Genomic DNA, 72,089 nt, shown 5'->3' with positions numbered 1-72,089 from the left:
AGGATATTTAGGGTCTGCATCTAGAACAAGATATACGTTAGGAGAGGGGAGTTAACTGTATGTACTTGATAATGGCCAAACTGCATTTTCTTGAACCATGTTGTCCGTATTCTTATTGAAAATCCAGTTCATCATTTTCATGAATACAACAGCTGGAACCTCATGCTCCAAGGAGTATTGGATCGTCGCTTTAAATATATCGTGAGTACCCAGGGAGAGGGTAATTAATATTTGGACGATTTAAAGGAAGTTAAACCTTAATTTCCTTCTCTCTTGTTATTTTCTTTTTTGGTTCAACCGGAGGTGTGTATTTATCAACAACCTTTCTCTTATGTGTTGTTTTTCGACTCTCGACTATAACCTACAGATATATAACAAAATGGTGAACATGTCAAATAACAAATATGAAGAAAGAAATTTTTGAATCACATAATGATCATACATGTGAATCGAGATGTATGGTGTCAGAGGAGGTCGTGATATCAAGCTGTACAGATGAATCGAGAGGTAGAGATGGTTAAGTGACATAGGTGAAGGTAGGGTAGGTGACTTAGATGAAAGTGGAGTAGGTGACTTGGGTGGAGGTGGGGTAGGTGACTTACGTATAGGTTGGGTGGGTGATCGAGATAGAGTCGGGATGGGGGACATGGTGGCATCGTGGCCTATCTGTGGAGTGGGGGACCTCGTTGCCTCAAACACCATGGAACTTTTCATAGACTGTAATAGAGACAAAATGGTTGACAATTGTGCTTTAATGTCTCTCATGTCCGTCTCTAAGTTCGATACATGGGCATCCAAGCTCGATATTGAACTGTTAATGCTCCGCAGATACGAATATACATCAGGATCAACATTGTCTCCCTCTCTGCGGCCCAAAACCTCAGGCTCAGAATGATCCTCCTCTAGGATAAAACACTTATCCTCAGGCTTAGGAAATACGTCACCCACCAATATATCATGAAACATATCCTCGCTAGGGGTGTAAGTAGACTAGTGGATGTTTTGGTCCCCATGAGATTCGTCGTCCCTCACTCCACCTTCTAAACTATTCTCTGAACTACTAGAGCTCCCCATGTCGGGGATGATGCCCTAAACTCTCGTGTCCTGTAGTTTTTAAACGCAGTTTTGAAAAAACGCTTGTGATGTATAATATATGATATTTTCTTTACTTCTGTCTATAAACATTGGATGTTTTATTTGCTTTACCACAAACCAATAAACTAAGATCCCTGGTTGTCATTTGTAACTTAAGCATATATGTGGAGACATACAAGTGGATCATGTCTTAAGTGATAATCAAAATAGTCTATAGTATATGGATATAAGAGGGAAACCTTATCCTGGTAACGCTACGGATGCCACCTGCTTTGTAGAATAGTTACAAATATTGTGACTTACTACAAATAGCCTGATCCTGATTATTCATGTGGAGACATGCAAGTGGGGGCATCTTATACAAAGGAGTTTATATAAGACCGGACCATGAAATGTTATAGTCTCGTTATATAATGTTGTTTTGCCCTTCACTTCACATCCTGAGTGAGTTGGAAACTTCTGGCTTTGCATGGGTGCGAGTGGCCATATAGCTGACTCAAACCTACCACTTTGGGGATTCATCTAATTTGTGAACTGGGAACTCAGCTACACAAGAAGGAATTCACTACTTCCTCGAAGTAGGGGTAAGAGATAGATTGCTCCCTTAAGGGCCAATCCCGAGACTTGAACGATGTGGCGCCACACACCTTCTCATGGCCCCAGAGGTGTCAACACATAGTAGAACTATGTTGTATTGTTTATTAGAGGGATCAGTGGTACTTAAGGAGTTAGATGTAACTACAAGGGCAAAATGGTAAATTGGTCCAGCTGTACTTACGAGCATCTGTGAAGGGTTATCATACTATTGATTGGTTATATCCGATGGACACAGAAATATATTTGTGGTAAGAAGAGTTCAGCTGTCGGTCTTTAGTGGAATGCCTGGCAATTAACGGATGGTGGATCTCGTGGCTAAAGAGTTTAATCAGCTATTCACGCACTATTGGAGCTTCGAGCCATAGGTCCATAAGGTCCCTTTGGTAGGTTAATGAATTCAAGTCGAGAATCAGTTTTTTGGTCAATTTGAAGTGTTCAAATTGACAAGAGGGAGTTCGATTATATATAATATGATTGAACTGGTTAATATATGATATGATTGACATTATGTATGAGATACATTTTTTTGGAGGAAAATGATATAAATATGATTTATATCTAATGGAGGAGAAAAGATTATGGTTAATGTATTGCATATGATGTGATATTAAACCATAGGTTAATGAATATAATATGATTATATTTATTATTTTATTTGACAATTATGGGATAATTGTTGTGTCGATTTTTTCTCCGTAATCGTGTGATAATGGGAGGTTTTATTTAGTTTGTATAACTGCAAGATAAAATGAAAATCGTTTTCATTTTGCAAGAGATCTGTCATTTGCTCACAAAAAGTTATATATTGCCTATCGTATAGCAAAGTGAGAGCCTACACAATAGCTCAACGTTTCTACATGATTGTATACAAGCACACCTTTTACTACATGATCACATAGGATTTGCTAAACGATCGTGCATCCGAGCATTTACTAAACGATAGTCTATATGATCGCAACCTATTTACTAAACGATCGTGTACCGCTTCCTAAATGATCAAGCATCATCTATAAGATAGATATCAGGCTTCTCCCACTTGCTTGGTCGTGGTATACGATCTTTTTTCCTCCTTCCCTCTGCCAAATCCAATAAAGCCCACACCTCCTAGATTCTCACACCAAGAATATCGAGGGTTCTAAGTGGTGGTGTCCTCCTCGTTGCTGTGTTCGTCTGAAGGCTGTTCGTGGGTAAATGATCGGGATTTAATGAATGATTTTCTTGGACGTGCTTAGCGAGAGTGAGAGGAGCACTCATGTACGAGAACGAGTTCTAAGGCGAAGAAGGGTTCTTCAACTGGTATGTTTTCATTCTCTTTGTTATTTATGTTTCCCAGCATATTGGTAATTTGTTGAATATTGCATATTTGTTCATTGTAAATGCGGTCATTCTGTCACAATGAGTTGGGAACGATCTCGCTTCCGCTCAGAGGTATTCTTTGATAAGAGTTCCTTCACTCTGAACTCTCGGTGTCGGAGTGTACTTGTCTTATGGCCCGTTTATCAATTGGAGTGTCCTGAAACTTCTTCTTAGCATCAGACATGACAAGACCCTCTTTAAATTTTTTCTGCATTAAGGATCCAACCCAGTAAGATGGTTAGTGTACATTTAACAACCGAATAAACTTACTGTGGCTAGATTACACTTACATTTTGAGACTAAAAAAATGTCTCTCTTGAGTACTTTGAATGACACCGAGTGGGAGCATGATCATTGTAATATACGAGGCACAACTACCTTGTTCTTTTGAGTGACAACATTCCCTGCTATTAACAATAGGATCTCGTACATCCACACTTAAATCCAAACAACTCATATTTATAATATGTTAATGTTAAACTAAAGATAAAATTAAGTTAAGGAACATCTACCTGGAATGCTTGGGGAAATCCATGGAGGGAGTACTTCACGACATAATTTTTATTTCCCCTCATCTTCTCCTTGTATAAACCAACCTTGTAATTTGGTGTAGTCTTCAGGGCGTCGAGTGTCCTCTACCAAATAATTGTACCCCAATCAAGATTGTTGTCATAATTTATGTCTTCAACATCGTCAAATAGAATACCATCGAAACATTCTTTTGCTTGTTTTTACTCATCATTGCAACCTCTGTGTAATATACTAGGGTAATTTTAACAGCATCATTGTCGTTTTCAAATACTAAATTTTTGTATTATTCTTCTAGTAAATTCAAGTGGAATGCGTCTAAGGTTGACCAATTACCAAAGTAACTCGTCGCAAGTTCTTGTGAGGACTCTTCACAACTTGCGTAGGAAGCCACCACAAACCAGTGATCAATAAAAAGTTGTCCTTTGAAAATGTGACGATCTTTCCTCTGACAAAGAAATTAATCGAGTCCGCTCCCGACTTCTTCAATTCCCTCAATAACATATGGTGGATTAGTGGGTTGTTGAATACAAGTTCAGTGTCTACAAATCGCCCAAAAACTGTTCTCTTGAACATCTTTAACTTCCTTCTAGTAAGCTTCTCCTTTACAATCTTGTTGGCATTGGCAATGTGGGCCAGGCTGGTTACTTGCCCGGGAAACCTACCAACTTCACGAATTTTCAAAGATTTTGATATCTTAAATTACTCCTGCATTGTATGAACATTCAATTTATCAATTAACAGGTTTGTACTAAAAAATCACTAACAAAGCATATTGTTATAGTCTCAATCTCGCCAATCTCGCTCATTTCCCTCTCGTTTATCTCCCTCTCTCTTGTCTCGCTCTAGCCCATCTTGCTCTCCCAAAACTCGCGCACTACCTTGTCTGACTCTAACTATATCTTCTTCATCCTCAACCAATGCATAACACATCGAAAACACATCGAAACCCAAAATAAAAAACAGACACGACCGATTAAATCCCCAAACCAATTATGAACGTGACGACCGATCAAATGAAACCAATATAAAAAGACGCAACACAACATGCAAGACAAACATTAAATTCACTTACCTAAGAACTTCGATTACGGCAGTAGATGGACGATGGTTTTGCAGAGCGAGATTGAACAACACTTGCACGAGAATTTTGAGCGTGGGACGACCGTTAAGTTTGAGCGCACAAGTATCGTATAGACTAGAGGAGCATTTTTGTAATCTCATACCGTGATGATGTAAGTAGAGGGTCAATTAACAGTTTTTAAAAAAAATGGGTTCAATTGGCATTATGGGCTGAATATTAGGTCATCAGCCCAAATTTCCCAAAAATATATTAGATTTTATTTGAATTACAGTGAAGCTCTATTTTGATTAGTAAGATCTACTTTTGAGTTTTTCTTTTCCTTAGACGAGAAAGTAGGTGTATTTTTGCTACTTTTATTATAAATTTGTTTCTTTTCTCCTTCCAAATATGTGAGAATTGGCATAGTGTACCTGATCTGACAAACATTTGTCCTTTAAATATATATATTTTTTGGGATATGTAGGTATGTTCATATTATTATTATTTTTGAAACTGCTATAATGTTGAACAAAAATTGAGAGGTAAATATCACTACACTATCTAGGTCATCATGACAAGCATTCAAGGATGCATTTAAGGTCCTAAATTCTAATATTCTATTTGTTAAATTTAATTTAATTTATTATTATTGTTTCTTCTTCTTTTTTTTATACTTTCCTAAATTATATTCAAATCAGAAAACCTCAAGCTTCCTCACTCAATTCCCCATCCATTTCACGGATGCCTCAATGCTTCGTCAAAGCGCATTACTGATTGCTTTGCAATGTCCGAAACTATCCCGAATCGCCAGAGCTTGGAGTGAATCAATCTCTGAAATGAACCGGCAAGCATTACTTCCCCCACAGAATTTCGAGAAATGCCACTGGTTTTCCTTTGATGTTTGATGGCCGCATCTGTATTGTATTGACCCTTCATTATGCGTATGCCCTCATTCTGGGGAATCCAGAACTCCTTCCATTACCCTTTTGCAAGATGGAACCACTACCCCGATTACTTGAATTTCTTAACCAGAAAAGTTGTTGTGATACAAAACTAAAACCCCAGATGGCCAATCGAATGCCGATTTATATATCATTTCTTCATGAACTCTTCTGCATTTAATTACCCCACCTCTTCTTTTACTCCTATTTGTCATCTTTCGCTTGCCCCTTCTCATTTGATCGCCATTCGATCGACTTCTGCTTGCTTTCGTCTTGGGAGCAGTGTTCCCAAGCTCTGTTTTCCACGTTCTCGGCTGTTTTCAGGCGAGTTTTCTTCCTTGCTTCTTATGATTAACACAAAGAAATGGGAAGTTTGTTTTGCTCTTCTGCATTTGGTTTCTGGGTCATTTCGAAAGTTTCTCTACTAATTTGATTTGGAACTGTATTTCGATTGTTCTTTTGTGGGTTTGGTTTTTTGAACTTGTGCTGTTTATTTATACTCACACACCAACTAGATATGACTTGTTTGTTCTTATGTTTTTGGGATGAGTTGTTGTATTGTTGACTTTATTTTGGGGTTGAACTAATGGTGGCTTCTTGTGTTTGGAAGCGGATGATAATATTGGGATTCATTTAACAAGTGACTATAGTTATAATCTTCATAATCTTCTTCAATTTCAGAACGGTTATTTTGCTTGGTGCACTTTGGTCCGCTACTTGCGTAATAAGGCTGTAAAAATGGTGTTGGTTATCATGTGCATCTGACAAGTGAGATGAACTTTCAGCCATCCTTGTAAAGCCATAGTGAAAGATCTACTCACCACTGAATCGTAAATACTACTCTATCTCTATCTTCTCAACTTTCTTTCATATGCCTAACACGTGTTAGCCCAAGATTGTTGCAGATGATGGGAGTAGTAATGATTCAAACTGGGAGGGTGAGCTATGTATTAGATGTCCTTCAATGTTTAAAGAATATTGGAAGCTTCCTGAGGAAGGTAGATGTGAGAATAATAGTTAGGGGTATATGGGTAATATTAGTTGCATATTAGTAGGCTGTATTATGAGTACTTAACTAGTGGGGTTTTGACTATAAACAAAGGGAGCTATAAACTTTAGAGAGGGTGGATGATTTTGGTGAGATAACCCTCTCGGAATGCTATTGGTATATTGTAACTTCTCTTATATCGCAACATATTACATTTTTGTGGTTCTTGCGTTCTTTAAGTCTTCTTGTTAGGTGGAATTCTAACAGTAGTGTAGAATTGTAAAAATATGTAGTTTGAATGTCTTATTGATTTGAGTATTTTACTGTCCAAAATTGGAATATATTCTGACTGACACCTTATATACTCGGTATTTTACTAGTTGAATAATTGAAAAATGAACCACCATAGTGGTTAAGGCATGTACTCTTAACCCTTCAACTAAGAAGTCGGAGGTTCAAATCCCCACCCTACATATCATTGGACTATATAATGAGGGGGGTTCTAGCTTAAAATCTACTCCCCACACATGCACCTTTACTAGAGAGAGAAAAAAGGAATGGTAATTTATTCAAATAAATCCAATGATTTTTCTTTCTGCACATTACCAAAGAATTGTTCTCATGTGTAAAACTCTTAGGTTTGAGAAAGAATCAAAATACTCTATTTATTCACCAAAGATATGAATATATACAAATGTACAAAGCATAGAAAAGGAAAATATCACAAAACATTTACAAGAATGGAAAACCCTAACTATAGAATTATAACACTCCCCCTCAAGTTGGAGCATATATGTTAATCATGTCCAACTTGTTACATAGATAATCTATACGTCTTCCATCCAATGCTTTTGTGAAGATATCTCCTAATTGTTCTCCAGTCTTCACATATCCTGTAGATACCAACCCTTGTTGAATTTTCTCACGTACAAAATGGCAATCAACTTCAATATGTTTAGTCCTTTCATGAAATACTAGATTAGACACAATATGAAGTGCTGCTTGATTATCACACCACAACTTTGTCGGTGTGGTGATTTCAAATCCCAACTCAACAAGAAATTCATATATCCAAATCAATTCACACACAGATTGTGCCATTGCTCTATATTCTGATTCTGCACTTGAACGTGACACCACATTTTGCTTCTTCACTTCCAAGAAATCAAATTACTACCAACAAAAACACAATACCCTGAGGTTGATCTTTTGTCTTCTTTAGATCCTGTCCAATTAGCGTCTGAGAAACATTCAATATTAGTATGACCATAATCCTTATATAATAAACCACGCCCGAGAGCAGCCTTCAAATAACAAAGAATCTATTCCAATGCAGCCCAATGATCAACTGTAGGGCATGACATGTACTGATTCACAATATTTACTGAATAGGCTATGTCGGGTCGAGTCACTGTAAGATAATTAAGTTTTCTCGCTAACTTTCTATATCTTTCAGGATCTTTTAACAATTCTCCATCTTTTGTGAGTTGTAAGTTGGGCATCATTGGGGTACTACATGGCTTAGCCCCTAGCTTTCCTGTTTCAATCAACAAGTCAAGTATATATATTTTCTCTGTGATATAGAATTCCTTTCTTGCTTCTTATTACCTCAATTCCTAAGAAGTATTTCAACATGCCCAAATCTTTTGTACATGCCCAAATCTTTTGTATGGAATTGACTATGAAGAAAGATCTTTAGAGACTCGATACCTAAAGCATCATCACCAATAATCACAATATCATCCACATATACGATTAACAAGATGACACCACCCTCAGATCTCTTAAAAAAATCTGAATGATCTGACCTGTTCTTCCGCATTCCAAAACTTTCAATCACCTGACTAAATTTTTCAAACCAAGCTCGTGGGCTCTGCTTTAATCCATACAAGGATTTACGAAGGCGACACACCGTTCCATTCTCCCCTTGAACAACAAACCCTGGTGGTTGCTCCATATACACCTCTTCTTGAAGATCACCATGAAGAAATGCATTTTTAATATCAAGCTGATGTAAAAGCCAATGATTGATTGAAGCTAATGAAATAAACAACCTCACAGATGCCATTTTTGCTACAGGAGAAAAAGTATTAGCATAGTCAACGCCATAAGTTTGTGCGTAGCCTTTCGCTACAAAGCATGCTTTTAACCGAGCAATAGAACCATCAGGATTGACTTTAACTGCAAACACCCATTTGGAACCGATAGCTTTCTTTCCTGCAGGGAGAAAAACTAAATCCCAAGTACAATTATCATATAAGGCAGTCATCTCCTCCACCATTGCGGCACACCAACCAGGATGAGACAAAGCCTCATGAACAGTTTTCGAGATGGATACAGACTCTAAGGATGCAATGAATGAACATGTGGAAGGCGAAAAATGGTTATATGAAACAAAAGAGGAAATAGGATGAGCACATGTACATTTACCTTTATGAAGAGCAATAGGAAGATCATTACTCGTTTCTAGATCCAATGACGAAGAAGTCTGGTACAAGGCATGGAACTGGAGGAGGTTGTCGAGTATAGACCTTAACGATGGGAGGAAGAGTAGAGGTAGCCACAGGTAGAGATGAATCAGGAAGAGGATCGGAAAGAGAAATAACTGTGTAGACAAGGAAATCATCCTCTAATTCCTTATGCTCCCCTTGACTCTTATTCGAAGAGAAAGACGGTGATGAAAAAGATGGGGTATGTTAAAAAAACGTGATATCAGGAGACACTAAATATTTATTTAAACTAGGACAATAACACCGATACCCCTTTTGGATACGGGAATAACCAAGGAAAATACATTTTAAGGACTTTGGATCCAGCTTGGTATGCTGAGGCCGAACATCCCGAACAAAACAGGTACAACCAAATATTTTGGGTGGAAGGGGAAACAAATGTTGCTTGGGGCATAAAGTACGAAAAGGTATCTCACCCTTAAGAATGGAAGAGGGCATGCGATTTATTAAGAAACAAGTTGTGGAAACAGCATCAGCCCAAAAGGATTTTGGAACATGCATCTGAAACATCAAAGCTCTGCCTGTCTCAAGGAGATGACGATTCTTTCGTTCTACAATCCCATTTTGAGATGGAGTATCGACACAAAAAGATTGATGAAGAATGCCATGGGCATCTAAATAAGACTTGAGTGTATGAGAGAAATATTCCTTAGCATTATCACTCCGTAAGATTTTAAGAGCACCACTAAACTGAGTTTGAATTTCAGCATGGAAGTTACGAAAATGAGAAAGTAACTCATAATGACTTTTCATTAAATATAACCACGTAACACGAGAATAGTCATCGACAAATGTAACAAAATACCTAAATCCTCCTTTGGACTCAACAGGACATGGACCCCAAACATCAAAATGGACTAATTCAAAAGGAGCACTAGCTCATTTATTGACTCGAGGTTACGAACTCAAACGATGAAATTTAGCAAACTGATATGACTCACAATCTAAAGAAGACAAATGTTGAAGTTGTGGACGAAGACTCTTCAACACAGTGATAGACGGATGACCCAAATGACAATGCTTTTCAAAGGGAGACAACACGCTAGAGCATGTGATGGCCGTAGGTGTTCGTGGTTCAAAGATGTAAAGACCTCCAAATTCCCGCCCTTTACCAATAGTCTGTTTCGTCGTAAGATCCTGAAATAAGCAATAACCAGGAAAAAAGGAGACACAACAATGAAGATCACGAGTGAGTTTACTGACTGAAATCAAATTAAACGAGAAATGTGGTAAATTTAAAACTGATGACAAAGAAATTGATTCAGTGAGATGGACGGTTCCTGATCCTAAAACAGGAGTGGAGGTTCCATCAGCTATAGTGACATTAGGTGAAGAGGTAGATGTACAAAGGTTAGAGAATAAACTGGGGTTACCTGTCATATGGTCTGTAGTGCCAGAGTCAATGACCCATTTTGACGTGGAGGAAAGAAGGCATTTAGAAATGTTACCTGTCCGATGGTCGTAATGGGAGTAGAAGATGATGCCTTCAATGACTCTTGATACTGCTGAAATTTAGCAAACTCCTCTGCAGAAATCGTAATTGACTTGTCAAGATTATCAGGAGTAGAGGCGACATGTGCAGAGGGTGATGGCATCCTTTGACCTTTATTCGGCAATCTTCTGCATTCACATTTTGTATGGCCAGGTTTATGACAATAATAGCAAACAACACCTCCTGGATTTGATCTCCATGAATAGTAGTTGGATCCTTCAACTTGTGTTTAGTTACTTTTGACACCATAGGAACAATCTCAGACATTACTAGTTTCTTATCAAGCCATTACCTCAAAAAATAGACACCGGACAACAGAGAATCAAACCCTAATTTACCAAAGAGATGTATTTATAACCAGTGAGTATATCTATATATCTCAAACAAACACACCACCAAGAAGAGCCAACAACACTAAGGAAACCCACAGAAGACGGACGAAAAACGACGGTGCACACGCCTACACGCGCCGGCGCGTGGACGGATAGCAAGCTGGAACAATCGGCGCGTGAGCCTCACGTGCTGGTCAGATGGCAACCGAACTTTGGGGTTTTGTAGATCGGCGGCTGGGCTCCTCGTTGGACTGGGTGGTGTCGAAAAAACAGCTTTTTTTTCCCTGCGGCGGCGGCTAACGACGACGAACAAACCAAAGATGACGACTGTGAGCAAACGTGTAAACTCACCTCTCCACAAAACCCTAAACATATCACAAATGGGTTCTAAATTCTCAAACCCTAAGGTTCACAAAACCCTAAGTTTGTTTAGAGAGCTCTGATACCATGTAAAACTCTTAGGTTTGAGAAAGAATCAGAATACTCTATTCATTCACCAAAGATATGAATATATATACAAGTGTACAAAGCATAGCAAAAGAAAATATCACAAAATATTTACAAGAATGAAAAACCCTGACTATAGAATTATAACATCATGAAAAAAAAGGTAGATTACCAAAGAATCGTTAACTGATGGTGGTTTCTTCAAGACCAGATATGCTAGACTTTGATGGGAATGGTATTAGGGTGTTGTTAGAGTATTAAAGGTATATTAGTAATTAGCTAGAGAGTTTGTTTGGCTATAAATAAGAGGGAGGGAATATAGAAGATAAGCAATATTTTGGAGAGTGAATTAGGTCTTGAGAGATCTCAAGGGGGGAGGGTAGTCAAAATACTTGGTTATCTTATAAGTTTCCATCATTTACATTTCAACATAGTTTTATTGTGTTTTAGTTCTATCAACTCGGTGAAGATGGTTACTACATCATACTAGAACGTAAGTTACCACTAAAATACAAGTATCTGGTGCTTCTATTTATAAGATGCCTTCTTCTTCAAGTCCTTCACCAATACGCTACGATTCTAGTTCATAGTTCATCAATTGGCTGCTCTACTGCTTACCAGTGCTTGTCAACTATTTGTATTCTTAACTTTCATGACCCGTTTATCAGATGACATGTTTAGTGGTCTGAGCATGTGATGAAGTAATTAATTGATACCTATTAGACAATAACATTATCTTTTACCCTGTTGAATAAAACATGTTGTCTTATTCCTTGTTGGGCATGAGAATGTCGCGGGATCCTTCGATGTTCCATTTTTGCCAGTCCTATAGGAGTTGGTACATGCATCTGACAGCTAGAGGTTGTTAACAAAGCATTTCAGAGATGTGTAATGTGTTTGGATGCTCATATCATGTTTGAAAACAATGACTTTCTGAGCTTCATGCCCTTGTCAGCTATTATGTGCATAATAGGCAATAGAATTGACTTGTAACTTTGTATATTTTGAGATAAGTATATCCCAAAGTGGGTGGCACAAGGAATTCAGAGGCCAAGTATCTCTCTCCTGTAGTTGAGTTGAGTTCAGCCAATAGCAAGATAACTTGGAAGTGCCCCACCATTAACTCATCAACGATCCATTCTTAGTCTTATACTCCTTCCATAACTTTCCCTGGTGTTTTCTCTATTCTCTGTAATGATAAATTAATGGTCAAGAATCCATGTCAATGTCATGCATTGAACATTTTTTCCCCCTCATGTTTCAGGTTCAAGCACCGATATCATGAACGTCGGAGGATATAAATTCTCAGCATTAGAGATTGAGAATCAGTGATTTTGAAGGTTACCTCATTGTTATCCTTTGTACTCTCTCTCAAGGAAAGTGAAAGACAACCCTCACACTTACAATAGAAAAGGAAGAATAAAGAACATGAAATGACCACCAGCCAAATCACTTGTGCAGCATCTGTCTGTCATAGAATGTTGTGTGTTGGGATTACCAGACAAAGACCATGGAGAACGTGTTCGTGCAATTATTGTGCTTCAGCCCAACAAAAAAATGACGACGCCTGATGAGTCCCAAGCCTACTATGAGCTTAGATGAACTCCCCACATGGGCTAAAGACAAGCTTGCTCCATACAAGGTAATCCAGATTGGAGATTTCAGTTGTTAAAACTGTCATTTCTGTGCAAATACATTGTTAAGACAGATTGATAAAATAATAATAATATAATACGATGACAAGTTTTTTCCTAGTTATCGTCCATGTTACTGTTGATGGACTCGCTGCCCCTCGGAACGGTGGGTTGAATTCTTTCATTCTGTTTAATGAAGATGGAAACTTCTCTTGAATTGCATTTTTCTTGGTAATAGTATTAGTATTGATTATTTGATAACTTGTAATTTGTGCTGTTAAGCAATTAATTAGCTTCAATAATGTATACCATTCATAGTCAACCGAAGAACAAACCGTTGTTCTTCTAGAACTTGTTGCTTTTGGAATGAGTTGTAAAAGTCGATGATATATGCTTTAATCGGTTGAATTATTTCTTTAATGGGGTCTAATACGGTCACTTTTATGGTGGATATAGCTTTCTAAAGTAACTCAGAAGGAGAAATAAATTATAGAATATGCAAATGCAAACTTAGGATTATACATATATATATGATTATGCCCCTCTTGGCTGTTTGATCAAACAAATAGTACACTGACCAACAAAAAGAACGTATATACACACACACAAACTCCATATTCAAGCCTGCAATTCCTTGGCCTTTTGGAACTCTCCTTCTTCTTCCTTAACCCTAGCTTCCAACATTGACAATTCTTCCTCATTTGAGCTGATCTTTCCGTCGTCCATGGCGGTTCTTCTCTGATCCACACTCGGTCCATAAGCCCAGCTACACACAACATAGTACAAGATATTGATAGCACTCAAAATTGCAAGAAGCCAATAGTAATTCTCGAAATGCCCTTTGTTTATGTTCTTCGAAACCCAGCTCTCTTTTCCCCCTTTCGAAGTTACATTATCCACAGTACTCATAATCGCACTAGCCAACAAATTTGCCACCGCCATTCCCAATCCGAACAATGAAGAAGCAACGCTCGACATCGTTTTGGGGAATTCGGAGTAGTAAAACTCAGTTTGGCCAATCGCATTTAGGGCTTCGGCCAATCCATTCAAGCAATGTTGTGGAACGAGCCACAGAGCCGACATGTCGACGACGGCGTTGGGATCATCGACGATGCCTAGTGCGATGGCTTTTCTGCGGCGGATGTTCTCGACGATGGCGGAGAGTGCCATTGACATGGCGGAGCAAACGAGACCGGCTCCCATTCGAGATTTGACTCCAAAATGGACTGGTTTGCCGCGGATTTTGGAGGCGAGAGGGAGAATGGCGCGGTCGTAGAGGATGACCCAGATGACGATGGTGATGATGACGAAGGTGCCGAATGAGCCGGCGGGGATTTGGAAAGTGGAAGAGATGTGACGGTCCATGGATTTGGCTTGAAGAAGAGGGAAAGAGCTTTGGCTGATGTTAATGGACATCATTACGCCGGTGGACCAGATCGGAATTACTTTGATTAGGGTTTTGAGTTCTTCCACTTGCTCCACTGTGCATAAACTCCATGGATCTGCAGCGGTACCGTCGCCGGCGATGTCTTGCCCTGGGTTCTTCACCACACAGGCTTTATTCAAAAACCTAAAAACAATCCCATTCAAATTCAATGTTAAGTTAATTTTTAACCATTTGATTAACGAAAATATATGATGTAATAATATTAGAAGATTTGGCAACAACATAGGTATATTTATTTGCATAATTTAAGACATAATATTTGTATTATCAATCTCGTTAGATTATTCTCATCCATCTCTACTTAATCTCATCAAATGACTTTATAACCCTATAACATTTTTGTTATTAAGGAAACTTGAAAATTTAAGTAGGTGGTTGTCATGAATTTAACAAATTTAATATCTTATTTGGCCATTAGGTTAACCTGTGATGACAATTTAGAAAAAAAATGTTAAATTAATGCTATTCGATTTTAAAACTTCAAATATTAAATAAATACCATTTCGAAACATTACATATTGATAGTAACTTTAAACTAATAGATTAAAAGTAGATTAAAAAAAAAGATAATTGATTGAATTACAAGTTTCATCCATAAATTTTACAAAACTGAGTAAAAAATCATGAACTTTTAAAGTTGTATGTAATATGTAATTGCTTTTAAAAAAAATAACAAGTGGTTTTAAAAGATCACTTTTAGAAGATTAAAAACATGTATTCAACTATATAAAAGAATCATTTGAAAAGAAATAGAACTCTAAAAAAACAATAACAATAAAATAAATAAAAAATAAAAAATAAAAACACATATTTTGGGGGTTGTTGCATAAATGCTGTTCTTTATTAAAAAGTTTGAAAAGCAAATATTATTTGAAATTTTAGTCAAACATGGTTTTTTTGAATATGTTGAAAGACTATACACTTTTAATAATGTGGGTCTAAATATAGATAGAAATTTGGAAGGTTTAAAAGAAACATGAACATGAACCCAATTGATGCATAACATATTCCTTCTAAAAATTAGTTACTTTAATTAATTATTTTTTTTTAAAAAAAAGAGTACTTTTAAGAAAAGGACCAATCAAATTAAGTTTTATAATTAAGAAATCACATATATTATACTTCTAAAAGCAAAGGAAGCACTTCAAAGAAAGTGATAGCACTTTATAGAAAGATAAATGATTAACAAATAAAAGCACATGCTTAACATTAATTGTCATGACAACAACACACACTATATATAATTTTATATTACCTTAACAACTCAAAAGATTGGGAAGAAAAAGTGTTTATTTACTTTATTGCCCATCAAAGCAATAATACATGAAACAAAATCACCTTTCCAATTCAATGATATATAATAAATAACAACAAATTTAATCTCTATAATTTCAAATTATTCCGCAAAGTTTCAAACATTATAATTTGATTAATATTATTTAATTGTATAATACAATTCATCTCATCACTACCATATTAAATATTTGCCACAACCCAATGTTTTTCTTTTACCTATTTAATTAATAAATTTTTAATAAAATTTAAGCATGATTTTCTGTGGTTTAATAAAATTAAAAAGAAAAAACCACTATAATCGTACTTCATTACATAAACCCCACCTTCTTCAAGACTAATATTTTCAAAATTATACAAATAAAATGTAAATGAAACACAATCTATAGAGGTTATTAAATAAAAAAATTTTAAATCATCAAATATTATTATTTTGAAAAAAAAAATCTCGACAAACAATTAAAATTCTTATAAATAAGAAAAAAAATATATTTTAAAAAGTAAATTATGTATAAAATAAACTCCCAGTAAAGAAAAAAAAAAAGAAAAAAATGTCATAACAAATAACACTATTAAAACAAAACCAAACAAACATAGAAGATTAAATTATAAATTTAGCCATGATTGAGGTTTAGAATTTAGTCCTATAATTTAAAAGTTAGAATGGATTTGTTTGATAAAAAAATTCATAAAGAGTTGTACTCAAAGATTATTTATTAAAGTTTTATGACCATTTACGAGATTTTATCATAAAATTCTAATTTTTAATTAAACAAACAAAATTTATAATTTAATTAAAACAAAATTTACCTGAGCTTATCAGAGGGTTGAGTGAAACAAGAGTCCTTATGATAAAACCACTTATTAGACGCCGGCGACGGTGGGAGTGGGAATCTCCGATTCTTAAACGCGGCGACGGCGACTTGCGCAAAGCTACTAAACAAACTCTTGGTAGCCTTCTGTTTCACATAAATCGACGAAGCCGCAAAGAACAGAACGGTACCGAAAAGCATAAGACTCGCCGGAACTCCGAATCCCACTTTCCAACCCACGTGATCTTGAATGTAAACAATTCCGGTTAATGCGATTAGAACTGAAAACGAAGCCGATGCGTAGTACCACCCGAAGAATCTCTCCAGCATTCTTTTGTTGTTCGGATTCTCCCGCCGGTCGATTTGGTCGGCGCCGAAGGCCAGAGTGCACGGTCGGACGCCGCCGGCCCCGATGGACATCAGGATCAAGGCCGTGGCGAGAAGTGTCATTTGGCCGGCGGTCGGAGATCGGCAGGTCTCAGGGTGGAGCTGATCGCACGCCGGTGGTTTCGTCGCCGGAACCATCGCCGTTAGCCATAGAAGTAACATGCCCTGCCAGAGACAGAGAGATAACAAAACGACGACGTAAATCCAGCTTTAAAATCCTCATTTTTAGATTCTATTTTGATAATTTTCAAAATATTGTCGACCAGAACATAATTCCATAGGTATAAAACACATGTTTAGTGTTAATTATATATAATTTAGTGCTAATTAACCTATAATTCACCTTTCAAAACTCAAGATCTAAATCTCCATGACTCATTTATATTTATTGTACTAAGTAATGGTATTCATAAAGCTCGATAACCCAAAGAATTTGATAAACACAATCTAACCCATATGATTTGGATAGCGTCATCAATTTAATTACTTGAATTTCAATTCCTAAATTTTGTTTAGATCGGGACAATTCTTGATTCGCCTAAAATTACTCTAAGTACCGTGGATCCCACAATTAAATAATTTGAAGGCCAAACACTCTGCTCCTTGTCCAAAAGATAGGACTGAGCAAAACTTGATTTATTTTTAAAACACACATTTTTTTTTATGATACAATTATTATTTATTCTCCAAATAAAAAGAATTTTGAACTGTATGAAATGCAATTTTTCAAAATACATATTAAAAATGGAGTAACAAATCTTAATTGAATATAACTGAAAATAAATAAATTGACGTTGTCTACGTATTAATAAACATTATACTTTTTCTTAAAATGAAATTTAAATGAATGTCTCGATAACCCAAATCAATCTAATTAAATATAATCTAAAATTTGTCTCAACTCGTAATCTAACCATGGGATTACTAGAAAAGCTTTAAGTGTGAAGCAAAAAGAAAAATAAAGAAAAAAAAAAAACTGAATTGGAAGCCCCACTTGAACAATAATAATTTATAAATAAATTAAATTAAAAAAAAAAAAAAAAACTGTGGATTGTTTGATGAATGAAAGAAGAGAGACATAAACAAACAGTAAAGTATTATACCATCTCATCACTGACACCTTTATTACACAAAAGCTAAAAACAAATACACACACAATAGTGACTGGGAGAGAGAGAGCTCATTTCTCAAAAGTAAGTAACCCATTTTTTTAAAAAAAAAAAAGAGAAAGAAAAAAGAAAAAATCTTTGTATTATGAGAATAAAAAAGATCTGAATTTTAACATAAACAAGATCTTCCCAAAAATAAACACTACTTTTTTTCTTTTTTCTTTTTTTTTTTTCCTTCACATTAATAATTAGGAAAAAAAGTAGAAAATGATTAATAAAAATGAATTCCCATCTGGAATTTAAAAAATTTGAAAGTGTAATAAATGGAAGATGGAAAATTCGAAAATCCTGAAATTAAAAATATAAAAAGATGAATTGAAAAGAGAAAAGAGAAAAATACCAAGAAACTGGCAATGGAGCCAAAGCCAATGGTGAGGAAACGACCCAAATAAGAATCAGAGAGAAAAGCACCGAGAAGAGGCATGAAATTGGTAGCAGCAGACCAAAAAAAGAGGATGTTATTTCCTTTAGCAAATCCCAAATTGTAATCCTTCATTAAGTACAATATCATATTGGGTAATAGCCCGTAACTCGCCACTTTCTCCAACGACTCGTTCACTGCAAAATTCCAGAACGAGTCGTTAGTAAAGAGTTTCTAGTCGATATAGTGATTGAATTTGAGTATCGTTTACAAGCGTACCTATAATGAAAGGCATAGTGAGAAGGCCTCCTTTTTTAGTAGATTTGGATGATTCTACTTCTTCTTCTTCTTCTGTGTTTAGACTCTGCATTGTTGCAGAGTTTTGTTGTTCCATTGCTCAAAATCTGCCTTTGGATTTGGATTTTTTTTTAAGTGAAGAAGAAGAAGGGAGAGAGAAGAGAGTGAGAGATGGGGGGTTTTTTGTGAGTTGTGGACATTCCTATAAAAAGGGGCCATTTTGGTGATGAGATCGCTGTCTAGAATTTTGAAAAAAATTAACTATTTTTTATTTTATTTTTTCAAATAAATATGTTTTTTTTTTAATTTGTAAAAAAAAAAAAAAAAAGGTGTTTGATAAAGTTTTGAAAATAATGTGTTGAATTTAGCTGGCGCTGTCTGGGAAGCTTTGGGTCGGCGGTTAAAAGGCTCCCCGAAGAATGGGTTATCTTCTGGGATTAATTATTGATTTCAGCTTTCTTAATTCAAACCAATATAATATTAATATTAATACAACTACACTTTTAGTGATAATACTTTAAGTGCATCTCCATTTCTGCTCTCATCATACATAAGAATACTCAAATATTTTAGAAAATAAAGAAAATTTCACCATGTCTCAAATTATGATCAAACAATTTAGTGAGATGCATGAAGATAAGTATAGTTTAGGATGTACGTAAGTATTTTTCTTATAATTATCTGGAAAAAAAAATACAAAATTGAAATTTATGAAAAATTAAAGGGAAGAGGGTGTGATTGTTTGTTCAAACATAAACATATCTCTACTATTAGATCATGATGTTTACTTATATATAGAAGGATGACATATGTTGCGCAATCGTTTCGACCGGATAGTTGTAATGGGCAAACAACATGACTTTTCTTCATTCAAACATATATCCCCTATTAGATCGTAAAGTAAATTCATATCTATGGCGTAAATCATACTCATACACCAAAGGAAAAGCCACTTCAATCTAAATAGTATTGATGAGACAAAAGATGTGACTATCGGTTTAAGTATACATTAACTAACAGATTGTGATATTCTATATCAATGGTTTAAATCACACCTATGCACAATATATATATATATATATATATAATTTCATCGTGTAATAAGTTCAACTTGAATAATTATACTGAGAATGATAACATAGGTATTATTAAAAGATGTAAAGATAAAATAAAGTTGTAAAAATTTTCACTTTACAAGCCACCTTTTTATACATTAATGTATAAATTTTATAAGGTAATAGTAGTGTAGTACTACTTAATTAAGAAAACTAAACAAAAGGAACATATGAAGAATTTTAACAGAAATCCCAAGTCTTTGGTGTGACAATTTAGTTTCAACTCCTATGATAATTCTTCAACACAACTCCTTGATGTACCATTAGTATTTGAGTTGTGCTAGTCAATTAGCTTGATGTTCGTTATGAGATTTTGCACTCGGTTTTTATTTACATGTAAGTAAATATCTAAAAATTCATTTTAATTGACTTGAGAAAAAATTGTTTTTCAAAAAACCTATTTTTTTCTAAACACTTTGGATAAAAATTGATTAAATTACACTTGAAAAACTATATTAAGTGGTTGTCAAACATTCTAATTTCTTCCAAAATGACATATTTTTTAAATTAAACATTTGAAAATGTATTACAAACACATCCTAAATAAAAACACATACGTAATATAACATTGATAAAATTTTAGAGAAAAATGACAATAAAATATTTTTTTTGGTTAACATTTATGAATTTTGCAACGTTATTAAATGGTTAATTTGTACATTAGGCAAACTTATTTTTGTGTAAAACTTTATTTTATAGAAATTAATGAGTTCATGAAGATTACTTCACTATCTAATTTTTATTGGGTCAACTTCCTCGAAGCTTAGGACTTAGAGTAAAAAAAGGAAAAAAGAGATATTTTCAAGTAGGTAATAAAACAATTTACATGATTTATCAAAGCAATTGGAGCCAAATTGAAATTATATTATATCAATTAAATTCAATAAAACTTAAATGGAAGGATTTAAGTTTTTTTTAGTAGTCCAACCTTTTCATTTCAAAGTTTAGATCGATCGAATTATATTATGTTTGTCAATATGAGTATATCTCAATTTATATAATGTTCGTACTATCAACTTGAAATAAAAAATTTGATTTTTCCTACCCACATTTTAATACAATATCTTTGTGAAAATAAATTATACAATGTTCGTGAAATGATTTAAGTTAATGTTAGAATAAAAGTAGAATAGTTGAGATAAAAAAAAGGAAAAAAATGAGAGATAATAATGGGCCTATGAGGGAGATATAGTGCGGTAGGCTTTACAATAATTACAATGGTCCACTGTCCACCGTGTCAATTTTTTTTGCGTGCCCTTCTTGCATTGCAATCACGGGCCACTATTAGAAATAAAAAATATACATTTTTATATAAAATTTAAAATAAATAAATAAATGTTAAATCTCATTTTAGTTAAAAGTTCAAAATCCAAAATAGATAATTTTTTAAAGTTGATATACTAAAATAGAATAAATTGAAAAGTCAGAGAGTAAAATTGACGTTGAATTACCAAAATAAAATAAATAGATTAAAACGTCTGGAAATTTTAAAATAATTTTAACCTGTAATAAATAATTTCCCCCCAACCCCTAAAGAAAATAATAATTAAAAAATTGATTACTTCATTGTCCTTACACAGATGCTATGAATAGATGAATTGTAAGTGAATCTTGACTTTCTGATCTCATCCCATACTCTTTAGTTCACTTTTTTTTTCCTTTTTTTTTTTTCTTTTTCTATTATTTTATTCTAAATATTTATAGGTAGGTCGATCTAACATATTTTATCATTTCAAAAAGCGATAGTTTAGTATGAACTCAAATGAAGTGTTGGAGTGTTGAATAAATGTAAGTATATATATGTCAAGAACAAAGTTAATTAAACCTTAAAAAAAAAATTACTCGAGATTTAGATTTTTGTCAAAATTTGCAGAGTTTTGATATTTTACGTATAATTTTTAAATCAGAAAAACCTTTGGAACTAATAGATAATAAATCGAGTATTAGTTTGAAATCATATTACAAATTTATATCATGTTTGATAATCATTTGCTTTTTAGATTTTGAAAATTAAGTCAATTTTTTCTCAATTTCTTACCACGATCTTCATCTTTCTTTTAGTTTATAAATTTTCTAACATCTACTTTTTTTAATTTATAAAATTAGCTTGGTTTTTGAAAACATTGGTAGAATATAGATGACAAAACAATAAATTTAAAACTGAAAAAAGTGTTTATAAACTTAGCTTTTGAAAACTAAAAACAAAAACTAAACTGTTATCAAATGAAACAAACTTAAGTTGTTGAATTTTGACATTTAGCATCTATTTAGTTAATGGATTTTTAAAATGACTAATAAATCTCCCGACATTCAAATTTGTATCTAACACGTTTCCATTAATTTTTATATCTTTTAAAATTAACTAACCTATTAAATTTAAATTGGATTTTTATGGTTAAAAATTAAAATTCTTAAGTTTTCATGATGTGTCTAGTAAATTTACGAATTTAAAAAATATAAAAATCCAATGGCTAAATTTTGTGATGTTATATAAATTATTGAATATTATTTAAGCATTATCTTAAAAAGAAAAAGAAAAAAACATTGAAACTATAGTCAACAGAACAAGTTCTGTAATTGATTATTTTTTTTCCCCCTTTACACGTGAAGATGAAAAAGACGAGGAAGAAAAAAAAAATGAAAATCAAAGAACAAAGAAAAAGACCCTTTCGTCCACTTTATAAGAATTATTTATCTTTCTGTATATATGTGTGTGTGCATACGTGTGGTCATTGTATTCACATTTGATATAGAAATATTTATAACAAAGTTTTAATTCATACTCTAGACCAATGTCGAATGTGGTTTTAAATTCAAATAAAATATTCACCCACAAAATCATGTCTTATTAGATTTTAAGGTAATGTCCTCTTATCTAGTTAAAATTAGCTCCAATAATTATAAAGTATTGCACCTACTAATCTTTTTAACTAGAAAATTAAGTTTTCATGAATGTATCCACTTTTTTGTGTACATCTTTATATTTAGACTAAGGGTGCAAAGAGAAACCGTAAAATCCGCTTAAATCGATTGAAACTGCTCGTCAGTTCGAATTGAAACTGGTCGGTTTGGGTTGGAAATATATAACATAAAAAATATATAGGTAGGTTTAGATTAAGCGAAAAAAAGAAAAAGAAAAAGACCGAACCAGCTGTCATTTGGTTAGATTGGTTGAAAGGCATACCTTTATATTCTAGGTTGTTGGTTGGGAAACTTCAAAATTTTGTTTTATTTCTTAAAAAATATTTTGTTGATTCCCTCCCTGCCAGACAATCACGAGTGCACACAAGAATTGGTAAACCACAGATCGAGCCGACCAAACTGTCGACTGGAGTGGTTCAGACAATGAAGTTTCTCTTGAGGTCAGTTCGGTTCCTATTTTTAATATTTCCTTAACCTAATAATCTGTTTGGTTCTGTTTTTTTTTTTTTTTTTTTTTTTATAAAAATCAAGCTAACCGAATCGTTTACGCCTCTAATAATCATTATTTACACCCTAGCATTTCAATAAAATAAATATATTTTGTTTTATTAGTAAGATTTTTGTGAGATTAATTTATAGATATTTTAAAAGATTTGGATGAAAGTGAAGTATATATTTATTTAGAAAGAGGGAATTGAATAATATTATAGGTAGGGGGAGTGTAGGAGTTGAAATGGAAGGTATTTAGTAAAAGAGTAAAAGAGTGAAAGAGAGAGGTTTCTTGTGGAAGGTGGCAATAGGTGAATATTTGATGTTGGGAAATGGGAAAATTGGAGTTTGCAAGTTACCATTCAACTTTTCAAACTATGGCCTACCTTACACTTCACTACCATCAATTGCACTTTCTCCCAACTCAATTCTCTCTTTCTCATTTGCCTTTTCTTTTCTCTAAATACTCCTCTCTCTCTCTCTCTCTCTCTCATACTCATATACTTTCCATTAGATGATGAATTATTAATGGTTGATTTAATCAAAATGTCAATACAAATATCCATTAAAAAATATTTTGATGTATGTAGTAATTGTATGTCCTTCGTCTCTAGGATTTAAAATGATATTTACGACGTTTGTATTTGAGGTGTCGAGTTGTTTAGTCTAGAGTTAGGAAATATTAGAGGGATGGAGAGTGAAAGAGGGGGAGACGAAATTTCTCGATAAATTTACAAAATTTCAATAATAAACACTTTTGAAGTTGGTGGAGTTCAGTTATTTAACATCGATTCATGAAGTCAATGGGCCAAATACCCTCGAAGTTTTAACTTTAGTTTCAATCTAGTCCATAGGTTTCAAAATATTAAAATTTGAGTTTTATTTCAATTTGGTTTTTAAGTTTCGAGATTTACACTTCTAATCTTAATTTTTTTTTTTCATTAAATACTCACTCTTAGTCATTGGCGTCAATGTCTATTAATTAATTTAAAATAAGTAATACAATAAAATTTGAAATCCAATTTTAACGATAATAAAAATAGCAAAAATTGAATTAATTAAAAATTTTTAAATCAATTAATAGATATTAACACTAAAAATGAAAAATGAGTATTTAGTGAAAAATTGAGACGAAAAGTGTAAATCTCGAAACATAGGACCAAATTGAAATAAAACTTAAATTTCAATGATAAAATTGTAACCAATACAAGAAATAACACATACCATAACTAACAAAAAATGCTATAGTAAACCTTTCATAGCCTTTTTTAAAGGTCCTGGATAGTCCATGTTATTAAAAGTTCATGACTTTTGATAGTTATTTTTGTTAGCTATATCTAATGCTATTAAAAACTTTTAAAATATAGCATATTTACCTTACGATCAAAATATATCATAACATTACTTATTAAAGCTATAATAAGTTTTCATAGGAAATAAGAGAAGCTATTATAACTTTATAGTAACATTTTCTTAAAGCTAATATTAGTTTTTATATACCATTTGTATGCACTATTGAGATTTTGATAGCCTTTTTTACGTTGTTAAAAGTTTCTAAAGCTTTTTCTTGTCAATTATTTATACCAATGGATATAATGGCCATTTTTAGCCATTTTTAAAAATTATTTATAGAGATGCAATAAACCATGTGTCATTATTTTTTTTTACAAACCTTAAATGATATCTACAAAACATATATGAATTATATATATAAAATATCACAAGTCCCACTCCATAAATGAAATTTTGTAATTCATTACATTACACATTTAAGTAGTGTTTAATACAATAATAATAATAAAAAAAAAAAAGTCAAAGTAAATTTCTACAAAATAAGTAGACAAAATACAACATTTGTCAAGTTTTGAAGATTAAAGTAACGAGTACAAAATTAAAGGGTCAAGTGAGTCGTTATGTTCATCTATATGCAAAGCCTCGTTCCATCCACCTACAAAACAATTACAATATATATACAAACACATAAAACAAGCATGAATTACTTCATTCATCAAGATTACAAGCTAAGAACTTATGGAATTAAAATGTTAAAAAAGATCAGAGTCCTCTAAACCATCTCTTGTTTCACCCATTTTTTTGTAGGAGAAGACCGTCGCTCATCAAAGCCTTCCTCAGTTAGTAGGGAAGGAAGAACATCATTTTTTTTTTTTTTAATGGAGGCTAACTTTGACATTGCTCAATCATCACAAAAGCAACACAACACCAATGTAGTAACTATATTGCATCTAAGTAAATGATACTTACCTTATAGAGAGTAGAGAGGAAAAGAGTTCCAAAATATGGAATTTTGAAGTCTTGATAAGAGACTTAAATGAATGAAGTTGAAATCCAAGAAATGAAGCTCAAAAGAAAAGATAAATCCATGTAAGAATGATATTATTTGAATACATTTAGTGGTTATGTCTGTAGCATGAATAATCATCATCATTCTAAATATTGTGTAAGGTAGAAGTTGCATAACTACAAAAATAGCAAATACCAAAGACTATATAAAAAGTTTATACAAAGGAGTACAGAAGTTTAGACTAAAGGCTGACAAAACCAAACTCATATACTTTAGAAATGAACGTCCACAATCACACAAAAGTCTCTTCACATTTTGCAAATCACAATGATAGTGCTCAAGTATTCAATAAAATCATCTTTGTCTTTGCGTGCCCATTGACAAGTAACTCCTACAACAACCAAAAAAAAATAGGTTATTTGGCAATAAGTAGTGAGCGAAAGAGAAGAAAAAACGACAGACAAATAGATCCACCTTTTAGATGGTTAAAAAGAGAAAAAAAAAAATCAAAATCAACTGACAACATACTCAACATTTTTCTTTACCATCCTAATAGGTAGAAGTTGTCAACTTTGATGTTCATTTATTTTTTTTACATTTTCAAAGGGGATAAACTGGTTATTCTACTTTTAAGTTATTTTTGGATTAAAATAGAATTATTGAAGAAATTTTTGAACTAATTTGGGATTTCTTGAAAAGAAGAGAAACTCAAGGAGACCCGAGTTAAGAACTGTGCTAGGCAAATTCTTGAAGGATTAAAAAGGAAGACTATCAGTGGTTTTTATTATTTTGTTATGTTGTATTATATATATAGGTAAAGTTTGAAAAATTGGCATGGTCCGAAAATGTGTTTTCTTGGATTTTATTGGTTGACTTAAATTCATGATATATTATTGTTGTGATTTGCATTAGAAACTGGGATTGTACCTTGGAAAAATTTGTTAGCGTGCCTACAGCACGTCTAGCAAGGTAATGTTGACATGTGCACATTCGGTGGGCTATATGGATACTGGAATTGTTTCCACATCATTCATATTGGGAATACCCGGAGAGATTCATGATCATGTCAGGGTTATCCAGTTACCAGGCTGGGAGGGTTGCATTGTTGTTGTGATAGTTATCTTGTGTGAAAATTGTTTTTCCACAAATGTGTTCCTTAAATCAAACTTGTTTTCATTATTTTCTTAAAAGGTACCACTCACTGGGCTTTCTAGCTCATGTTTTTCAATGTTTTACTTTTCACCGCCTAGGTAGTAAATAGTGGAACGTTCTAAGGAAAGTCACCCAAGATTTGGAACTACTACCCTCTCACAGTGCGAAACTCGGATTGGGTTATCTTTAAAAGTCATTAGGATTGTCAAAACTAATATTGTATAATAGTACAAACTTTGTATCTACTCTTTAAAAATTAATTAAGTTCTCATTTATTAGCTATTTGTGGAATGGTATGAACTTGGGTAGTTGGTATCACAAGGGTGGTATCGACTGTCTTCACGTCTCCTTCCAGGTTTGGGAGACAAGGCTCGAGAGGGGGCGTGATATTCTATTTATTGGTTGGACCATAATCAGGTTGTTCATTAAAGAAGCATTGGTACTTAAGGAGTTAGAGGTAACCCAAGGATAAAATGGTAATTTGACACAATTGGAGTTACAAACACTTGTGAATGACTAACTTGCTATTATTGGCCTATATTCGTGGACATAGAAATATATCTGTAGTGAGAAGAGCAGCTGTGGGTCTTTAGTGGAGTGTACTCACAGTTAACAAATATTGATTAACTTGGTTAATGAGTTTAGCCAATCAATCTCATATTGTGGGAGCTTCTAATCTACAAGTCCACTAGATTCTCTTGTTAGCTCACTAAAGGATATTAAAGAGGACTGGTTTGAATTGTTCAAATCAATTTGAAGAAATTGTATATTAATATGTTTGATATGTAATTGATTATGAATGTGAACTATAATTCGAATTAAGTCAGAAAGAAACATTTGAATGAGATTCAAATAATTAATTCAAGTGAATTAGATTCACATAGAATTAATTAATAAATATAGAGGTGTTGTACGTAGACATACGATGTTTATAATAATTAAATATATATACGTTAAATTGGATTTAACGTGTAAATAGTTATTTAATTAATGTACTAATTAATTAAATAAGTTTTATTTAATTAATTGTGCATAAGAAAAAAATGGAAAAAAACTTGGAGAAGAGGGTTGACTATTGTCTATATAAAGTCTTTCTTATGGTCCTTTTGGGACAAGCATTCATTGTGCAAATTTTTTCCTAAACCATAAAAAGAAAACTTATTCATAGTGGAAATAAGGCACAAAGTGTGAACTAGAAAACTCAAATTTCTTTTTTAAAATCATCTTAAGAAGATAGAAAAATTAAGTTCCAACCAACATTGTATGTGATATTTCAAATTACCTGTTACTTGGGAACTCGTAAAAAAGTTCAATTGATCTTGAAGTGTGAATCGATGAGTTTAGAAATTAGAAACCCAAGGGATTTCGCTGTTGGGTTTCTCTTATACTATCTCAAACTCCAAATTTCTTACTTTGTCATCTACTTTTTATCAATAATTTAAAAAACCAAGCCATTAAAACTAAGAAACTAACTTTTCAAAAGTTGCTTTTCTTTTTTAAATTTGGCTAAGAATTCAACCATTGTATTTAAGAAAGATGCAATGCAATCGATGTAAAAAATGGAGAGAAAATAGTCTTAATTTTAAAAAATAAAAACGAAATAGTTATTAAATGGGACCTTAATTTTTTTTTTTTTTTTTTGAAAATTATCCTTTTCTAAATACTACTTCCACGGTTTCACTTGTATATTTCTTTATGATTTTAGAAATGTTTCCAAAATTCAAGTGGTGTTTCTAAGAACTTAAGAAAAAAAAGAGTTCTTCGAATTTTATTATTCTTTTGGTACTTATCTAAAATTTCAAATGTTACATTTCAAAAGATGAAAACGATGGTAAGAAATGACGTGAAAAGAACATAATTTTAATTTTTTAAAAAAAGAAAAAGGGAAAAGAAAAGAAAAGAAGCTTAATTGGGTTTTGCTATTTTATTTTCCCACTCTTTAATGAGTCATTATTTTATTATAAAGAGAGATGGATTATATTTACAGGTTGTGAATGTGGTATACTTGTTTTGGTATAAATGTCCATATATGGAAGTTTTCTTATTCCCTTTTCACCCACTATATCAACTCCCCCAAATATTTGTAAACATTGAAAATAAAAAGAAGAGCAAACATTCCCATCCTCTATTTTTGCTTTTAATCTTCCTTGTTTTCAGTATTAATTAAAACATTTCAATTATAGTAATTTAGCCTTTAATCTTAAAAAAAAGTTGGTTGATTTAGTTTTAACCATATTATAATTGAATTTATTTGATTTATTAAAAATTTTTAAACTTAAATATTATTTTGGTCTCTGAACTACAAACTTTATCTTATATTGATCTTTAAACTTTTGAAAACGTTCGTTTTAATCTTTAAACGTTAAAAAAGTGCTTGTTTTGACCCCTACCGTTAAGATTTTATTAACTCTAACAAAATTTGAGGTCGCTTGTACTTTTAGATGATTTGCATCTAAATGACTTGGTCAATATTAGGTTTAAAATTGTTGAATCTTGAGGTTCCTTTTGTGCAATTAATTTTGTTCTTTTATCACATGTTCAACCAAAAAATAAGCTTCACAACTTCATCTCTTTGATTAAAATATTTTAGAAGCAGAGAGAAACAATGTTGAAAAGGACATCGATTAAATTAATTTTAACAAAGACAACAAATAAGTAAATGACCCACTTGCATACTAGCAGCGCTTCCTAACCAAACAGAAGGAGCATAGCAATATCATGCCTCATGTAATTCACCACCGTCTTTTGTTTCTTCCTCAATAACTTTATCCTTGCTAGACCATTTTCACTGCTGTTTTGTTGTCGTCAAAACCCTAGCTAAACAAAAGAAAAAAAATTCAATCAATTAATCCTTATTCTTGTTATAAGGAAATAACAAAAATGGATGAATAAAGAAAACCTCATTTCTCACAAGCTTTTCGTAATGTCCCCAAAATCAATGGCTCCTATTTACCAACATTTTAAAAGAAAAATGGGATGAATAAAAAAACAAAAATCCGAAACCCTTTATGAAAAATAAAATTAGTACCATTTGGAGGAGTTACAGCCAATGCGGAAGAGGGTGATGAATTACTTGACGATCTAGATGGAACAAACACCAACTTCAGTGATGGCGCTCATGAATAGATAAAAAAGAAGGGGTAACGATTTACAAAGAAAAAGAAGAGCGATATTGAGGGAGTGGGTAAAAATTACAAGCTACTCCATAATTATGTTAATGTTAACAAAATCTTAACGATGGGGATCAAAATAAACATCTTTTAATGACTAAAATGAAGGCTTTTGAATGTTTAACGAACAGAGTAGAATAAAATTCATACTTCAGGAACAAAAATAAACTTAATATTCCTATAATTATATAAACTTTACTTGATATGAGAGGAAAATCCTAGAATTTATGTCTAGAAGGATTTTTTTTTTATTTTTTGTTTTGAAGAAAACAAACCCATCTTTTTTTAGAAAAAAAAATAATAAAAAAAATTGTAGTTTATATATAGTTTCCATTCCATGGCTAGTATTTAAAGAGAATGCAAACAAAGTTCATAAATTACAGAAAGGTCAGAAAATATATAAAGGAAAATGATTAAAGAAAGAGAGAAGACAGTACAAGTTTATGTTTTAAAATTGAAAGCCAAACAAATGGAAGTTTTGTTTCTTTATGGTTGTCTAAGTAAGGATCTTCAAAATTTTAATAATTTTGATGGTGATCTCAGACACTCAGAGATTATTTAATGCACAATATGTGGAGGAAAAAAAGGTGAAAACTTTTTTTAAAAAAAAAAAATAAAAAAAAAAAAATTCTTCTGGGATTTTTCACTTTTTGCTAGTACTTTGATAAAAATGAAAGAAAAAAAAAACATGGATGAATTTTTTTGTCCAAGAAAATATACAAAGAAAAGGTCACTTCATTGCCTGTCTCACAATTTTTAAGTAATCCTAGAGTATTTGTATTCAAATAAGTGTTCAAATATAGAAAAATGAATTAAAATATTTATAAATAATAGTAAAATATCATAATCTATTTTTGATAGATTGCGATAAACAGCGATAGACTGCTTCAGATAGTAGTTTATCACTGTCTATCAAAAATTAATTGTGATATTTTGTTATTATTTATAAATATTTTTAACAGTTTTGTCATTTAAAATAGTTTCTTCTAATTTGATAACAAATATTAATTAGACATCTCATAACACTAAGAGGTTGTTTGGGGACCCAACATGAGATGGTATATTCTTACATCCTATCATCCCAATTATTCTATCTCACTGATTTTAATTGTTTGTGGGCCCATTTTCGGAACGTATTTCGTATCTCACCGTCATTTTCCTTTCGTGTATCGTATATTATCTCAGTGCTTGAACATATTCGATTATACTCGATCATAACTTTTCAAACATCAAAACTTCTCATATCTTATACCATCTCAATGTCCCAAACAGTCCTAAGACCAAACTCATAATACACGGATAAGTTAGTCAAAACACTTATCCATTTAAGCATTTTCTCGGTAACACATAAATGAACAAAATATAACGTAACAATGACAACTCTTTTGTTAAATATTTATTTAATAAGTATTATAATTATAATTAATTTTTATGTCAAGCTCAAAAAACCTAATAAACATTATAAAAACAAAAAGGGGCAAAAAAGAAAACCTAATAAATCGATAAAAAAAAAAAAAAAAAACATAAATTTAATATCTCTTCATTCTCGGTGTAGAAAATTATTGAATTATAAAAGGAAATAAAAGAAAAGGGGTTGTAAGATGAGAATGTCCAAAAAAAAAAAACAGAAAAAGAAAGGTGTAGGTTGGTCATGGTCTAAAATACAATATATCTATCTTTAATAAAAAATATAATACAAATCAACAAATATTATATAAATTCTCTCTAGAAAAACAAGATTGTGACAACCAAATAAAGAATTTAATATTTAGACAAAAGAAAGAAGACATTGGTATTCATCGACATAAATAAAGTGAATGTAGTAATAATGAAACTATTCATCAAAAAAACACAAATGTTTTGTTTAGAAGCATGTCCAAAAAATATTATCTTTTGGTTTAAAATAATTTTTAAAAAAATACTAAGATACATTTTAAGTTGCATATACATCTTTGTGTGATTAATATGATATATTATGAATATGATAATAACTTGTGCCTAGAGGTCAATTCACCTTGGACAACCATTAAAAAAAAAAAATAGCTATTGTGAAAATTGTGATTATAGACGACATGATTAAGAAAATTATGGGTTTTTTTTTTTTCAATTATATGGACTTATTCTAGAACAATGACCAAAATATTTGGTGATATATCCATAAATCGTTTGATATCGATATTATAATTCTTGTTCTAGAGGACTAAAATGATTTACAATTCAATTACAGGGTTACTATACATATTGTAATCCCTTTATTAGAGATATAAAAAATTTCGTATTTCGTTGCCTGAGAGATTCGAACTCTCGTAGGGATACCCCATGTACTTAGCAGGCACACGCCTTAACCACTCGGCCAAAGCAACATGTTTGACAATAATATATATTTTACAACTTTAGTGTAATTAATTAGGCCCTAATCGATAGCCATTTTGATTTTAGCTTTTGATTAGTTTTAAAAATTAAGCCTTTAAATAGTCATTCTACTTATAAACTTCTTACTTTGTTATCTACTTTTTATCAATATTTTTAAAAATTAAAAAAAAAAAGTAATTTTTTTAAACTTAAAATCGTTATCAAACGGGGCATAAATTAATATAAAATTTATTATATTGAGAATTGTAATCCAAAATTTTGAAATGAAAATTTATAAATCATATAACCTACTATGTAACAAATCCTTGTTTTTCTTTTTCAGTTTTCAAAAAACACTTTTGAGTTGTTTTGTTGTGTCATTTCAAGTAGAATATATTAAGATAAGTGCAATCTAGGATGTATAAATGATATTAAATTTCTATTAACATATCAATATTTTTATTGATATTTCTAAATTTTCATGAAGGATAAATCAACATTTCCATTGCACAATAAGAAAATCCATAAAACAAGTAGAAAAAAAATAAATAACAAAACATCACTAATGTGAATATAATATAAATAATATACATTTTAACTTATTTTCAAAATCGATTAATATATATTTACTAATTTAAATATTATTTGAATTTTTTTTAGAAACATCTATCAACATCGATATTTGTATAAATTTGACAACTTAACATTTTTTTTTTTTTTTTTTTTGTCGATTCAACATTTTAGATATGAATATGCTGAAATATTATTCATATAATCGATCGAATACGAAAAAAACGATAATTGTAGAATTAAATAATTAGAATTATTAGGGGAGAATTCAAGTGATTTTGATAGGACATTTCAAGGGTAGGCCATAAAATATTTAACAAAGATTATCCGAATCTTAAAGTAAAAAAGTGAGGTTATAGAATTTGAAGACACACGGCCACACTTGAAAAAAAGACCCCAAACCTTTATTTTTTTTAAAAAATTTTTCTTTTCATTTTATAACATATTTCTATGATTTATGAATGATGCTTTGAATCTTCTTCCTTCTTCCTTTTTTTCCCTTTAAATCAGTCATTTTCAATTCAAATCATTATTGAATTATTTAATTTTTTCTGTTCATCCTACCCCTTTCAATGGCTCTTTCTTGTTTGGATTTTTTCGTTTGATTTTTAAACCCATTTTCAAATAATAATAATAATAATAATACATAAATAAAATAATTGAGTTTTGTTTTGATTAAGTTGTAAAAATTTAATTTTTTAGCCATATAAATTTAATATATTCTTGAACTTAGTGTATTTGATCATTAAATTTATTGTTCTTTTTCTTTTTGTGTACTTAAAAAGTTCAAATTTTGATTTTAATAAATCTACTTAGAACTAATAAATGATAATTTTAGATGATGAAAGCCTAAAAGATATATTAATTGAATATAAATAAGAAATGATGGCCCAAAAATGTTGGGGTTAAAATGTAATTCCCACCTAACACAGCGTTTCTTTCCTCTTCTCTTTTTGCTTTTCCACCCTTATTTTGTGTAGCTAACCTATTCACTTCATGTTACCATCATGACATAATAATAATAATTAAAAAAAAAAAAACTTAACATTTATGTTCTTTTTTTTTAGCTCAATAGAGTGTGATTCAAATTATGGATTCTTTAGTTATTAAAACGTATATCGACTAAGTTATGCTCGTTTTGACAGCGATTGTAAAACTGTTCTATCACAAATTTATTGTCTATCATTAGCCATGATTTTAGTTTTGTCTCCATCATTTTAAAATTTTCAATTTACTCTTCGACTTTTCAATTTGGATTTAAGTTTAGTTTAGTTTTTATTGTTTCGCTGATATCACAAGGTGTCTATATATTGTTTTTACTCATTTCATAAAACTTAGCAATTTCTTTGTAGGTGAAATTAAATTAAATGTTGAAGTTTGTGCTTATTTAGTTTTTAAACTTTCAAGAGTTACTAAAAGGTCATTGAACTTTTAATTTTGGGTCTAGTACGATTTTATCTTTAAAAATGATTAACAAAACTCTCTATAATATTACAAAAATTTGTAAAATCAATTGGTTTATTAGTTATAAAGTCGAACTTATTTCTAATGAATACTAAAATTTCAATTTTTTTACTAGGTTCATGAATTTTAAAAAATATTGAGTAGGACAAAAAGTTATTAGACAAAAAAATAAAAAATTTGGAGATTTATCAAACATAAATTGAAAGTTTGAGTATTTATTAAATAATTTTCAAAATTGTAGAACGTATTAGACACAACAATAAAAGTCTAGGGTGTGTTTGACTCACCAACATGAGTTGAGTTGATAAAATATACCAACTCAATGCTTGGCTCACCAATTTTAAATGTTGGTGGAGTTTAGTTAGTATATTTTACTAACTCAACCTAACTAATCTCAACTCTTCATTCTTCTAGTGTTTTCAATGCAACACTCATCGGCCACTGGTCACTGACACTCTGAGAACCAACTCTAGGCTCCAACAACCACCTTTAAAGACAACTCTAATGACCACCTTCGCGCGACCAACTTTGGCGGCCAATTCTATGCTTCGGCAACCACCTCCAAAAATAAACTCTGATGACTAACTCTAACAACCACTGTCGTGCTACCAGTTATAGGCTCCGATGGCCACTCCCGACTACAAACTCCGACGAAAATCACGTTCGATGATCAACTTCAATGACCATCTTCGCGATACCAACTTTGACGATTAACTCCGAGCTCTGACTACCGCATTCGATGACAAACTTTGGCAACCAACTCCAATACTACCTTCATGCGACCAACTTAGGCTCCGACAACCACCTCCGACGAAAATCATTTTCGATAATCAACTTCGAAAACTACCTCCGACTATTATAAGACTGATGACTGTTAGAGTATGTTATAGGACTGTTGATTATATAAATAATAGTATTTTGCCCGCGTTATGTGCAATATTTTTATGTGAAAAATTGTAAAATATATTTTTATTTAATTTAATTCACATATCAAATGAATGTTAAGAATATTTGCAAAAGTATGCATGTAGTTGAAAAGTATGTAAAAAATAACAAAAAAAAAATCATAAAATGAAGAATTTTTTCTTGGAACATTTTCCGGCAAGAATTAGTGAAAAAAGTAACAACAAGAAGAAGAAAAATATGATGGTGATGGAATTCATGGAGAAAAATTAGGAAATCAAAAGGCTTTATTTCTCTTTGATTTTCCATTTTATTTAACCATGTTCCTACCAGAAATGTAATGGGTTAATTGTTGTTCATTACTAAGAAAAAAAAAAAAGAAAAGAAAGAAAGAAAAACTTAAAAAAAATAAAAGAAAAAATTGCAATCCATATTTTATTCAAATAAAGTTGAGTAAAATTATTGAATAAAAAATTTTCAAAACAAAAATAGTAATAATAAAAATAGGTTATTTAGAGTTCAAAAAACTACATCAGATACTTCGGCCATGCGAACTCAACTCTGCATCTAAACATAGATATATGAATTCAGACAACATAACTATACATTCCAAACAAAGACATATAAATGAAAAAACATATAAATTCCACATAAATATAAACTCTATATATCATATCTAAACTAAACTCTCTAAACGGCCAAAGACTTATTATAAATTTTAAAAAGTTCATTGACTAAATATATACAAAACTCAAAGCTCAAAAACCTTTCTTCTAATTTTCTTTTTCTTTATAACCCAATTCAGTCGTCTTCTATTTCTTACTCAATTATATGTATCTAATTCGAAAACAAAAATCATCAAAAACAAAAACAATTTATGAAATTTGACTAAATCATAAAACCAAATTGAAAATATCACTAATTTTGACTAATGGATAGACTTCTTCAAATACTGATTTTACAAAATAGATTATTAAAGCAAATGCATAGACGGTTCTCAATGGAAATTATAACTAAGAGTCTTAAAATTGATTCATTTATGAAAGTTTAGGTATTTAATTGATACAATTATAAGTTCGATATAATTTTTTCCATGAAATATAACGAAGGGTGTAGATTGATATACCTATAAAAATTCAAACTTAAATTGATACAATTATTTGTTCACAATCTAAATTACTTTTCTATTATGAGTTTAAATTGATACAACCCTAAAATTTAGGGGTATAAATTGATACTTTCTTAAAAATTAATAATTTGGAGAGGGTTTCTATGGGGGCTAAGACAGGGGCTAACGACAGGTTGCCTGACAACGCTATAGACCTAAAAAACAATGTTGTTTTCAAGTATATATATAATAATATGGGCAAACTACCATTTTAGTCTTGAAGAATACGTGTATTTGGTCTCTAAGTTTTCAAAACATATCTTTTTAGTTTATGACTTTTTAGAATAGATGCATTTAGTCCTGAGTTTTTAAAGTGTATTTTTTTAGTCTCCAAATTTTTAAGAATATATTTAAAAGGCAACCGAACTATTTCTTATTTTCACTCTATATAGTTATATGAGATTTCAAATTAAAAAAATATTTTTTAAAAATAATTTTAGAGAGGAGGTAATCTTAAAAAAATAATTTTTATTTAAAATAATAATAAAAAATTAATGTTTAGGGACCAAATGAACCTATTCCAAAAAAGCTCGATGATTAAAAAAGCACGCTTTAAAAGTTCAGGGATTAAAAACACATATTTTTCAAAACTCGGAGACTAAAAAATAATTTTTCCTATTATATATTATTATATGGTGTGTGGTCAAACTTTGGTTTGACTTTAAAAATGGCTTGTTTGAAGGATTGGCGGCCCAGTAGGCCCAGCTGGCCCACATATTTGTTGGACTATTTTGACCATCCTGAGCCCACTTCCAATGCCTAATTGATTTGACCCTTTAACAGCGACTATTCTATTAACATTTCTCAACAGCTGGATTTTTATTTTATTATTATTATTTTTTATTTTTCAGTAATATCAATTATTCTTTTGGGGATTATATAATATAATATATATATATATATATTCATATAAACCATATGAAAAGAAAAAGTGGTGTTGAATAAATCACATGATTTGTTTCCTTTCACCATCTTACAAACTGTTTCTTACAAATTATTATATTCTCACTAAGTCATTCATGTTCTTGTTTGACACTCTAATCTTTACTTTTCACTATTTTTTTTGTTCTTGTGTAAAATTTAATTTCCATTTATATATTTTAAAAATAACAAAAATGAGGATTGGTCCTAAACTTTCTTAAAAGTAACGATTGAGTCTCTATATTTTCAAATTTACAACAATTTAGTCTACATCATAAAAAACTCATCAAATTTAATTGTTAATTTTTACTACGTAACTTTGTTCGATAACCCTTTAGCTTTTTAGTTTAGGTTTTTTAAAATTAATTAGCTTATCTACTTTTTAGTAGTGTTTAAAAAAAATCAAACCAAGTTTTCACAACTAAAAAAAAAAGGTTTTTAATTCGAAAAGATAAAAACTTCGGTAAATAAGTTGTAAAAAAACAAACATAATTTAGAAAAATAAATTGGTTACCAACTAAGTTGTAACAACTTAGTATTTATAACTTATAAATAAACTTGACCTTTAATCAATTTAATAATAAAGATTAAATCATTATAAATTGTAAAGTTAATTATACATATTAAAGTTGAAGGACTAAATTGTTATTTCATAAAAATGAGGGGTTAAAATTGATGTTTTGTACATAACCTGTTGTCCCATTTATTTTATGGGAATTTTGAAATTTGAGTTGACAAGATGGTAGATTTTTGTTTTCAACATGATACTTATGGGAGATGTTCTTGATTTTTCTTAAAAAAAGTAGAGTGAAATATGTCGTATTTTATATAATTTAAATATTGAAAAGTTTAATTGTTAGGTCTTAGGACAAGGTTTTAATGATTAAAAATGTATTATTGGTTTTTTATTTGCTGTCTTTTAGAGGGAAATAATTAAACTCGTATTATTTTTCTTTAAAAAAAATAAAATGAAATATTAAAATGATTTTGTGATACATCATATGCTATCTTGAAAGGGAAAAAAAATAAATAATAATTTATTGTTATCTGTACTTCATGATAGAAAATAACAAAATAACTCTCATTGATGAAATAATTATAACTTAACATGTGAATGAACATCCTACAAATTTTAAGAATTAAATTTGGGCTCTATTTGGTAATGAATTTCTTTTTATTTTTATTGTATTCTTGAAAATGAAGCGTTAAAAAAGTTTTTTTTTTAATTTTTAAAAATAGAATAGATTTCTGGATACGTTTTCTTTTTTTTATTTAAATTACAACGTAAAGAAAGTGATAAGATATTCAATTATTTAAGTACCTTACAAAAGAAAAAAGGAAAAATGGTACATAACAAAACATAGAAAATCACAATATTTTGTCATCAATCCCTAATATTCAATTTTAATTTTCAATATATCAATTATTAATGAATTTGTTTTGATTTCTTTTTTTAAAAAAATTCTAAAACATGAAGCGTGTTAGCTTACCTTTTCTTTATTATTTATTTATTTACTTTTAAATTATATATATATATATATATACATTTTTTAAAAAAGCACATGTACATAATAATGTTTTTTTTTTCCTTATTCAAGAAAGGAAGGTACCGGTTTAAAAAAGTTTGTCCTTGCAAACATATAATTATTTTAGAATTAATAATCAAATGTATAACAACATTTTTCAAGAATTATAAATATTAACAAAATCTGTAAGTGGTGGTCTCTATCATTTATAGACTTATATTAACGATATAGTCTAGCATTGAAAAACTCCAAAAATTAGATCTAAATCTTGCTATTTCTAAAAAAAAATTTGTATTGTATTATATCTACTAATACTTTAGGCCTGCATGCTATATTTGCAACTACCCCATTCTAAATTTGTTAGATTTCTAGATTATTATTGTTATCATCGTCATAACAATATAAAGAAATTGATATGATTTCTAATTTCTCTAAATACTTTATAAACAAATAATTAAGAGCAATATCAATTTATAGTTCTAAACTTTAGGAGTTTTATCAATTTAAATATTGAATTAATAACGTATGAATTTAAACCATGAACTTTTATAAGTATGACGATTTACACTCTTTATTACATTCTGTTTGAAAAACCTTGTGTTCTTAATTGTTTCAGTTAAACCCCTAAACTTTACTAAATAAATCAATTTAATCTCTTAGACAAAATTTTCTTTGAAAATCATTCATGCATTTATTCTAATCTTCCATTTTGTAAAATCAACATTTGAAGAAGTCGACACATGTTTGAGAATTAATGCATGAATGATTTTCAAATGTAATTATACTGAAGAGTCTAAATTGATTGGCTAATGCTAATTTAGAAGTTTAATTTGACTCAGATTATAAGTTTCACACGACATTAGACAAACAAAATTTGGATGAAAGTATAAATTGATACACTTAAGAAAATGATGCAATTATTAGTTCATGGTTTTAATCAATAAAACTCTCAAAACTTAGGGATATAAATTGATTTTTGTCCAAGAAATTAATAATCTTTCAACATTATACTAAAGATGGTAATTATATGTTTTAAAAAAGAATAATTATAAGAGCCTTTCAGCATCAATTTCCAATCTTTTTTTTCAATTTTATTTTGAGAAAATTTCTATTATCTTATATCAATCTATGGAATGAATTGAGATAGGATATCTGGATTTTATATGTTTATAGAGTTTATATTTTTGTGGAGTTCATATGTCTGTATTTATGATGGAAAGTTATTTGATCCGAGTTCATATGTCTAGACTCTCTATGTAATTTTTAATTTTTTTTTTAAATAATCTACTTTGATGATTACTATTTTTGTTTTGAAATTTTTTATTCAATAATTCTATTCATCTTTGTTTGAACAAAATATCGATTACAATTTTTTTCTTTTATTTTTTAAAGTTTTTCTTTCTTTCTTTTTTGGGTAATGAACAACAATAACTCATTACATTTCATGCAAAAATATAGTTAAAAAAAGAGAAACCAAAGAGAAAGCAAAACTTTTGATTTTTAATTTTTCTCCATGAATTCCATTATCATCTTTTCTTTTTCTTTTTCTTCTTGTTGTTGCTTTGTATTTTTACCTTATCATGGATTTTTTTAATTGAATCTCCCCTATCATCTCAGCAGCCAATGGAATGTCACCACATTTATTCAACAATTTTACTTTCCGTTCCTCCAGGTTTGGAGGATCATTAGAGAACAAGTCTTCATTTTTCACTAATTCTTCATAAAAAATCTTTATTTTATGATTTTTTAAATTATTATGATTTTTTTTATATGTTACATATTTTTGAACTACATACATACTTTTCGTCTAGATATTGTTAAACTCACTTGATATGTGAATTCAATTAAATAAAAATATATTTTATAAATTTTTATGTATAAATATTGCACTTATTGTATACAAAATACTATTATTTATATAATCAACAACCCTACGATATACTTTAATAGTCATCAGTCTTATAATAGTTGGAAGTGGTTGACGAAGTTGATTATTGAAGATTATTTTCACTAGAGTTTATAGTCGGAGATGGTTGTCGGAGCCTAAAGTTGGTCGCATGAAGGTGGTATTAGAGTTTGTTGTCGAAGGTGGTTTTCAGAGTTTGAAGATGGTTGCACGAAGGTGGCGTCGAAGTTGATCATCGAAGATGATTTTCGCCAGAGTTTGTAGTCAGAGGTGGTTGTTGGAGTTGCTTGCTCGAAGGTGGTCATCGAAGGTGATTTTCGTTAGAGTTTGTAGTCAGAAATTGTTGTCGGGGCCTACGAAGGTGGTTGTCGGAGTTGGTCATCAGAAGTGGCTGTCGGAGCCTGAAATTAGTAGTCGGAGTTGGTCGCACAAAGGTGATCGTCAGAGTTAGTGCACGAAGGTGGTCATTGGAGTTGGGTCACGGGATTGTCATTGGAGATAGTTGCCGGAACTTGGAATTGGTTGTTGAAGTTTGTCGCGCGAAGATTTCTAGAGACCAAAGTTGGTCGTCAAAGTTGTCACTGGAGGTAGTTGTTGGAGCTCGAAGTTGGTCGCCAGAGTTGTCAGAGCTTGGAGTTGATTGCTGGAGTTGTCATCACATGTGATTGTCGAAGCCCAAAATTGGTCGCTAGAGTTGTTATCGATAGTCACCGAAAGTGGTCAATGAGTGGAGTCATCGAAAAAAATGAAAAAAATGAGAGTTGGGGTGAGTTGGTAAAATATACCAACGAACTCCACCAACATTTAAAGTTGGTGGACCACTCAACTCATGTTGATGAGCCAAACACCCCCAATATATAATAATCGTTTTATTTTTTTTTGAAAACACTTATATAAGTATTATCAACTTGAATTGTTTTTATTTTATAATATAACTAAACTAATTTAGGAACATATCATTGATCAAAAGGTGCAAAGTATACACTAATAGAATAAGAAACATGTTTGTAAAATATATTAATTAGACTTGGATGCATCTAATTGGACATCTAATACTAAAACTTACTGGAATGCAAAATAGCGAAAATGGAAAGTGTTAAAAGTGATAAACATAACTCAATTATATGTGTGCTCATTTTCCTGAAGTTATAAATTTAAGTTCTCATATACAATTAGACGTTTTAGAAGCGTGAATGATATTTATTGATCTTAATGGTAGGGATTAAGTTAAAAAATAATGTCTTTTTTTTTTAAAGCAATGACAAAAATAGGGTACATGGGAAAGAAATTACAAGAATAAGGTGGAAAAGAAAAGTATTGACAAAAATAGGATAGCAAAATCGTGTACCAGTTCGCGATTATTGTTAAATCAAGTCGTGGCCTCCATGTCTAAGTATGACTTAGTCAATGAAACCAAACTCGTAGATGAGGTCTATGATTTCCATATTTTTATTTAAAAAAATCATTAAATTTGAAACCATTAAAAAACATTAAATTATATTAAATTTGGAACCATTAAAAACCATTAAATTACTTTTAAAAAACCATTAAAATTGATTAGATGACTGTGGCAAACTTCTATAGTGACTTGGTCTTTGAGATGTCTCGTGAAGTTATTTCATGAGACAAACTTACAAAGTCATGAAAAAATAAACACGCCTCCTGAAGATGAATTAGATTATTCTGTGAAGTAACTTCACGAGACGTCTCTTGAAGTAACTTCACGGTAGGGTTGGCAACGGGGCCGGGCCGGGCCGGGGGTGTTCTGCATCCCCGGTCCCGTGGAGGAAATTATCCCCCATCCCCGCCATTTGAAGGCGGGAACGGGGGCAGGAATTCCCCGTTAGAGAAACGGGGTCCCCGCGGGCCCCATTCCCCGTTTCCCGCGGGAATTCCCCATTTTTTTAGTTAAAATTTTATTAGTCCACAGAAAATTCATTAAAAAAGTATATCAAATTCCTCGTTTTTTAATTCAAGTGATTTTATTTGAAATTTGACTAATGCACAACAAATGAACAAAAAACAATAGACTATTCTATGAAATAAACACAATTGACAATTAATTGACAATCAATCAACAATTTAAAAGATAACAAATCCATTAGATAACTTTACAACTTAAAATTCAATAAAGTTTGAATAAGGAAGTCAATTAAAGGCAATCGTCTTATACATTCAAATAAGTATTTCACCATCAAATCTTTCAATAAAACTCGTCCTTCTCTCTTCAACAACTTCACAATAAAATCTTTCACCATCACCTTTCTTGGCATCATCTCATCCTTAGTTGTATTCATTCCTACATTTAAAATGTAATAAACAAATAATGTCATAAATTTTTTTTTAAAAAAACTAGACCACGAAATAATGTTAATCCTTGAACATATACCTTAGTCACCACGCCATCAATTGTCTGCATCTTATTGTCTGCATCTTCTAGAACAGTTGCTAAATGTGCAACCATTTCTTTTCCCGTGCTTGTACCTTACATTGTCAAATATTTGTAATAAAAGAAAATATTTATTAATATATTAAATGATAGAAAGATGTAATAAAAGAAAATATTTATTAATATATTAAATGATAGAAAGATGTAATAAAAGAAAATATTTATTAATATATTAAATGATAGAAAGATGTAAAACAAAATAAACAAACTAACCTGTCAAAATTGTAATCCAATTTTGAGCGCACATCAAAGCCTCTATCGTCTTTGGATGAAGTTTGTTACGATGTGGGCTTACAATCCTACCACATGTACTAAAAGCAACTCTAATGCAACACTAGATAACGGGATAGTTAATATGTCTCTTGCAATTTCTTGTAAAATTGGATACTTGACACCATTCAATTTCCACCAACTCAAAATGTCAAAATCGGATGCTCGAGGTAAGATAGATTCATCCAAATATGCATTAAACTGTTGCTTCTGATTCATATTATTGGAATTTGATACAAACAAGTCATAATCATTAAAATCATCAAATTCGATATTCTGTGAGGTTCCATCTAAATTTCTAGCATAATCACCACTTTCACCTTCATGCACTGATATTCTGTTTCCAAATCTGAACAAATTTTTTTAATCCTTTCCACTTCAAGAAAAAAACCATCTCCATAAATTCTAGGGAAGTAAAACTCAGTCAACTTTAATTTATAACGTGGATCTAAAACTACAGCTATAGCCATTACCTCATGAATTGTCTTCCAATACTTATCAAACTTTGACATCATATTTGAAGCCATGTCTCTGATCTCTTGAATGACAGAATTAGTCCACTCAGAAATAGCCAATTTCAATTTACAAAATTTTAGGAAAAAAGATTAACGGTAGGATATTTGGATCCAGAAAATATTTCAGTCACGTGATGAAATATTTTCAGTTTCTCACATATCTCTTTTGCTAATACCCAATCTTAATCCAAAGGCAAACACTTGTACTTTGGTTCTCGTTGTTCTAATCAATAAAAAATCGCTTTGTACTTTAATGCGGTGACTAACATAAAATAGGTAGAATTCCACCTAGTACAACAATCAAGACTCAACATCTAACCATCATAAACATTCAACTGTCGAGCAGTTTCCTCAAATTTCTCTTTCTTTTTTTTGTGTATGCACCCAAAAAGACACACTACTACGTAATCTTTCGATCTCATCTCCTATCACTGTCAACCCATCTTTCACAATCAAGTTCAGAATATGAGCACAACACCGCATATGAAACAAACTCCCATCCAATATTAAGTTTCCACCCAAACTATCAATAAGCATATTAACCATAGAGTCATTAGTACTACAATTATCTACAGTTACTGATGACAATTTTCGATCAATATTCCAATCTAACAAACATTCCATTATTTCTTCATGAAACATCTCAGAAGTGTGTGGAGAAGGAACATATATAAACCTAATTATTTTGTTTTGCAAAACCCAACTATCATCGACAAAATGAGCAGTGACGACCATATAACCTTCTGTTTGGTGGTTGGAAGTCCACATGTCTGTTGTCAGGGCAATGTTTCCTTTGATCTCATTCAAAAATGCCATGTTTTTCAACTTTCCAGTCTCATAAATTTTCAAAATCTCCTTCTTTATTGTGTTTCTTGACACATCTTAAATAATAGTTGGATGACATTACAAAATTCCCTAAAACCTTCATGCTCAACTATTGAGAGAGGATATTCATGTTTTATTATCATCCTAGCTAATGCTTTTTTTGCAGCTTCTTGATCGAAGTTATATAAGCTCAATGTATTGTTCTTCTCTCTATTAGGATTCAATAGGGATTGTCGTATGTCCTTTTGTCCTTTATATGGGCATATCTTAATATGATCATGCAAATATTTGATTCCATTTTTACTTTCACCTAATTTTCGTTTGCAGTAATTACAAATCGCCCTGTCTACTCCATCTATTTTTTGTTTCTTAAAATGGTTCCAAACAACCGATGTCAATCTCCTCTTTAAAGATCCCTTCTCAATATCCTCATCAAGAACAACACAATTATCAACATTCAAATTATCATCATTCGATGAGCATGAAGTTAAATTTGGGGTTGGATCTGGGATTGAACTTGGAATTAGATTTGAAGAATCTTTATTTGTAGAAGGTGGTGACGACATTGTTTTCAACCTACCAAAAATTTAATTTAAATTTTCAACCTACCATAAAACAACATTCAAATTTCAAACATACACAAACATATTTTCCAAACATATTCAAGCCTAAAATTCAAAACATTCAAATATCAAACATACACAAACATACATATTTCTCAGAACAATCAAATATGTATAAAAAATAAAGACTCATTATCAAACGGCCAAACACAAAAGTTAGATCTTCACCTGAAACGCCGTCGGACGAACTTCTCAACTGAGGCATACTTCAACGGAGGATGGAGTGGAGAGGGCCTGTTTTATGGAGTGGACTGTGGAGTGGGATGAGCGAGAGGGGAGGCCGTGAGGGATGAGGTTATGAGCGTGAGCGAGAGCGAGAGTGGAGGGATTTGGGCGAGATGGGACTGGGGAGGGATGCAGAGAGCGAGAGGCCAGAGGGTCGGCGACTCGGCAGCCGGCACCGGTAGGCAGAGAGCGAGACTCAAGAGGGTCGACACAGCAGGGGATACTAAACGCTGAGGTAGTAGAGTAGGTGGTGTAGAGACATTGAGACAGTCGACTCGACAAAGAGGAAAGGGGAGGGAGGTAATAATTTTAGGGATTTAGGGAAAAGCTTTTGAGTTTTGGACTTTTGAGTTTTGGGCTTTTACATTTTTGGGTCTTTTTCTATATAAGTTTATAAAATTTCTAAATATATATATATATATATATATAAATATATATATATTTATAAAAATATATATATAAATTCGGGGTCAGGGATTAATCGGGATCGGGGCGGGGATATTGTCCCCGTCCCTGCCCCGTCTCCGGACGGGCCCTGATTAAATTCCCTGGTTTGACCCCATCCTCGGTCAAACCAGGGAATCCCCGTCCCGTCGGGTTTTTTTGCCAACCCTACTTCACGGGATAAACTTACACCATTATGAAAAAATAAATACGTCTCATGAAGAAGAATAGATTGTTCCGTGAAGTAACTTCACGAGACAAACTTACAACATTATGAAAAAAAAACAAATACATCTTGTGAAGATGAATAAATTGTCATGTGAAGCAACTTCACGAGACAAACTTGTGAAATTACTTTTCAACATATAGATGACATGTGGCTAGAAAATCGTAGACCCAAGTCACGTTTAAGCCTTAAATCGTGGATTGAGTACAGGATTTATCTGCGGACTCTTGTGGATCCCGTCCACGATTTTACAACTCTATATTCGTCAATACTTTCAAACAACTCTATTTTTGTTAATAAATATTAAAATAACATTATTTAAAAAAAAAAAAGTTCTAAATGTAGTGAATTATATTATTACCTAAATATGGAAAACATACTTGTTCATTGCAAATTAAAGGAGGATCTGGTTAGTACACAATACTTCTTTTCATTTCTTCCACTGCAAAAGAAGAGAGAGAGAGAGAGAAGAAATACCCTTCTCTTCCATGAAAAAGAAAGCTTGTTTTCTTTTATTATACAGAGTAAGAGTATCAAAGTTGAGAGATTGTTTCAATATGAATGTCTTTACATAATGGAAAAAAGAAAACAAGAAGCATTGTTGAAGATCAAACCATGGATTCATAGAAGTAGATCAAAATTGCCAGCGACCAAGATGTTAAGATTTAGAACTTCATTTCCAATGGCAGAATTGGGTTCAAGCGTCAGAGTCCCCCCCATTCATCAACTCTCATGACCACAACTCCCACATTCTCCATATCAGTGATATTACCTGATACATAATAAATTCAAAAAATTCCCTCATCAATCCTTAGATGAAGAACATTGGTCTTGAGATTCAATACAAAAATCATACTTCGTTCTTAGAAAGGGATTTTAAATCACTAATCAACCTAAAAACTCAAACTAACAGGTTAGCTAAATTTAATTATACCAATACTTCAACACTCTTAAAGGTCCAGTAAACAACATTACAAATCACTATTGATTACTGAACTCAAAAGCTTATAGAGGAGGAAATTTGAGATACCATGATGAATTTTGGGAGTAGCAGCTGCAGTTGCATCAGAAAGAAGAGTGATAGAATGATAATCCAAAGCTACAGCATCAAAAACAGTCTGTCTGATACAATTTGGGGTTTGAACACCTAGAATTAATAACATACCATGCATCAATTCAAACATTTAATCTACAAAATTCACATTGGAATACAGATTAACAGTAGATATGTATGTTTACCAGAGACGACCAAATCAGTAATACCCATCCCTTGCAGAAGGGAATGCAAATTAGTATTAAAGAAAGCACTGAACCTAGTTTTCACCAATTTGTACTCTCCTTCTTTCATTTCAAGCCCTTCGACTAATTCTGCCCCTTTGCTTCCCTTTGAAACAGGATTCGGCTTCCCACTGCCATAGTAATGGCGGCGGAACCGTTCAACATCGCGTCCTTGAGGATCATGTTCTCGAACAACCTAGGGCAAAGCAAGCAAAACGAAAACTAATTCAATTCAATATTTGAAATCCATCCAAACAGAGGATTAGGGCTTTTTCGTTTTCAGATAAACGGACCCAAACGATGAACAACCCGCGGTTCCTTGCGATTTCGACAGTATTAATGACGGAGGGAAGTATGGTGGTGGCTCCGGGGACAGCGAAGACGGATTGTTCGTCAAGGAAATCTTTCTGCAACGAAGAATTGAAAGAAAGAGTTGGATTATGGGGAAGAGGACTTGAATTGGGAAGAAGATAAGGGGAAAAACCTGCATGTCGATAACAAGAAGAGCAGTGTGTTTCAATTGATCCGCCATGGATAAAAGCAGCAGAAAGAGAAAGATGATGGAATTTTGGGGAAAATAGCGATGGCTTGATAATGAATTCCTTGGCAAGATCAGATAAAGAAGAGAAGTATCACAACAGCTCCGTAAGACGACAGATGAAGGGATACGACCGGATAATTGTACCCTTTACCAAAATTTGTCATCTTTGCTAACTATATTGTTTGTTATTTGAGAAATTATTTAAAACCGTTAGAAAATATTTATAAGATATACTAAAATTTTAGGATTACCAATGATAAATGTTAATAGATATTGATAGACTTCAACTGATAGTTCTAAAATTTTTCTATATTGTATAAATATTTTGGTTCATTTTTCTATATTTAAAAACAACCATTTTTATTTTTTATTTTTAAAAATTAAGTTTATTTTCTCATCTATTTCTTACAATGATTTACATTTTATTAAGTACACTAGTTCAATTCTTAACCAAATTATAAAACAAAAACAAAATTTTAAAAACTATTTTTTTAATTTTTTAATTTTGATTTTTTTAAAATATGGGTAAAAAGTAAAAAAACTAAGGAAGAAATTTGGAGGAGGAATCATGAAAGTAATATCTATAGACTTAATTTAAAAAAAAAAAAAAAAAAGATCAAATGGTTATAAAACGATATCTAATTTTTTAATGAAATTATTACAATATTTTATATATAAAACGTGTGTACTAACCTCTCGACTTTTGCTCTTGCTGATCTCACTTGTTGTTCTTTTTGCTATATATCTTTATTTTCGATCCATATTCTTGATTTTCATTGCTCTCCTACTTTTAATAAAAATAGTGAGAAGAAATAGCAAAGAGTGTTAACATTTAATCGTCGTAAATGATGAAACATTGAGAAAAACGAAAAAAAAAAAAAGAACAAGAAACTAGAGCCAAGAGTTAGACCGAGATGACTTAAAAAAAGGGAACAAAATTCATAAAATTGTGGAACAAATTTCATTTTAGAGACTTTTTTTTATTAGCCATACAATTATCCCTTTTTTCTTTCCCTTCCTTGGTCTCTCTTTATTTATTTCTTTCTTTATGTATTATTATGAGGTTAAGTTTTAAGTTTGGGCCAACGATTTAATCTAATACGTCCTTCAATGTTGAAAGATAGGTTAAAAATTATTCTGCCCCTAAATTTTTGTAAAAAAGAATCATTTAATCTCTAAATATTGACTTATATGATAATTGAGTCTATACACGTACTTTTAATTTTGTAACAATTAAGTTTCTACATTTTAAAATTTGTTACCATTTAGTCCTTCATAAAATTATTATTAAAATTTAATATTTCTTACATAGATAGATAAATAAATTAATTAGGAACCAATATGTTTACCAGCTACAAAGTGTATATCCTTAAATGGCACTTTTATAACCCAAGCATGTAGCCAAATTGAGATTGGAGGGAGAAAAAAGTGTCATAAATGTGAAATAAGTGCATTTTTAATGGGTAAAGGCAAAAGTTTCCGTATTTCCGAAAATTAAGACAGTTTTAATGTCATTGATTTATGATATTAATTAACTATCATCAAATATTTTTTAAAATTATAATAAAAAAAAAAATATGAAACCCTAATAAGAAACCCTAATAAAAAAAATATGAAACCCTCCAAGTCGTTGCACTCCAACCTTGTCCTCCGTCGACCGTCATGTATTGACCATCTTTCGTGATACCGCTCAGGTTGCTACCGGTAAGGTTCCATTATTCTCTCTCTTTCCCTCTCTCTTAACTAACCTCCCTGTACAGCACCATGCCGCTGCCTCTGAACACGTCGTATGCCGTAGCTGCCACGGGAGTTTTGCTCGGCCGTAGCTGGAGTTTAGAGTTGGATTATCATGTGTTGATCTCCTCTCTTACTATGTCTTTTCAATCTTGCACTCAATCAGAAATCAAGTAAGTCTTCGTTCGTAGTTTTCTCTGATTTTGATCTCTATGTAAGGACTTCGTTGATAAGCCTTCTAAGTGTTGGGATGTATGCTCTAAAGCCTTGTAATTATATGTTTTTTGAAATAATGATTGATTATTTTTTATATGCAATAATCCATCAAATAAAGAACTAAGGTTATTTGGTTCACACACAAGTAGATCATAGTAATAATCTAAATGGTTTGTAGTATATGGATAAGATTTGGTGCCTTATCCTGGTGACACTACCGCTACGACCCACTTTATAATTGTTACAAAAGTTGTAAAGTGTTACAAACAATTTGATCCTAATCGTTCATGTGGAAACATGCGAGTGAGGGTATCCTATACAAAGAGTTTGTATAATACCAGATCACGAAATGATTAATCTCTTTTTATAATACCGTTGATTGCAGAAATTCACATTTCATAGGATGATCATAGGTAACTCGATCTCAATCCTGAGTGAGATATGAACTCTTGTCTACAAGGGCAATCTTTTGATCTAAAGGGAATTGAATTCCCGCAGAAGCGTGAGATCACTTTGCATTTTGTTTTTCAGTTTTTAAGGAAACAAAAACAACAAAGAAAATATATATCATAATGGATAAACATTATAGAAGCATGCTTTAAAAGAAGAAACAAAGGGATACAGCAACAAACTTTTGTCGAATCCCGAACTCTTCACATTTTCCTCTCCATCTTCTCACGTACGTTTCTTCAACGAACAAAGGACACTACCACAAGTGCAACCTTGTTATTATCTAGGAATTCAAAGGTAGAAGAGTGGTCTTTATCACTTTGGAGGAGGAAGAATAATAGAGAATGATTGAGAGGAAAAAATTTAAGGGGAAATCTAGATTGGAGGCTAGGGTTTTTCAATGAAATTTCATCCCCTAAATTAGTCATAAATGGATATTTATATGGAGAAGAGTCTTTCCCAACTTACCCTTAAGCTCAATTAATTAAATAATATTTGTTCAATTAATTAACGTACGAATTAAATAACCATATATATTAAATTCAATTTAATATAGATTTAATATATATAGTTAATTAATAAATAAATAAGCATCACATGTTTATTTATCTTCACCTCTCAATGAATTTAATATATATAGTTAATTAATAAATAAATAAACATCACATGTTTATTTGCCTTCACCTCTCAAAATTAATTAATTAATTCTTCATGGATCTAAATCGTAAGAATTTAATATTTGAATCTTATTCAAATATTTCTCTCTTAATTATAGATCACATCTATAATTAATCATATCATATTAATCTCACTAATATGTTATTTCATTAATTGGTTTGAACAATTAAAATCATTCCTCTTATCTATCCTTTAGTGAGCTAACAAGAGGACTCTATGGACCTACAAATTAGGAGCTCCAATTATATGAAATTAATTAATTAAACTCTTTGATTAAATTAATCAATATTCATTAACTATCGATTACTCCACTAAAGATCGATTGTTGCACTCTTCACACTGTAGATATAATTCTGTGTCCACAGATATAATCAATCAACAAAGGAGTCGACTCTTCACAAATCGCTCATAACTATAGTTGCGTTAAATTACTGTTTTACCCCTATGGTTACCTCTAACTTCTTATGTATCATTGATTCTTCTAATGAATAAACAATTATAATCCAACTATAAACTAACACCTCTTGGGTAAGTGAGAGGTTGAGGTCTTAATGTTCAAGACCCGAAATTAGCTATTAAGGGAGAAATTTTTCTACTTTCCCTAAGGACGGGAAGGAGTGAGTTCCATTTGTGTAGTTATGTTCCTAGCTCCCTTATCGAACAGATCCCGAAAATGGTAAGCTTGTTGAGTCGGCTAACAAAGACACTCTCACCCATGCAAATCAAAGGATTGTCCTCATAAACAGGAGCTCACAACTCACTCAGAATTAAGGTCAAATCACCTATGGTCATTGTAGTGAAATGTCTTCTAGTAACGGTGTTATATAGAGAGACTATTCATTTCTGAAGGGACTCGACATGAGAGATTCTTGAGTGGAAGCGGATCGTCCAAATTTCATTAATTATTGAATACCAAATTTACAGTGAACATACAAAAGATATGCATTTAAATTAAATTACAACATACTTTTACAAAGAAAACAAGTTTCAAGAAAACTCACATTTGAAGAACCTTTCTTCAAGTAATCCCTCGTACTAGCCACGAACAGAAGTCCTTCTTTGTAGATCTCCTTCTTCACACACGGACACTACCAAGCGAGAACCCTTTGTATTCTCTTTCGGGATTAAAGACTCAAGCAGGAGTTGTAGGCTTTGCTTGAATCCTAGGAAGAGAGAAGGAGATGGAGAGGATGAGAGGGAGATTTTCTCAGAGAACTTTTTTCTGTAATTGTTTGGAAGAAGATGATTCTCAACTTCTTTTATTGCAAGTTAGTTATCGAGAGAATAATGGGAAGGGGTTATAACTCCTTCCCCTTTTATCAATTTCAAATAAATTAATAAAATAAAATATATAATAACTACTTTATTATATATACACTATATGTTATATCAAATATAACATATAGCTTATAGTTTTATATTGCATCAAATACAACATAAACTATAGATTTTATTCCCTCTTAACTATACATGGTATTTAATATAAATCACATTTATATTAAATCCATTTATATGAATCTCATCCATATAAATGATATTTGGATCATATCCAAATATTTTAATTTCTCTCGATATAAATCATATTTATATTTAATTACATGAATCTCATTCATATAATTGGTATTTGAATCATATTCAAATTTCTCTCATAATGTATCAAATACATTATAATTAATTTGAACACTTCAAATTAATCCAAAGATTAAATCCCTGTTGAGCTATAGTGGGGACCTGTAGATTGAAGCTCCAACAGTACTTGGATAAATAATTAAACTCTTTAATTAAATTACACAACATCCGTTAATTGCTGGCACTACAGGAAATCTGACTTCTCTCGACGTCACATTTCATCGAGAAAGTGTGGAAAATTCATCGGGAGAGGATTTCTCGACGCATAAACGGTCGTGGGAGTTTGGTCTAGAGAAACCCGTCAGAAGAGGATCTCCCGACGTACTTTTAAACAGCGTCGGGAGTTAGAGGGAACTCCCGACGCATTGTAGTGCGTCGGGAGTTCCTGGAACTGCCGACGCCCAATATACGGTGTTGACAGTTCCAAGAACTCTCGATGCATTACAATGCGTCAGGAGTTCCCCTTAATTCCCAACGCCACGTAGGCGTTCGGAGTTCCACCATAACTCCCGACGCCGTTTTAAAGTGCGTCGGAAGATCCTATATGCGTGGGGAGTATTAAAATTTAATATATCGTTTGTAATTTTTTAAAATTTGATCTGAAAACCTGTAAAACATATTATACCAAATAAAGATTTACATAACTAAAAAACGAAAATGAAGTCCATTTTATAACAAATAAAAAATTACAATATCCAAACGAAGTCGATACTAGAAATTACAATATCCAAACGAAGTCGATTAACATTCATATCACAAATATATAAAAGAAGTAAAATCAAACAACATCTAGAACACTTCTCGTACACAACATCTTCAACAATTGTCCCAGCTCATCTCCGAACAACATTCTACAATAAAACAAAAACATTGAAATGTTATATCGATAAACATCCACAACACGTTCAAACTCCAATACGGGTGGTAATGAACATCAAAACGAGTAAACAATGACCAACACACATAAAACTCAAATTTCTCAAGAGTAAACAATGATGACAAACAATGATACTCCTTCTCTATACCCTACTGATAACTTATTCCTTAGTTTAATCCATTCTTATTCATCCTTAAAAATAAATATTTTCTGATCAACTTGTAATCCAAAACAATAACTTGGATTAGAGGACAAAATACAAAGTATTATTAAGGATTGAGTTCCATAATTTTCATTTCTTAAGGAAAAATAAACACATAGGTCCCTAGACCGCTTAAATTGTCTTAACAACTTTCAAATGTTTTATTTAGTACGTCTCCAAGCTTTCATTTTTTTGTCTAATATAGGCCTTTCATCTATTCAACATCTTCTAAAATTTACAAGTCTATTGGACACAAAATTTAAAGCTCAATTTTCTATTAGACACAAAATTTAGTTTTATGTCTAGTAGATTCTTTAAACTTTTTTAAAATATTAAATGTGTTAAGTACCAAATTGGAGGTTTAAAGATTTATTTTATATTTTTTAGATTAATATAGACCTTTCATTTATTCAACATCTTCGAAATGTTAAATCAGGCATGCTTAGGCTCCAAATAACCAACATCATATGACATGTTCGTTATAAAATTACTCTCAACAATTTTAGAGAATTGTAAAACAAATATATTCTGCAAAATTGACGAAATATTAATGGACATGATTTGTACAAAAAAAAATTCAGATAAGATTTTAATGGGCATAATATTGATGGGCATGATTTGTACAACAATTTCAGAAAATTAACAAAAACGAATACAATATTTAACACATTTTAATGGGCATTTCACATATGATTTAAATAAATATACAAGATAAAATAAAATGAGAAAATTATCAACGAGGAGACGACGGCGATGGCGGGTAGTTGATTGCAGCGGCGGCGGCGACGACAGCAAAAATTGATGGAAGAAAAGGGAGAAATGGAAGAAAAATTTTATGGGAAAAATGGAAAGTGTAAAAGGATGGAAGAAAAGGGAGAAATGGAAGAAAAATTTGATGGAAAAAATGGAAGAAAAGTTGGATGGGAAAAATGGAGAAAATGAGAGTTAAAGTGTAAAATGATGGGAAAATGGGGTGAGGGAGGAAGAATGGTGAAGAAATATGAGGAACATGGAAGAAAGATGGAAAATTTTGAGAGGGAGAGGAAGAAAATAGGGACGGCTGTGGGGGAGTGGGGAAGAAGAAGGGGTCTGGTGATGCCGCTCGACGGCCGTCGGGAGATCTGTTGGGAGTTCCCGAGAATTTTCGACGGTCCCCAGGAACTCCCAATGAACCTTTACGGTGTCGGACGATCCTTTACTTCGTCGAGAGAGACCGTCTCTCCTGACGACCTAACTCCCGACGCTCTATTTAGGTGTCGGGAGAACTTCTTTTTCTTGTAGTGTGGTCATTCCACTAAAGATCGACAGCTGCACTTTTCGCACTACAGATAAATTTTTGTGTCCATTGGATATAACCAATCAATAGTGCGATGACCTTTCACAAATTGCTCGTAAGTACAGTTGAGCCAAAATACCGTTTTGCCCCTATAGTTACATCTAACTCCTTAAGTACCACTGCCTCTAATGAATAATAAGTCATAGTCCTACTATGACCAAGTCCTCTCAGGCCAAGAGAGAGTGTGGCCACTGTGTTCAAGACCCAGAATCAACCCTTAAGGGAGTAATTTGCCTACTTGCCTCTGTATCGGGGAATGAGTGAATTCCGTTTTATGTAGCCCAGCTTCCTAGTCAGACGAATCCCCAAAATAGTAGGCTTGTTGAGTTGGCAATCTGGCCACTCTCACCGCAAGTAAAAATTGTGAAATTTAGTTAATTTGCTTTAAACATCCTTAGCAATTTCATTTTAAAACTTAAAATATATTATATCCATAAAAAGGAAAGATTAGACTTCAATATTAACAAATGAATCTCATATACAAAACTAAAACCAAAATACACAAATAATTCATCCTTCATTATATCCATCCATATACAAACCAAAGATAGAATAACAATTTCATTCATAGACAAATGAATATCCTAATTCCAATATGAAACAAAACCCTTTATCAGAATAGTAATACAAACAAAACCTACAAATAACATTTATTAGAAAAAAGAAAAGAGAAGAAGAACCAATCAGAGCGTGTGACAGTAATGTGCGACAACGTGCAGAGGTAGCGTGCATTGGCGTTCGATTTTGGAGCAGTGGCCATTTGTATAAAAAAAATGGAGGAAGAAAGGAAAAATAATAAGGAAAGGAGAGGAGATTTGAATCGGTGGGGGACTTAAAGGAAAAGAAAAATGGGGGAGGGGAGGGAGGACAAAGGGGAGGGGAGACGACAGGGAATAGGGGACGAAGGGGAAGGGGGATGACAGGGAGGGAGGACGAAGGGGAGGGGGGATGAAGGGAAGGGAGGACAAAGGGGAAGGGGGATGGTAGGGAGCTGGAGGGGACAGAAAAGAGAAAGGAAAAAAGAAGAAGGGGAAAAGAGAAAGAGGGCATAAATTTTTAGAAAAATGTGCACGTTACTCTATTTTGGCCGACGCATTAAATTTTCGTCGAGCTAAATACGTCTATGCCAACGAAAATGAATGCGTCGAGAAAAAAATATCGAAACAGGTAAAAATTCTTATAGTATATATTTAGTTACTTTCACATTTGACCACACAAATTTCTTCTCCTAAATCGTGTTAGCTGTAAACTCAACACTCAGGGATGGTGAGAAAAGATATATTTTACATCCCAGAGATCTTTTTAGGAGGACCAAATGACTATCGATAAAACTTATCCTATTATGATATCTATCTAGTGTGATGTATGGAATATATGATAAAGTATTTTACAAAGAGCCGACAAGGAATTCCATTAATAACTGGTTGATATTTGTGAGTTTTGAAGTTTGAAGTTGTAAAATTTCTCTTCCATCTTTGTTTTTCCTTGGCGTGTTTTGCAGCCTTGCATGGTGGTTGGTTGTATCAGATTATTCTTTTTGGGACTTTTACTACATCCTAACATGAAGGCCTATGTGCTTTTGTGTTTTTTTTATTATGTTAGCTATTGAGAAATCCAAACTTTTCACAATGTAAGTTTAAGTCTTTTAACTCTTTCCTTTTTTTGGATATTATTTTGGCAGTTGGAGACTATAATAAGATGAATTCCACTATTTTTTTTTCCCTTTTGTTTAGAGATTTTTTTCATTATCTTGATTCTTCTTGGTTAAGCTTCTTGAAAGGTATGTAGATATTTATATTAGGAGTACTAGTTGAAACTTTGTTATTGATATATTAAAAAAGGCGTTTATATTTGATATTATGATTCTGGTTTTATACTATGATCGGAGGGGGAGGTGTAGTTTTTGTTATTGGGTTTAGAGACATTATTTGAAGAGCAATTGACAAGGATAATTTTATGAGAAGTATGATTGTCCTTATATTTCTCATTTTAGGTTGACTTAGAGTTGGACAAACTACGATATTTCTGTTTCTTAGATTTAACGTTAACAAGAGAGAACAATATTACTAAAACAAAATATATCAGATTATTGGACCGTTTTTGTTTTAAGTTCATACTTACATTTTATAGAAGTTCTAGCTTGACCGTTGATTCCATTTATGAATCTTTATCAATCCGTTATTAGGAATGAACAAATGGGGATTACTTTGGGAAGATTGAGCAGGTGATGCATCTTATTTGTCATGCTTTCAGTTATAATTTTCTTGCATATATGCAACTCTTTGTTATTTAGAGAAAAATGTCTTTGAAGATTTTGTTAGGGGAAGGGGGTGAAAAAGCTACTCTCTAATACTTAACAGCTATTTGATATGTTTGGGTGATATTATGTTGAACTAAAGTATAAATTGTTCTTTGGTGCAAATATATGTCATTAATTGTTCACATTAGTAGACTAAGTGAGTGCATAACTTTTGTTATATGAATGACGAATTTGAAGGATGCTTAGACTTACATAAATGTTAGTGATTATCTTTGACATTGATGCTTTGAGTTGAACTCTAAAATGAATTTCATATTTTTTATTAGGTTTTGCACAAACCCGCTAAAGTGATGAAGCTACCAAGCAAGTGGTTGACTTTTGGTTAGTGACAAAACTTATTGTAATGTAGTTACTTCTGGAAATACCTTGTTGTATTTAATTTCTTTGTAAAAATTTTACCAAGTTTGATTATTAGCTTTTTGTATTTGTCCATTTAAGGAGATATGATAGTTTTCTTGTATTTAATTTTTTTTTGTAAAAATGTTATCAACTTTATTCTTATATATGTGTTTGTATCAATTTTGTGTTAAAATATGATTAGTTGATGGAAAACATGTGTAATGACAAGGTTCAAAGCAATAACAAAATATCAAGACATGTATTATATTGACAATATAAAAGTGTCATAAATATGAAATTCTGTGACAATAAAAAATATATCCTGATAGAACCTTTGTTGACATAAAATATTTTTCATAATTCAAATATTATTGACAATAAAGTGTCACCGTTCAAATATTCTTGACAAAGAAAAGTCATTATATATTCTTTTTTTTTTTTTTTTTTTGACATTTTATAACTGTCGTTAATACCCACAATACTACAACAATCAGCTAATTTTGAGTCAATTGATGACAATAATAAAATGTTATAGTAAACTTGATGATGACAGTTTATCATTGTTACTAATTGTTTATTATTGACAATTATTTATTGTCATTAAAATTTTAATTATGACATTTTTAAAAAAACTGTCTTTGATGTTCATAGCTTCACAGGCGATACAATGACACAAAATAAGTGTTATGAACTTTTATTGTGACAATTTTTAAATGTCATGGAATCCCAAAAGTATGAGGACTAATATGTCATGTTTACTAAAGTATAACAACTAAATTGTTACAAGATTAAAAGTATAGAACTTAAATTTTTATAAATTAAAGTTTAGATACTAAATTATTACCTTCATGAAAGTTTAAGACCATAATTAATTTTTAGCCTAGAAAATATCTCATAGATTAGTAAACCTTCAATTTTGTATCTTTAACAGATTGTTAAACTTTCAAAATGTTAAAATAGCTCAAATTTAAATCTTAATAACTATATCAATTTAAATTAAAAAATTTTGCAAGTCTATCGATTTAGACCATATCAGTACAACAATATCAAAATCTTGAGTCACTTATTAACAACGTTAACCTTCCATAATATATTTGATAGTGTCAGTATATAATTGTCAATTGTTTATTGTCATTAAAAAAAAATTAACTATAACAGTTTTAGAAAGTATCGTTGATATTATTATTTTGATGTGTGATTTAATAACTGAAAATAACTGTCACGAATTGTAACAATTTTTAAGTATCACATAATCTCAATTTTCTTCTAGTGTTAATGCAATGTGTAAACTTCTTCAAATGTCGGATAACAAAATGAATGATTAAAATTGGTGTGTGAGTGATTTTCAGTAGATTAATGAGAGTCCTAATTGATTTGCTTATAAAATTTTAACGTATAATACATGGTATAAATGAATATATTAACAAAATTTTATAATTTAAGTTGATATAATTATTAATTTAGAGTTTTAATTAATACTATATCCATATAAAATCATATTTTCTCTATTTATTTTTTTTAGAAGAAAAAGGTTATACATTACTGTTTGCCAATAAATTTATATATATTATGGTTGCTAATGGGAAAAGTGGCCAGTGTTTGAAATCCATTTACTTAATTAAATAAAACATCAAAACAAAAGTTTGAAATCCCAACACATACAAAAAGCAATCGCTTATTATTCAATAATAATTTCATTGGTATCTCTCTATTTTTTTTTCTTTAATAATGTACCATTTTCATCATTGTATTTTCTAATTTTTAAATTTCAACAATTTTTAACAGGTCAAAATTAATTTTAAAAAACTGGTGGGGGTTTGCACTTATCAAACTCACTGCATCTTTTATCAGTTTTAAACTTCATTTCACTTGATGATAAAATTAAATTATAAAAACAAAATCATACTATAATAACGAATATTTTTATATGAATTTTTCGTCTTTCATTTTAAAATCTGATTTATTTTAATTCAACATTTAAAGTGATAGTGATTCAAATCTCTCACCAACTTATTAATTAAAAGTATAAATGTTAATCAGTTAAATTATGTTCAAATTTTAAATGATAAAACTATAAATTTGATAGAAATTAATCTAACTTGCTTTTCTTCAACAAACATATACTTTAAAGTTAAATCATTTCGTTTTTATTTTTTATTTTTGAAAATTAAATTTATTTTTCAAGTACTAGAGTTGAATCCTTAGCTAAATTTCAAAAAAAATAAAAAAAAATAAAAAAAACTATTTTCTTGTCGTTTTCAAGCTTAGTTTTTGAAAAAGTGGATAAAAAGCATATAAAAGATTTTTAAAAAATAAGGGTAAAACTAGAAATGAAATAACAAAGCTCAAAATTCTTCCCATATAAACTAGGAAAGCCAAAGACACATGCATGTGTAATAATCAACAAATTACCAAAAACCAAAAGAGAAATTCAAAAGGGAAACAAAAAAAAAAAAAAAAAAAAGCAAAATTAGAAACAACCTTTTGTCTACACAACATGTGTTATTAAAAGTTAAAACTTTTGGCCTACACATATAACAGTGGATTACAGCTCAAAAGAGTTCATCAAGCAAAGCAAATTAATTAAGCTTAATAACAACAATATATATTTATTAATTAGAAGAAAATGAAAAAAAATAAAATAAAAAAAGACTCCATTAAAATTACATCATGATTAATTTAAATCCTAATATGAATATATGGGTAGATTTAATTATATTATATATATATATATATATAGCATCTTGAGCAGTCAGCCCATTTTAGGGTTTTTCAGAAGGGTGACTGGTCATGATGTTATATTATACACTAATTAATAGTAATAATAATAATATTTTTGCTTAAATATAATTGGTAGCTAATATTGGAGGTTATTAATGGAGAATAAATGATTAAATTAGAAGCCAGTTCCATAAGCAGGAGCCCAATAAGCAGCTGCATTATTATTATTATTGTCACCTCCAACAAGGTGTGTGCATGAGACTGGTACCAAGCATAGTCCTCTACTCCTTAAGTCCTTCAATGGCTTCTCTTCAATTTTCATTATTTCCTCTCCCTATAATATAATTTAATTTCATCATCATTTTCACATCATATATCAATTCCCATTTATCAAAATAATTACAATTACATTAAAGTTTCAGCTTTTCTAAATATGTACATGTTTTTTTCAAGTACTTAATAAGTATTTTTTAGAGTGATTTTTTTTTAAATGTTAAAATCATTTTAAAACGTGATCGTAATCCTATAAAATTAATTAAATGGATCATTTGAAATGATTAGGGATATATATAGAAGTGATTTGAATATGATAAAAGTATTTTTAACCATTTCAAAATTCTTAAGGTTAACATAGAAAATTAAATAAAAATAGATAAAATGGGAACGATTATAGAATTTATAGTCAGTTTGGGATAACTTTCTAACCTTTAAAAATAATTTCCTAAGTATTTAGAAGTTTAAAATTAATTTTGTAATGTTTAATTGGTGTGTTCCCTTTTCAAATTTTAGTATCTATGGTTTAAAAGTGTTTTGATGTAATTTTTAAAATTTATAAATTTTATGTTAAACCCTTCTTGACTCTTCTTGACACAAATTATGACTTACATTTGAGATTTTGCTAACATTTTAGAAATTTTGATGGAAATTATAAACTTTGCATCCACCAATTTTTACAATCGTCAACGAGAAGAGGATAATTCAAAAATATTAAAATTAGATGAGAATAAATATTGAAAATAGACTAAAACATATATTTAAAACAAAAATACTCTTTTGGTCTATAGATAAGTCTAATTATCATTTGATCCATAAGTTTCACAATGTTATATTTTTACTCTTGAGTTTTAGGTTTAATTTTCATTTCGTTTCTTAGATTTCAAAATGTTACACTTTTACCCTAAGGCTTTGAATTTAATGTTCATTACGTTTCTTAGTTTCGTTTTGAGTTTAATTTTTATTACATTTCTTAATTTCGAAATGTTACACTTTTATCACTAAATTTTTTTACTAAATTTCACTCGTTAGCTTTCAATTAATTACTCTAAAGTAATTACGATGCGATTTTTAAAATCTATTTTAATAGTGATTAAAACTTCATTGAAACTAATTTAATTATAAAAAATTAATTCTTTAAATCAGATTAATAGATTTAAAAAAAAAACTAAAAACAAGTATTTAGTATACAGTTAACATTAAAATTCAAAATTTTCAAACTCTTCTAAATTGAAACAAAACTCAAAACTCAATTATACTTGAAAATATAACGTTTTGAAATCAAATGAAACAAAAATATATATTTTTTCAGGCATTTTTAAATATAAAAAAATCTATTTAAAAATATTTAAATTTTATAGTAAAAAGTTAAAAAAAATATAAAATATTTTGAGAGCTTTTTGCTACACAGTATAAATATTTTTTTTTTATTTTTCTATTTATAAGTATTTCCTTATTTTTTTTCTTTTTTGTATATTTAACCAAATTTTTTTCTCTTTTTTTTTTCCACTTAAAGAGAATACCTGATTGGGGGTCACTTTTCTCTTGAGACACGAGTCATCAAAAAGCTGGATTGGCCAAAAAGAAAAAGAGAAAAAAAAAAGTATATTAATAATCTCCATCATTCTCTAACTTTTAATGTTTCTTTTTTTTTTTTTAAAAAAAAAAAAAAAAAAATTAATCAAATTAATTATTTAATTTTTTTGGGATTCCAAAACAAACAATTAGGCAGTCCCAAGCAAGACTTTTTTTGGTCTACTTTTTAGTAAGTATTTAAAGATGAGAACCTTGTTCTTTTTTTTTTTTTTAAAAAAAATTTCTTCTTTATTTCAATATTTTAGTCTATCAGATGCTTTGCATTTTTAGACTCAGCCCCCCCTCCTTTCTTTCACTTTCAAACCTTTCAACCATTTTTCCTTTTTTTTATTAACCAATTTTCTCTTCTCAATCTAATTTATCATTTTCATAATACCACTTTTCCCCCTTCTAATTATGATGATGTATTCTTAAGTACTGCACCAATCTTCGTGCATATCCACTCTAATCACACATAATAAAAACGTGTTGTCTTCAAATATAGGAAAATGAGTAAATTTATTTACAATAGACGGAGTCATTTTGTTATATTTGAAAACATTTGCAACAGTTTTGTTATTTAAAACAATTATCCTAAAATAAAATTTCAAAATATATTTTTTAAAAATATTTCTTAGGGGTATTTTCAAAAACAAAAAAGTAAAAGAAATCATTTGTACAAATTGGGAAAAAATTAATCTTTTTTTTATAGAATTTGATAGAAATTGATAGTTGTCTATTAGTGTCTATTAGTTATAGAAATTAATAGAAGTCTATCAGCGTCTATCAATTTTTTTTCCTATTTCTTAAATATTTTGACATTTTTCTTATATGTGAAATTTTTTCTATTTATTATGTGACAAATTGTAATAGAAAATGTCGGTTGATATTTTTTAAAAAAATCACCAAAAAAAACTCATAAAAATGACTCGAATCAATAAAACAAAAGTAAGCGCTTCTTAAAAAGCTGTCCAACATCATTGTCATAAAGTTAAATATTTGAAAATTTTCAGGAAAAAAATATAAAAAAAAAAAAAAAGAGAAAAAGTTTACCCTTTACCTAACCGTACCCAACTCTTCAATTTATGAAAATGTGAATATGGCCAACAATGAAGAAATAGTTTTTGTTTTGGAAAATTTTTACAAATACACAAATGTCAAATTATTTATCGAAATAGAAAAAAAAACCTCTATAAAAAAATATTAAAATATTGATATTTTGTATAAATAGTTTTCTTTATTTTTTTATTTTTAAAAATACTCATTTTATTTTATAGAAGAGCAAAAAAAAAATGTTAATTACCAGTTCATAAATAAGATCTCAAACATCATAACCCAAATGTCAAAAAAATTTCAATAAAAAAAACAAACCTTTAGGTAAAAAAAAAGAATATTAGCCATTAAAAGAAAGTTTACCCTTTCTAAATAAGCTCTCAAAGCTAAAAAAAATTTAAAAACCTTTGCAGTAAAAAAAGATAATAGCCATTAATCCAAAACTAGAATTTTGTATATATGCATACCACAGGTTGTGAATTCCTTGAATCTTTTGGAGCATTTTGTAAATAAGGGTAACTAAGTGCCTGCCAGTCAAAAAAGGAGAGAAAAAAATATATATTATGAGGATCCAAAGAAAAGAATGTTCAGAAAAGCATGAGATTTTTTTTTTACACATGACTTACTTTTTCTTTTTATTATTATTATTATTATTATTTTCTTTTAACTTCAAACATTTCTCAGTCTCCACTTATATATTGATAATGATTTTGCAGAGTCTAAAATTATATAAAATTGGCATTACCTCAATTTGTCCTTGAAGAAATCTGATATATCCAATAGCTTCTGACAATACAGAAGCAGTATCAGTCTGCAAAAGGGAAGGGAAAAAAATAATTAAATAAAATAAAATATTATTTATTTATTAAAAAAAAAAAAAAAAGCTTCAAAACCCAGCTTGCATCTAAAGCCTGCAATACTTTTGATGATTGTTTTGCAAAAAGTAAAGTGGGTTTCTTCAGTTTGAGCAAATAAATGGATTTTGAAGTTCTTTACTTTAGGTTATTTGATATTTGCATAAGTGGTTTTTATTGATATGAAGGGTTTTAGGTTAGAGTTTAAAAGGAAATTTGTTAAATAGTAATTAAACCAAGGTTAAATTATATCGACATTACTAAACTTTGAGATAGGTTTCAATTCTATATGTTTGATTAATTTTATTATTATAATTTAAGTTTGAAAATTTGTTTTTAAAAAATATAATATATATGCATATATGACATCATTTACGACATTGTTCATGTGAAAATAAGGTGACAATTGATGTATTAACGATAAATAGTGACAACGATCTTATTCAATTGTTACATTAGTTTCCATCTTTACTTTACCGACAAATATATTTTTTGGGAATGATTTCAAAGTTTAAAGACTTTTTTGGGTAATGGCATTGGGTAGTACTTTTAGGAATAATAATTAAATATATAGCAATATTTCTAAAAAATTGTATATATAACAAAATCTATCGGTGATATACTCCTACCAGTAATATGGTCTATCACTAATAGATTTTGAAAGAATAATCTAAATTTTGTTACATTTTCAAATTTTTTTGCATTATGCTATATCTACAAATGTTTAAGGTTTGATTACTATTTTTGCAACGGTTCTTTTGTTTATTTTTATTTTTGACAAATTTTAGAGTTGAAACGTGAAACTATTCAAAGTTTAGAGATATAACCGAAACGTACGTTAAAGTTGAAATTTAACCAAAAATGAACTTTACCTTTCCAAATGGAGAAACTATTTGGTGAAGAGCTGTTATTCGATCTACGAGCTTCTCCTTCCTCACCTGTTATTATATTCCAAAACCCAAAACAAAAGATCATAAAGATGCAAACTTTCATGCAAATATCAAATATGTTTTGGAAAAGATGTGAACTTTCAGCTACCATTTAACCTTAAACTGCACGACACAGGATGTTTCATCAATGTTTGTAGCTAATGAAAAAACAGGGCTTTAAAAATTTTAAGTAAATTAAAGAGAAAAACTTTAAAATATTTCAACTTTTTTAAAGTGTAAAGATAATTATTGCTCTCTCTTTCTCTATAAAACAAAGCTAATTCATAATTAGCTTTAAAGTTAAAGATTTTGAAGTACTATTTACCTTAAGAGGTGGTTGGCTTGAAGATGGTGGATGAACCTTAGCCTTCTTACACGCTCCACCGACAGCCCCGGCAGGACCGGAGTGATTTTTCAACTGTCGTTTCAAGTGAGGGAGAGAAGTTAAAATTCGACAAATTCAAAAGCAAAACTAACAATAAAGAAACGGTGAAAATTGTCGCGAAAATTAAAGCTCACCTCCGACGAGTGGTCGGAGTCGGCACCGCGTGGGGTGGATTGATTGGTGGTGTGATCTTGGTTGTTAGTATTGCAGGAAAAGTCAAGGAATTTGTTGGTGTGATGAGAAGTATTTAAAGTAGGGTGAAGAATATTGAGTGAGTGATCTCTAATATTGTTGGAAACTTCTTGCTTGACAATATCGACAAAATTAGAGGCTTCAACTTGTGATGGACTATTAATGTTATTGTTATTCAAGATTTGGTCTTCCCAATTCTCCAACTTTTTTGGTTGATAATGACTCATCTGGGTTTGATTCAAAACCCTATCTTCATCCCCTCTGATAACCCAAAATAATAATAATAAAAGAGATTAGAAAATTAAAAAAAAAAAAAAAAGAAATGTATTCAATAAAAAAGATCAGAAAATTACAAGAGAAGTTGGCTCCAAGACTGAGGCTGATCAGCAAAAGAATTGAAAGAAGGTGGAAACATAGCCCACCAATTAGGGTTTCCAGCCATCATTTGTTTAAGTTTGGAGCACTAAAAATTTATGGGAAGAAGAAGATAAGGAGAAATTCTTTTGAAGAAGAAGAAGAAGAAGATAAAAAAGTGAAATTTTGATGGCCAAATAATGATTTTGAGATATGCATGAAACTTAGTTTCTTCAGTTGAAAATGGGAAATTTTTGGAGTTTATAATTAATTTGGAGGTGGAAGAGAAGAAATTAAAGGAGGGTTGCTTTGCTTAGGTTGAAGGAAAGTTGAGAGAGAAAGAGAGAGGAAAGATTTTGAATGAAGGGTTTGGGTTGAGGAACTTTAATTTGTATCCTTTGTGTTTCCTTTTGGTTTTCATTTATTTGGTAATTTTCCCCCTTTTTTTTGGATGGTTTTCTTTGCTTTATTATGAGTGGAGGCCAAAAAAGTTAGTGAGAGGGCTTCTTCCTCTCTCCATTGTTTCCATCTCATTTTTTTTCATAAAAATAATAGGTTGATTGCATATTTCGGTTTCTATCATCTCGAGAAACTTAAAATTTACTTCCTATAATTTGATAAAACATTGATAAATAGTCTATAAATAGAGACTATTTATGAGAATTTTATCAAACCATAGAAACTATTTATGAAGTTTTATCACACCATAGATACTAAATATTCTATCTTTTAAAATCATAGTGACCATATTTTAACTTTTTCAAACCACAAAGACCAAATTTATAATTTAATCTAAATAATTAATATAAATATTATTCATATTTTTTATTTATAATTGGTATGATATATCAATTTTAGGTCTATCTACAAATTAATATACAAACAATTACTAATAGAAAACGAAAGTTAAATACCACAATTTTTTTTTTTTTTTTTTTACTTTCTTGATCTGGTAAATCAATTACTTTCTTAATTGGACCATATTTGTAAAAAGTTTTCATTAATTTTAATAAATCATATTCACCTTTTGTTGGTTGCTCTCTTATTGGTGATAAAAAATTTCATAAATTATTTTAGATCGATACCCATTGTTTGAGTTTCTCACTCTTACAATTCGTATAAGAGAGCTCTTCCACATAAATTATTTTTAAAATATTATTCATATTTTGAAAAGCTTAATTGCTAGAGCTATGACAACTTTAAATGGTGATTCTATTGATAGATCCCCATACTTTGATGGAAATAGAAATTATGATGTATGAAAAAATAAAATGAAACATTTATGTTTGCTATGGATTTTAACATTTTGTATGTTTGTGAGTATGATTGTCTAAATTGCAATTGAATAATGAGTTGCTTACTTTTAATGTTAAAGCTATTAGTATCATATATTGTGCGTTGGATAGAAAAATATGTGATACAATTTTATATTTTGATTATGCATATAATATTTGGAACATTCTTGATAATATATTTAGTGTAGAAAATTCTCCTTATAGTATTAATGATTTATTTGATGTGAAGAAAAATTATAATTCTCAAACTCAAGGAAAAGTCCATAAAGTAGAAAAAAAAATGTGATGGATCTTTTTTGTGCTTAATGGCTCATTTGGATGAATATTCTGGTGACGAAAATGAAGTAAATAATAAATCACTTTCCGATGATGAGCTATATGATCTTTTTGAAGATATGCAACATGAGTTAGAAAAAGTTAGTTCTAAATATCTAAAACAATAAAAGAAGTTTAAGACTTTGTCTATTGAGAATAAATCTTTGATAAATGTAAATGCACGTTCGAAAAATGGAGCAAATGATGGTTTGATGCATGATTCTCTTGCGATAAGAAAAATGTTTTGATTGATAAGATTAAATCTCTTGAAATGAAAATTAATTTTGACTTGAGAAATAAAAATGAGAAATTTGAATCTTACTCTTTGAAATTAACTAATGAAATTGCTAGTCTGAAAAATAGAATTATTGAGTTGGAAACTAACAATACTTCTTTAGAAAAAGACAAATTTTCTCTTGTTGACAAGATTAAATTTATTGAATGCGATATTGATGAGAAAAATAATCTTTAGCATATGCTTAGAGAGAAAGAATTGCTTGCTAACAAAGAGCTTGAAATGGCAAAAGAGTCTACTAAAAAGTTGACTATCGGTGCACATAAAAAGGATAAGTTTATTGATATGGGTAAACCTTTTAATGACAAAAAGGAATTAAATAATGTGAATGGAAATTCTTCGTCTAGAGTTCTAGGATTGTTGTTGTTAAAACTACCCATTGTATGTCTCATAATTCTTTATCCAATGTGCCTAATTTGGTTAAATAAAGAATTGTGCATAAACAAAAATTATATTATACTAAAATGTGCTCATAATGTGAATTTTATGTCTAAGCATGAAAAAGGTAAATCTATGCATGAAAAATTAAATTTTGTGCCTAAAGATTTTCATAAAAAATCTAAATATGTGCATAGAACTAAATTTGTGTCTAACATGGAAATACTAGAAATGTGCATGGAAAATCAAATTTTGTACCTACTTGTCATTTTTGTGGACTTAAAAGGTCATATAAGACCAAATTGCTTTAAACTAAAAAATGCTCCACAGAAAGATAGTGAAAAATCCACTAATTAAAAGTAAATTCTTGCCCAATGATGTATGTTATTTTTGTGGAAAAATTGATCATAAATATCATATTTGTTATTTGCCAAACATGAATGCTAGTAGTTTTGGAACTAATTTGAAATGGGTTCCAAAGTCCTTGCTCAATAATCATGCAAGGCCCAAGAAATGGGTACCAAAATCTTTTGGTTGAGTTTTTTTTTGTAGGTGTAGTTCAAGAAGCAAATGGTTGTTTGGACTTTAAATTGGGAAATTAATTCAAATTAAAGCAACTAAAAAGCCTGCTTGAATCCAATATCAAAGAAAATTGCATATTTGGTAATATTTATTTTTTTAACTCTTTAAGATAATTATGCTTTTAGTATCTTTATGGAAATTATATCTCTTGAATGGTTTTGGAAAGTTTAAATTTGCTTTCTTGAATTACATTGTATATAGAATTCAATGCCCATGAGAAATGATTGAATATCTATCTATTTGACATTTATCTATATTGTTTATTATTTGACTTTTTAGTCAACTAGATGTTTGCTTCATCCCTATATTTTTCTTGGAAAATATTGAGGAAGAGGATGTTGAGTTTTGCAAAAATTATCTTTGTTTCGTTTATTAATATATGTTGATTATCCTTTCGATGAAATTGATTAGAGTTTTTATTAAATGCCTTTTGAGCATGAAGTTATGCATATTCTATGGTTTACATTGTTGAATGAAAATCATTTTGAGTTAATGTTTGTCTGTTAAAAGGAATTGATCATTGAGTTTTTTTTCTTTTTTTTTAAGAGATGTTAAATTCTTTTCCATAGTGAGAGTATTCATACAATTGCTACATTCTTGAATCTCCGGTAACATATTGTTCAAAATTGGTACAAAATTCATTTGTATTGCTTCCATTGCTTATATCGATTTGCTAATATGGCTTTGCTATTATTTGGTATCATTTTTTTTTACAACAATTGGTGTTTATGTTATAATATTTGATATTTTGGTGTCTCAATTGTTTAATTTCCTTAAATGATTTTATCTCCTTGGTATTTATTGATTTTTCTCATTAGAAGGAGATTGCTTGATTTTAAGAGGAGTTATGTATTTTATGTATGAATTTCATGTTGGAATGAAAATATTTTCCATATTAGTTTATCAATGTGTGTCTCTCTTATTCTTATTGTTTATCCTTTTAGGGGGAGTTACTGTATTTCCAATAAAATTATGTTTTGAAAACTTTTTTGATATTTCTACCATTAAATCGAATTATGTGCTAATGTCTTTTTGTCCCTTATTAAAGGGAGTGTTCAATTGATTTCAAAAAGAGGAGAAATTTGTAAAATTAGTCTTAAATAGAATTCGCCTAAACTTGGTTGATTCTTTATGATGCCTCTAGAATTTACAATGTTGTTGCTTGATATTTCTTTTAGAAGACACATGTAGATAGGAGAAGAAATACAAATTACGTGTTCATCTTTTACAGAAAACTTTCATATTTTTTTATTATTTTCTTAATTATCCTTTTTTTATTGATTCCAAAAGGAGGAGGGGTAATAAGAAAAATGAAGCATGATAGTATTGAATATATTCTTTGTGTTCAAGTGAATTAAAATTATGTATGTGGTTGATTGTGATTCAAGTTCATATTGTATATCACACATCTCTTTGGATTTCATTTTTCTTGACTTATTTGTCATCCTCAAAAAGAGGGAGATTGTTGGTTTTTTGGCCTTTGATCTCAAATTAATTAATATTTTGATGATACAAACATACTTTTATGCATTAACAATTTGGGTGTTTTGAAATGCCTATTACGTAGATCTCGAAACAATGATTCCAACGAAATTTGAATAACTCAAATCGAAGTTTAAACGAAAAAAAATATGACTGAAACAAGTTTAACGAAAAAATCCCGAGCTGGTGACATGACATATAAGTTTTCTCATCAAAGTGGATCAATTGAAAGGTGCCACTTGTAGCAATAAAAGAATGACATATGGTGGACTTTTGATTTTTGGATTGATTTTAAACAGAAAATGAATTTAAAAGGAAAATGAATTTAATATTATTTTATGTTTGTATCTTTAGTTGAGTTTAACAATCATTCAATTTTCTTTTAACAACATATAATGACCCAAATTGAATTTTGGTTTTTACCTACCTCATCTCTTTTGATACTCTCTACTTCTCCAAAATTAAAACAACAATTTTTATAATTTTCAATCCTCTCAAAAAATACAAGGCTTCCATTATTATTTTCTCCAAGCTTCAATTTTATTCTTTTAATTTTCTTCTTGACAGAGATTTATGTATTGTGAGGATTGATTTGTTGTGAGTTTAACATTTGTAAATCCACTCTTGTAGAGAGTGTCAAATATGCTATTTATTTTTCTAGACTATTATAAGGGTTACTCTTCATCACAGAAAAAGAGTTATTGTAACGATTTGATTCTCAACTATGGAAAGGATTGTTAGAGTTAGCAAGCAATTAGCGAAAACAATTTGGATCTTAAGCACTCTAATTCCATCAATTTTAGCAATTAAGCAAGCATGTTCAAGGATAAGAAATAGGGTCGTTTCTGAAAACTAACATTTGAAGAACTCTTCAATCTTCGAATTCTGCTTGAATCTTCAGTCCAAATTGTTGTAGACCACCACTTAATCTTTCCTATTATTCTCTAGGATCTTAGGTTGGATTGAAGGGAAATCTAATGGAGAAAAGTTGGTTTTCTACCGAAGTTGAAGAACTCTTCTTCAATTCATTTTCAGCCAATTTTTTTTCATTTCATCTCCTTCTTCCCGGTACAAGTTGACTCAATTTTGTTGAGGTCTCTCATACAATCTAATTGAATCCAATTTTGACGGCAAGTAGGTCAATATTAAAGTGGAAATTGAGTGTTCAAAGTGGGGTAAACCCACTTTTAGTTGTTTTTCATTTTTAAATTGATTTTAAATAAAAATCAATTTCCAATTTTGAAACATAATTTTCAAAATTAAAAATAAAAATGAAAACAATTAAAAATAATTTTATAAAATATCAATTCTATAATTAATATTAAGTAAAATTGATTAATTTTAAACAAAATTAATTCTATAATTAATTTCAAATAAAATTAATTTTTAATAATTAATTAAAATAATTTAATATCAAATATTAAATATATCACACTAATTTTAAAATCATGAATCTCTATTTATGTAATTAATATTTAAATCAAATTTAAAAATTATTCAATTCTCCAATATCATTTAAT

At 30.5% G+C, this 72,089-nt stretch overlaps 3 protein-coding genes, 2 long non-coding RNA genes and 1 other non-coding gene across 7 annotated transcripts; 1 reads left to right on the top strand and 5 right to left on the bottom strand.

Annotated features, from left to right (window-relative positions):
• Window positions 1-5,125: 5,125 nt before the first annotated feature.
• Window positions 5,126-13,200, top strand: LOC120085603 (uncharacterized). The gene is made up of 4 exons (XR_005483997.2): window positions 5,126-5,238; window positions 5,338-5,904; window positions 6,262-6,410; window positions 12,614-13,200. It is a non-coding gene; the product is annotated as an uncharacterized LOC120085603 (long non-coding RNA).
• Window positions 13,201-13,470: 270 nt separating this feature from the next.
• On the bottom strand, window positions 13,471-18,972 carry LOC120085601 (protein NRT1/ PTR FAMILY 1.1). Its single transcript, XM_039041668.2, has 4 exons — window positions 18,732-18,972; window positions 18,432-18,649; window positions 16,534-17,087; window positions 13,471-14,553 (listed from the first exon to the last, which is right to left on the bottom strand). Exons 1-4 carry the CDS (start codon window positions 18,844-18,846, stop codon window positions 13,602-13,604), a joined length of 1,839 nt encoding a protein of 612 aa, XP_038897596.1. The 5' UTR covers window positions 18,847-18,972; the 3' UTR covers window positions 13,471-13,601.
• A 13,208-nt stretch (window positions 18,973-32,180) lies between these two features.
• Window positions 32,181-32,262, bottom strand: TRNAS-GCU (transfer RNA serine (anticodon GCU)). The gene has a single exon. It is a non-coding gene; the product is annotated as a tRNA-Ser (tRNA).
• A 10,458-nt stretch (window positions 32,263-42,720) lies between these two features.
• LOC120086769 (uncharacterized) lies at window positions 42,721-46,003 on the bottom strand. The gene is made up of 3 exons (XR_005484322.2): window positions 43,372-46,003; window positions 43,099-43,193; window positions 42,721-43,008 (listed from the first exon to the last, which is right to left on the bottom strand). It is a non-coding gene; the product is annotated as an uncharacterized LOC120086769 (long non-coding RNA).
• Window positions 46,004-46,770: 767 nt separating this feature from the next.
• On the bottom strand, window positions 46,771-48,292 carry LOC120086424 (Isochorismatase family protein). Its single transcript, XM_039043067.2, has 5 exons — window positions 48,049-48,292; window positions 47,858-47,971; window positions 47,526-47,760; window positions 47,317-47,433; window positions 46,771-47,058 (listed from the first exon to the last, which is right to left on the bottom strand). The coding sequence occupies exons 1-5, from the start codon at window positions 48,094-48,096 to the stop codon at window positions 46,991-46,993; spliced, it is 582 nt and encodes a 193-aa protein (XP_038898995.1). The 5' UTR covers window positions 48,097-48,292; the 3' UTR covers window positions 46,771-46,990.
• A 12,177-nt stretch (window positions 48,293-60,469) lies between these two features.
• Window positions 60,470-66,740, bottom strand: LOC120085306 (uncharacterized). 2 transcript variants are annotated; one of them, XM_090318076.1, is made up of 8 exons: window positions 66,222-66,740; window positions 65,811-66,129; window positions 65,617-65,709; window positions 65,235-65,300; window positions 64,254-64,319; window positions 63,976-64,035; window positions 62,404-62,448; window positions 60,470-60,941 (listed from the first exon to the last, which is right to left on the bottom strand). In XM_090318076.1, exons 1-8 carry the CDS (start codon window positions 66,311-66,313, stop codon window positions 60,783-60,785), a joined length of 900 nt encoding a protein of 299 aa, XP_090174202.1. In that variant the 5' UTR covers window positions 66,314-66,740; the 3' UTR covers window positions 60,470-60,782. The 2 variants fall into 2 exon arrangements, with proteins under 2 accessions (XP_090174202.1, XP_038897153.2); XM_039041225.2 differs by lacking the exon at window positions 62,404-62,448 and having other exon boundaries at window positions 66,222-66,699.
• Window positions 66,741-72,089: the final 5,349 nt, after the last annotated feature.

Source organism: Benincasa hispida, chromosome 9, assembly GCF_027475165.1.
Source record: "Benincasa hispida cultivar pf3 chromosome 9, pf3_genome.v1.1, whole genome shotgun sequence".
NCBI classification, from domain to species: domain Eukaryota; kingdom Viridiplantae; phylum Streptophyta; class Magnoliopsida; order Cucurbitales; family Cucurbitaceae; genus Benincasa; species Benincasa hispida.
The sequence above is the reverse complement of the archived record's forward strand: the minus strand, read 5'-3'. Positions and strand labels throughout refer to the sequence as shown.

Excerpts from the sequence above, each read along its gene's own strand:
- LOC120085306 (XM_090318076.1), bottom strand. The coding sequence starts at position 66,313 with ATGATGGCTGGAAACCCTAATTGGTGGGCTATGTTTCCACCTTCTTTC. Across the intron at positions 66,130-66,221 it reads TCTTGGAGCCAACTTCTCTT|AGGGGATGAAGATAGGGTTT; the intron begins GTAATTTTCTGA and ends TTGGGTTATCAG. Across the intron at positions 65,710-65,810 it reads ACTCCGACCACTCGTCGGAG|TTGAAAAATCACTCCGGTCC; the intron begins GTGAGCTTTAAT and ends TTGAAACGACAG.
- LOC120086424 (XM_039043067.2), bottom strand. The coding sequence starts at position 48,096 with ATGGCGGATCAATTGAAACACACTGCTCTTCTTGTTATCGACATGCAG. Across the intron at positions 47,761-47,857 it reads GCGGGTTGTTCATCGTTTGG|GTTGTTCGAGAACATGATCC; the intron begins GTCCGTTTATCT and ends GCTTTGCCCTAG. Across the intron at positions 47,434-47,525 it reads TACTGATTTGGTCGTCTCTG|GTGTTCAAACCCCAAATTGT; the intron begins GTAAACATACAT and ends TATTAATTCTAG.
- LOC120085601 (XM_039041668.2), bottom strand. The coding sequence starts at position 18,846 with ATGGAACAACAAAACTCTGCAACAATGCAGAGTCTAAACACAGAAGAA. Across the intron at positions 18,650-18,731 it reads CACTATGCCTTTCATTATAG|TGAACGAGTCGTTGGAGAAA; the intron begins GTACGCTTGTAA and ends GGAATTTTGCAG. Across the intron at positions 14,554-16,533 it reads CAACCCTCTGATAAGCTCAG|GTTTTTGAATAAAGCCTGTG; the intron begins GTAAATTTTGTT and ends GATTGTTTTTAG.